Source organism: Oreochromis niloticus, unplaced genomic scaffold (genome assembly GCF_001858045.2).
Source record: "Oreochromis niloticus isolate F11D_XX unplaced genomic scaffold, O_niloticus_UMD_NMBU tig00007204_pilon, whole genome shotgun sequence".
Classification (NCBI taxonomy): Eukaryota; Metazoa; Chordata; class Actinopteri; order Cichliformes; family Cichlidae; genus Oreochromis; species Oreochromis niloticus.
Window position 1 is genome coordinate 8,541 of NW_020328420.1, and position 72,089 is coordinate 80,629.

General features: G+C 41.2%; 2 protein-coding genes across 2 annotated transcripts; one reads left to right on the forward strand and one right to left on the reverse strand.

Moving 5' to 3' along the window:
• Positions 1 to 13,211: 13,211 nt before the first annotated feature.
• LOC112845388 (ribonuclease inhibitor-like) lies at positions 13,212 to 32,362 on the forward strand (the record flags this gene model as incomplete). The annotated part of the gene is made up of 6 exons (XM_025904801.1): positions 13,212 to 13,366; positions 24,853 to 25,056; positions 28,668 to 28,841; positions 31,205 to 31,381; positions 31,613 to 31,786; positions 32,162 to 32,362. Coding segments are annotated over 6 exons (894 nt in total), but the record flags the coding sequence as incomplete, so codon positions are not given.
• A 13,159-nt stretch (positions 32,363 to 45,521) lies between these two features.
• LOC100696051 (uncharacterized) lies at positions 45,522 to 47,486 on the reverse strand. The gene is made up of 4 exons (XM_025904803.1): positions 47,326 to 47,486; positions 46,975 to 47,102; positions 46,229 to 46,282; positions 45,522 to 46,112 (listed from the first exon to the last, which is right to left on the reverse strand). Exons 2-4 carry the CDS (start codon positions 47,077 to 47,079, stop codon positions 45,825 to 45,827), a joined length of 447 nt encoding a protein of 148 aa, XP_025760588.1. The 5' UTR covers positions 47,080 to 47,102; positions 47,326 to 47,486; the 3' UTR covers positions 45,522 to 45,824.
• Positions 47,487 to 72,089: the final 24,603 nt, after the last annotated feature.

Genomic DNA, 72,089 nt, shown 5'->3' on the forward strand with positions numbered 1-72,089 from the left:
TTGAATGCCAAAAATCGGCTGAAAATTGTGGAAGTAGATAAGGTCCAAAAAACGTACGGAAGCAACTATAAGAATAAAGTATAAAGTATAAAGAATAAAGAGAAACAGGAACTCAATAGTGTGGATGCATAAAGCATCCACACAATAATAATAATAAAGAATAAAGAGAAACAGGAAAACAATAGTGTGGATGCCTTAAAGCATCCACACAATAAAGAGAAACAGGAAAACAATAGTGTGGATGCCTTAAAGCATCCACACAATAATAAAGAATAAAGAGAAACAGGAACTCAATAGTGTGGATGCTTAAAGCATCCACACAATAAAGAATAAAGAGAAACAGGAACTCAATAGTGTGGATGCTTAAAGCATCCACACAATAACTGATAATATTAATAGCACACATCAAATATCAAATAACTCTCATACTGTATTAAAAGCCAGTGAATACAAATGTGTTTTAAGAGCAGATTTACAAAGACTGACAGCAGGAGCTGGGGCTGTTCGATAGAACGATGTATAAAAATAAATAAATAAAAAACAACTATTCAAGATTCATCTGGGAACACAATATACGAACTGAAACAAATAAACAACATTTTCAGGGATTTCTATAGAAGGTTGTATTCACCACAAATAAACCCATCTAAAAATGAAATTGATCAGTTTTTAGACAACATAACTCTTCCAAAATTATTAGACACTCAAGCAATGGCACTGGATTCGCCACTGACACCAGGTGAACTCCAGGAAGCCCTGATAAGTATGCCCAATAATAAGGCTCCAGGTCCAGACGGCTTTCCTGCAGAATTCTACAAAGAATTCTGGACGATTCTAGCACCAGTTTTTTACAGAACGTTGTTGGAAATCAAAGAAAAGGGCAGACTTCCATCAAATATGAATTCTGCAAACATTAATCTCCTGCTAAAACCAGGCAAAGACCCTGTATATCCCTCAAGCTATCGTCCAATATCCCTTATAAATGTAGACCTTAAAATAATCTGCAAAGCTCTGCAAAGAGATTAGAGAAAATAACCCCCCTCTTAATTCATCCTGACCAAACTGGTTTCATAAAAGGTAGGCACTCATCAACAAATACACGTAGATTACTTAATTTGATAGACTACTCATACAGTAAAAACCTTGAAACTACAATATTTTCTTTAGATGCAGAAAAAGCATTTGACAGAGTTAACTGGAAATTTCTATTTGCAACTTTACACAAATTTGGTTTTGGATCCTCTTTCATTAACTGGTTAAAAATATTATACAATTCCCCAACAGCTTGTGTCAGAACAAATGACCAGACATCCTCCAGCTTCTGTCTCCTGAGGGGCACCAGGCAGGGATACCCACTTTCCCCTTCACTGTTTGCAATTTTTATTGAACCACTAGCAGCAGCAATTAGACAGAATTCAGTAATTAAGGGCATAAAATGCAAGAACGTGGAACATAAAATCAGCCTTTATGCGGATGTGTTACTTTTTCTCCAAAATTCACAAACCAATATCTCTGGGGTGATTGACTTGATAAACTCTTTTGCAAGAATATCAGATTACTCAATTAACTGGTCAAAATCTACAGTCCTTCCGATTAGTTGCTCCTTCCATAATTCTTCTTCTACACCACTGCAATCGGGAAATATAAAATATTTAGGTATTAATGTCTCTCCCAAGCTTGCAGATCTAACTAAATTAAACCATATCCCACTTTTGAAGAAAGTAGAAGGTGATCTGGCTAGATGGAAATGTCTACCCATATCACTCATGGGAAGGGTTGCCGCTATAAAAATGACGGTCTTACCAAAAATAAATTATTTATTCTCAATGATCCCAACTAAACCTCCACAAGATTGGTTCAGATCTCTAGATTCATACATGTCCAAATTCCTTTGGAAAGATAAGCCCCCATGTATAAGCTTAAAAACACTACAAAAGACCAAGGATAAAGGAGGATTAGAACTACCTAACTTTCAGCACTACTTCTTAGCCAACAGGCTTCAGTTTATCTCAGGATGGCTAAAACATACCCTCTTAGATGAACCTTGGCTAGATGTAGAACAAGCACTTTGCAATAATCTAGAGATTTCAGATCTACCATTTATCAGCTCAAATATCCAACGACATGAATGCTTCAAAAGCATCAACATCAGCTCTTCTCTGACAGCGTGGTGGGAGTTTCTGAAGTTGACGGAGTCTTCATTAATCTCATGCAAATGTACACCTATCTGGAACAACCCTGACATATTACAAAACAATAATATGATAAACTTTTCAGATTGGAGTGGTAAAGGAATCAAATATTTAGAACATATATTAGAAGGAACAGAATTTATTCCATTTGACAGACTAGTTACACAATATGGGATCAACAAGAAAAGATTTTTAGAATATCAACAAATTAAATCCATAGTAAAAAGGAAATTTAAACTGGGTCAAGTTGAACTACAAACACCACCAAGTGTGGTTCAATTTCTTACTCTTAAAACCCCCAAATTACTGTCCAAAATATACAGAATGCTTTCTAACAGATGAATCATTATCACTTCCTATTGCAAAATGGGAAGCGGATTTATCAGTTAACTTAGACCAAAACTTCTGGTCTCAGATTTGCTTAAAAACCTTTCATCTAAATAGAAATCCCAGTCTTAGAGTATGCTTGGGGAGTGTGATTGTGTGTACAGTGTCTCTTTATGTCTGTCTCCACGTTGGGTGAGTGTTGAGTAATTGCATATGAGAGCATGAGGGTGGGAATGGATGTTTGTATCTGTGTGTGCCTGTATGTCTGTGTCTATATGTCAGGTTGGGTATCAGATGCCACCTCTCTGGGGACATCTCAGGCCCTCCAAGGTATGGAGGCCTATCTCCCCCCCACCACCACTTCCCCTGCCAGTGGCAGACGCCCTCAGACATCGGTGCATTGGTGGTTCTTTGTGTCCGGGGATGGGCGTCCAGGTACACACCAGCTCACTCCTTGGTGGCTGCTTATCGGGGCCTGGAGCCTGGGGCTCGCTCGGGCCACTTCGGGGGTGGGGTGCCCTCGGCCTCTCGGCCTGGGGCTCGGTCACTCTGGCACAGCTGGCTGCCGGCGGAGCTCACGGGCATGTCACTTACGCTCCGCGGCTGTTGAGTGACCCCTCATCTGGGACTCTCCCCAGCTCTTTCTGGGATAGTGGCGCAGCTGCCCCTCTGTGGATCTTCCTTGGTCTCTTGTTTTCTGAGGGCCTCTGGATGTCTGGAGTTTTGATCTCCTCCATACCTGCTTCATGCCCTGGAGGACGGGGCTGTGGCCCCCCACACCCTCTAACAGATCATTTAATGAAGGAACCTTTTAAAAACAAGCGCGTTCATGCTCACAGGTGTACACACGGGTGCTAACACACACAAACGACACCCTTTTTGGCTCCTACCTTAAGCACACTATGTGCTGTCAATCTTACGTGCTGCACAATAATGTTTAACATTTAGTATTTACTGTTATATTCCCATATATTATTGTGATGTCGTTTATTCTATTGCTCTCGTTTTCTTCTGCTTGTTTTCTTATTTCTTTCTCAAGAGGTGATCCAGGTGATTGATATATGTATTTTTTGTCTGCTTGTTTTGTTGGTTCCTGTTTTTTGCCCTCTTCCCCGCTGTTTTCCCCCTCTTTCTTTCTCCCTTTTCTTTTCCTCATTCAAGTCTGTCCCGTATCTAGCAAGTGAAACTAAAAAATTAAATTTAAAAAAAAAGAAAAAGAACGATGTATATATGATGACCATATGAAAACGTCTAGTTTCATATCACGCTCTTTGTTTCCTGGTTATGTGTTTGTGTGTTTTCCAGATAAACCTTTCAAAATAAATCTGAAGATCCTGTTGAGAGTTATTCAAATAAACAAAATACATTACAGCGCTCCCTTGTTTATCGAGTTACCTTCTAAAAATAACTCTCAGAATGAAGTAGCAGTTTTATGTTTTACAATTATTATAGATGTTTTAAGGCAGTTAAACCCTCACTGCACACTTTATACACTTTTCTCAGACAGGCATGAACATTTTCACACTTTTCTCTCTTGTTTAAACAAAGTTCAAACCTTGGTAGAAAAACAAGTTCATTATTAAAGAATGAAACCAAAGTGTTTCTGAAATGTGTCAAATCAGCCTTTGCTGGCATTAAATGGTTGGTTCTGTGTGGGGAGCACTCGTCCATGGGCTCCTCGCTGTCAGGTAAAGTTTCATAAAGCTTTTTAGTTTTTATGTGGATAATGTTGGTGTCCAGCACGATGTTCTTTTTCCTGCGGTCACTGATCCACAAAGCCAAAGCTGTCTCCATCCTTACGATGTTCTTGTTGTGGACAGTTACAACCTTTTTGCCTTCTTGTTCAAACTATGATGGTCAGCATCTTCCTCTGCTTTTGGCTTCTACCACAGCTGCAAAACGTCTCGTCATCATTGTTGTTTGTTGGGACAAAACGTACAAACATACAGTGCAGCACTGCAGAGTCACACTGCTGTAAACTTGAACACATTCTGTACTGTACAGGAGACGCGGCACGAGATTGGCTGTGACCATTGTCAGCCAATCAGGACGCAGAACACAATGCGCTGTAAAAAACAAAAGCATGCAAAATTGCACAAAAAAGATCAGCGAAGCAGCGAGGCCGCCAAAGGTGAACTGCGTTATAGCGAAAGACCGCCGTATATATCGTTGTCAGGACGATAAATGTCTTTGAGCTTGTGTCAGAATACGAGCTGCAGCTTTCTGGACCAGCTGCAGTCTTGCCAGGCAGGTCCCACTAACTCCAACATAAGGAGTTACAATAATCCAGCTGGGATGACATGAAAACGTGGATCGCCCGTTCAAGGTTTTTAAAAGATATAAATGATCTCACCTTAGATAAAAGCCTCAGTTTGAAGAAAGACCGCTGTACAACTGAGCTCAGCTGTTTTTCAAAGGTCAAATTGCTGTCAAATATAAGCCCCATATTTAATAATGCGATTTAATAAAAGACCTGAACCAGTCTAATAGAGCGCCCTCGATGCCGCCATGCTCCAATGGTGAGATCAAGATGCTGTGGTCAACAGTAGGGCTGGGTATCGTCACTGATTTCTAGAATCGATTCGTTTCCGATTCACAAGGTCCCAAATCGATTCGATCCACAATTCGATTCAATTCGATTTGAATCTGGGAAATTTTGACAGTCTGAAATATTATAATTCAGATCAGTACATTTACATATTTTTGTATCTATAAAAAGGAAGCTGACACACGCAAGACTTTATCAAAGGTGTGAGCATCACAGCAGATGCCTTTGTGTCAAAGTGGCTGAAGATAAAACACATAAAAACATAAAGGTGATTTTCCTGGCCTGGGATTTTATAAAAATATTCTGCAGTACATCAAAAATGAAAGAAAACCATTAATCAACATATGAACGTTACCTCTGACGTTACAGCGGTTTTAGTAGAGACACGGCTAAGCGTTTTGCATTTTGCATAGTTTAAAAAAGTTTAAATTTGTTCAGTATTGAACGGCAGAAATTAGGTTTTCTTTTCGGAAGTATGTAAAACAAAAACAAAAAAACAGCAGCCGACAGCGCTGTAAACAACGGTAGACTTGTGCGTAACAAGCAAGCGAATAATGCAGAAAACAGAGTTTTTAGACGGAAAACTGTTCTTGAAGTACAAAGAGAGAGAGAGAGAGAGAGAGAGAGCTGTGCATGAAGTGTTATTTTATCGTGGTGGAAGCAAAACAGTAAAAGTCAGATGACAATGTTTATGTGAAGCGTAGTTTGGATCTTCTTTTGCTGCTGGTTCGGTCAATATTGTTTGGAGAGAGATAAAACTAACAGCTTTAGAATCAGCGCAAAAAGGGCGTGAACACAAAGTGCAGACGCGCCGACAGATCAGAATCAGCGAGCGGTCAGCTTTTAGCCCCGACCGTGTCTGTGCCGTCAGGTGAGAAAGGCGACTTCTCACTGATTCTGATCCGCGGGTCCGCGCTTTGTTTTTACATCCTTGTGCAGAATCCGTGTACCTGCTCTCATTTACTGTCTTAGCTGTTTGTTGAAATTTTGTGAGGTTTCACCTGAGATTTTGGCGTTTCAGGCAAAATAAATTTAAATTAAAAAATCGATTCAGGATTTTAATCAATCAATTTCACGTTATTCAAGCCAGAATCGATTTTAATCGATGAATCGATTATAAATAGCCACCCTTAGTCAACAGTGTCAAAGGCAGCGGTCAGATCCAAAAGCACAGCTGAGTCTCCTGATCAGTGACTGATAAAAGATCATTAAGAACTTTTCAACGTGCAGTTTCAGTGCTGTGAAGAGCTTTAAAACCAGACTGAAACTGTTACAAAAGATGGCAGCTGAACAAATATAATCTTTTCAAAATCTTTGACAGGAAGGGAAGCTTTGAAATAGGCCTGAAGTTTGAGCGGACAGAGGATCCAGATCAGGTTTTTAAGTACAGGCTGTACAACAGCATGTTTAAAACAGGCTGTACAACACCTGAACTAAGACTGCTGTTAAAAATCGCTAAGATGTCGGAACCAACAACCTTTAAAATCTTTTTTTAAATATGTGTTGGAACAACATCATTTGGACAAGATGATGTCTTTATACCATCACATTGTTCCTCCACCTGATCAAACCACACAGGCTCAAACTGATCAAAAACAGCTGAGCAGGGGAATATTTTAGAAAGGTCATGTGAAGGCAGGCCGATCATAGATCGAAGCTGTTTTATCTTATTGATAAAAACTGCAGGAACCTTTCACAAGTTTCTGAGGAATTATTAATATGAGAAGCTGGAGAAATAATTGAACAAAGAAGCTGAGGATTGTTGGAGCATTTCTCAATAATATTAGAAACAGCTTTTGACTTCTCTGCGTTGACAGTGTCCTGATACCTGTACAGACATCAGAAACACGCCTGCATCTTTTTCCCACTTACGTTCAGCCTTCCTGCTCTCTCGTCTGGCTGAACGAGCGGCCTCGTTTATCCATGGGTCCGATTGCGGTTTCATAGTTTTAAAAGGAGCAACCTCATCAAGGACGATTTGGCATTTATCATAAAAATTAGATGTCATCTGCTCGGTACCATCGCCGAGGGGAGATCTTAAACTCTTTAAAAGCAATAGAAAATGGTTCTGTTGCAGATGGGTTAAATAGACGACAATGGGGTGTTGGAATAAGAGGAGTAAAATGGCAGTGAGATAAAAATATATCAAACACAACAGTGAAAAAACAACATCACATGTTTCCATGTTTAGGACCGGTAACCCTAAAGACAGCACAAGATCCAACATATGAGCCTGTTTCTGGGTTGGGCCCAACACAAACTGAGCACGACTGAAGGAGTCTATCAAACTTAAAAAGTTTCTGGCCAGAGGATTGGAGGGACAGCATGTGAATATTAAAATCTCTGACAATTAAAATTGGAGAGCTAACATCCACATCATAAATTAGGGTTAGTAAAAGGTGTAATGTAAAAGAACCCACCCACCACTTTAATCACACTCTAGATCTTGTTTTAACATATGGCATAGAAACTGAACATTTAACAGTGTTTCCTGAAAACCCTCACCTGTCTGATCATTTCCTGATAACATTTACATTTACAATAATTGATTACACAGCAGTGGAGAGTGGACTTTATCACAGTAGATGTCTTTCTGGAAGCGCTGTAACTAAGTTTAAGAATATAATCCACCCACTGTTATCATTTTCAATGCCCTGTACCAACATAGAGCAGAGCAGCTATCTGAACGCTACCCCAACAGAGGTCAATTATCTTGTTAATAATTTTACCTCCTCACTACGTATGACTCTGGATACTGTAGCTCCTGTGAAAACTATAGCCTCAAATCACAAGTAGCTGACTCCGTGGTATAATTCTCAAACACGTAGCCTAAAACAGATGACTCGTAAACTGGAGAGGAAATGGCGTGTCACAAATTTAGAAGATCATCATTTATCCTGGAGAAATAGTTTGCTACTTTATAAGAAAGCCCTCCGCAAAGCCAGAACATCTTACTATTCATCACTGATTGAAGAAAATAAGAACAACCCCAGGTTTGTCTTCAGCACTGTAGCCAGGCTGACAAAAAGTCAGAGCTCTGTTGAGCCAACCATCCCTTTAACGCTAACTAGTAATGACTTCATGAACTTCTTCACAAATAAAATTTTTATCATTAGAAAATAAATTACCAATAATCATCCCACAGATGTAATATCGTGTACAGCTACAGCTGGGCAGGACGCTTACATCAAACAGACTTTCACAAGGCTGTGTCTGTAATAAAAGACTACAGCCCCCCAGAACCTCGAGAGGCTGGGGGGAAGGACAGAAGAATTCCTTTCATCACAGAGTTAAAACAATGTAGAGATAGTAAGCATAAAAATGACAACATTTAACAATTCACTTTAACAGCTGGTAACCCGCACGCCGTCATAGCCGAGCTTCACTACTACCAGGATTGTGTGGAAATTCTAGGCCGTGCCAGGGCCCAAGCCCCGCTTAAGTTTAACGGACAATGTATTGATAATCTATTATATTCCCTTCTTGGGAGAAGATGCAATCGCCAGTCTGGAGGAACCTGTCTCTAATTCTGAAATTGAAACGGCCATACGGAGCATGCAGTCTGGAAAATCTGCTGCCCCGACGGGTATCCATCTGATTTTTTCATAAAGTTTTCTGACCAACTGAATTCACTGTTAAAATCAACTTTTGAAGAATCCTTCCTCTCACAGTTGTTGCCTCCAACAATGCATCAAGCAGAGATGTGTTTAATTGTAAAACAGGGAAAAGACCATTTAGATTGTCGTTCATGTCGTCCAATATCTTTGTTCAACACAGACACTAAGATCCTGGCTCAAGTGTTGGCCCGTCGCTTATACAAGTATTTGTCCTCCATTATTTCACCACACCAGACGGGCTTTATTAGGCATTGTTTTTTTTAACAGTAGAGGTCTATTAAATATAATTTATACCCATGTTAAAGGTGATACATTGGAAACTGTAATTTGGCTTGACGCAGAAAAAGCTTTGGATCGGGTGAGAGGGAATTTTCTTTTTTCTACGCTTGAAAAATGTGGCTTTTTTGTTCCCCTCTAGCAGCCGTCCGGACTAACAATAATCTGTCCCCAAGGACAGGGATGCCCTCTGTCTCCAACCGCTAGCTGTTGCTCTGAGACAATGTGTTGGTGTTGAGGGAAAACATCGAGGGGGTATCGAACATGAAGTCTCTCTTTATGCCGACGACATGCTTTTATTTATTTCCAACCCATCGAATAGCCTCCACAAACTTTTGGATAGACTTATAATAATAATAATAATAATAATAATCATCATCATCATAATCATAATAATAATAATTATTATACATTTTATTTATAGGCGCCATTAAGACCCTCAAGGTCACCTTAATGCATACTTAAGGAATTTGGGACAATTTCTAGATATAAAGTGAATTTTGGGAAGAGCGAGGTAATGCCTATCGATACGACAACTGGGGAGTTTTTGTCTATTTTAGCCCCTTTTAAACCCAGCTATAACAAGTTTAAGTACTCGGACATCTGGGTGACACAAAACCACAAAGAATTGTATAAAACTATATTCCTTTATTGTCGAACCTTAAAGAGGATTTTGGAAAATGGAAGTTTTGCCTCTTTCGCTGGGTGGTAGAATAAATATCATCAAGATGAGTATATTTCCTAAATGTTAGTGTTTTTTTCCCCAATGTCTTCCAATGTTTTTAACAAAGTCTTTTTTAACAATCTGAACAGTCACATTTCTTTCTCTATTTGGAACAAAAAGCCACCCAGGCTGAAACAGAGTTTATTACAAAGACCGTGGAGTGCAGGAGGCAAATCTTTTGTTGTACTACTGGGCATCAAATACAGTGGCTTGCGAAAGTATTCGGCCCCCTTGAACTTTTCCACATTTTGTCACATTACAGCCACAAACATGAATCAATTTTATTGGAATTCCACGTGAAAGACCAATACAAAGTGGTGTACACGTGAGAAGTGGAACGAAAATCATACATGATTCCAAACATTTTTTACAAATAAATAACTGCAAAGTGGGGTGTGCGTAATTATTCAGCCCCCTGAGTCAATACTTTGTGGAACCACCTTTTGCTGCAATTACAGCTGCCAGTCTTATAGGGTATGTCTCTACCAGCTTTGCACATCTAGAGACTGAAATCCTTGCCCATTCTTCTTTGCAAAACAGCTCCAGCTCAGTCAGATTAGATGGACAGCGTTTGTGAACAGCAGTTTTCAGATGTTGCCGCAGATTCTCGATTGGATTTAGATCTGGACTTTGACTGGGCCATTCTAACACATGGATATGTTTTGTTTTAAACCGTTCCATTGTTGCCCTGGCTTTATGTTTAGGGTCGTTGTCCTGCTGGAAGGTGAACCTCCGCCCCAGTCTCAAGTCTTTTGCAGACTCCAAGAGGTTTTCTTCCAAGATTGCCCTGTATTTGGCTCCATCCATCTTCCCATCAACTCTGACCAGCTTCCCTGTCCCTGCTGAAGGGAAGCACCCCCAGAGCATGATGCTGCCACCACCATATTTGACAGTGGGGATGGTGTGTTCAGAGTGATGTGCAGTGGTAGTTTTCCGCCACACATAGCGTTTTGCATTTTGGCCAAAAAGTTCCATTTTGGTCTCATCTGACCAGAGCACCTTCTTCCACATGTTTGCTGTGTCCCCCACATGGCTTGTGGCAAACTGTAAATGGGACTTCTTATGGTTTTCTGTTAACAATGGCTTTCTTCTTGCCACTCTTCCATAAAGGCCAACTTTGTGCAGTGCACGACTAATAGTTGTCCTATGGACAGATTCCCCCACCTGAGCTGTAGATCTCTGCAGCTCGTCCAGAGTCACCATGGGCCTCTTGGCTGCATTTCTGATCAGCACTCTCCTTATTCAGCCCGTGAGTTTAGGAGGACGGCCTTGTCTTGGTAGGTTTACAGTTGTGCCATACTCCTTCCATTTCTGAATGATCGCTTGAACAGTGCTCCGTGGGATGTTCAAGGCTTGGGAAATCTTTTTGTAGCCTAAGCCTGCTTTAAATTTCTCAATAACTTTATCCCTGACCTGTCTGGTGTCTAAATCCAATCGAGAATCTGTGGCAAGATCTGAAAACTGCTGTTCACAAACGCTGTCCATCTAATCTGATTGAGCTGGAGCTGTTTTGCAAAGAAGAATGGGCAAGAATTTCAATCGCTAGATGTGCAAAGCTGGTAGAGACATACCCTATAAGACTGGCAGCTGTAATTGCAGCAAAAGGTGGTTCTACAAAGTATTGACTCAGGGGGCTGAATAATTATGCACACCCCACTTTGCAGTTATTTATTTGTAAAAAATGTTTGGAATCATGTATGATTTTCGTTCCACTTCTCACGCGTACACCACTTTATATTGGTCTTTCACGTGGAATTCCAATAAAATTGATTCATGTTTGTGGCTGTAATGTGACAAAATGTGGAAAAGTTCAAGGGGGCCGAATACTTTCGCAAGCCACTGTATAAAGGCTTTATTATACTGGGTAAAAGATGATGATCATTTATTTTCATGGGTAACACTGGAACAGTTGTCAGTGAATCGATGCTCCATGTTTTGTTACTGGCTGGGCTGTGGTTGCATTGGTTTGGATGGCTTGAGGGGGCTGTTTACTAATCCTGCTGTAGTTGTTGTCAAATATAATTTTCTGTTCAATAAAAAAGACAATGATAAAAAGAAAACCCCTCATATGATCTTATAGGTGATGTGTCTAACAGTTTGATAGGATCTAGAGGTGACTGCCATTGGAAAGAGTTATTTTTTAAACTCAGGCTTGAAAAAGTCTTCAAATATTTTGTTTTCAGTTATTTAAAAGTTGTTAAAAGTAAATTGAAATTGTTATAATTGCTATAAATTCAACAAAAAGTGATGTGTTACCCCAGAATGGTTCAGACAGCAACATTGTTTTCTTGGCCTTATAATCACACTGACAGTTGTTGTTTTTATTACTACAATTCAGGATTACTAGTAACAAAAAAGTTTATCTTTATCTACATGTAAATGAAAACAATAAAAGTCTGTGTCCTGTAGGGCTGTTCGATATAACGATATATATCGGATGACGATACAAAAACATCTATCGTTTGTTTCGTTGTGTCATAAAATAAACTGTTTACAGCAATATTTTTTCATCGTTTTGATGCTCACTGTAGTGGATATATTAATTTCTTAAAGTTTTCTCTTTCTCTTATATTTAATATAACCACACTATGGACGGACAAACGACTGTTTTTACGTGTTGTCATTAGCAATAATGACGGTAAAACCACCGCGTGGCTCCGATGTCCACTTGTTTGTTTTCCATGTAAACCTTTCACAATAAAGTTCAAGATCCTTTTTAGACTTTTCAAAATAAACTGAATCACGTGAAAGAGTAAGCAGAGAGTTTACGAATGAGAAGAAAAAAAGAGCAGTCAGGTGCTAAAAAATAAATCTTAGACTCAAACTTTGAAAGTAAATGGTGGCCGTTACAACTTATGTCTAAAAATGTATAGTTTCATGCATCAGTTAAAACACTCGACTCCAGGTAAAGGACGCTCAGCTGATAGCACTTCACACAAGTCGAGCTGCCAGAGATTCACAGAATTTATATGAAATATTAAATTTTTGTGATTGATATCGTTGACAGGACGATAAATGTCTTATATCGGGATATGAGATTTTTGTCATATCGCACAGCCCTAGTGTCCTGGTGGTGTCCAGTCAAAAACGTCTCCGTAAAAGCTTCAATCCAAAAGGCTCCAAAATCCTTCTGCTCATTTCCTCGCCGGGTTCTTGATGCTCTTGTACCAACTCTCTGTCATCCTCCTCGCTCCCTCTTTGCACTCACAGTCTTTGGTTTTCCACATGTGAGTGTTAATGATGCACAAAGTTTCACTGAGCAGAAGATGATTATCAGTGACGCTGTATTTAAAATACTCTTGTTAGAAATGTACGACAAACATTCAGAGTTTTTTTTCTTGTTGTGTTTGTTTGAAGCTGCTTCCTGTTGGCTTCAGCTGTTTGGAGTTTCCATTTTCTAAACTTCTACATTCTGAACCTTCTTCAGCTCTGAACAGATGATGAAACACTGAATGATTTCAAGCTCACACTTTGTCTAATAAACTTACATCTTTCATTCTTTATACAGATTGATGGGCTGTGGTTTGTCAGAGATCAGCTGTGGTTATCTGGCAGCAGTGCTGAAGTCCAACCCCTCCCATCTGAGAGAGCTGGACCTGAGCTACAACAACCTGCAGGGTTCAGGAGTGAAGCATCTGTGTGGTTTCCTGGAGAGTCCAGGATGTAAACTTGAAACTCTGAGGTCAGTCAGCATGTTTTAGTTATGCTGAGATGAATATGATGTGAAAGTTGTGCTGACACTAAACTGCAGACATCAGGCTGATATTATACTGATCCACACTCAGGATCTTCATGGTAAAGTCTGTTTTCTTCTTCTCTGGTTTAGTCCATTGAATAGAATAGAAAAATCCTTTAATTGTCCCACAAGGGGAAATTTGGTTGTAACAGCAGCCAGAAAGACACGTATACAAACAAACAGTACACAGGACACAGAACAGAAACATACACAGTTTGTCTTACATATATACATCCAGGACAATGGTTACTATAAACAGAGTACTGTACAGTTATTAAGTTAAATAAAATGAACTACAAATAAGAGGCAAACCCAGGTTGTACTGCAAATCGGTTGATTTACTTTGGGATGATTACCAATGATCATCCCACAGATGTAATATTATCTACAGCTACTTTTAGTACCATTGATGTTAAGGTAGACTCTTTTTCTCCAATTGATCTTTCTGAGTTAACTTCAGTAATTACTTCCTTCAAACCATCAACGTGTCTTTTAGACCCCATTCCTACAAAACTGCTCAAAGAAGTCCTGCCATTAATTAATGCTTCAATCTTAAATATGATCAACCTATCTCTAATAATCAGCTATGTACCACAGGCCTTCAAGGTGGCTGTAGTTAAACCTTTACTCAAAAAGCCATCTCTAGACCCAGCTGTGTTAGCTAATTATAGGCCAATCTCCAACCTTCCTTTTATATCAAAAATCCTCGAAAGAGTAGTTGTCAAACAGCTAACAGATCATCTGCAGAGGAATGGCTTATTTGAAGGGTTTCAGTCAGGTTTCAGAGCTCATCACAGCACAGAAACAGCTTTAGTGAAGGTTACAAATGATCTTCTTATGGCCTCTGACAGTGGACTCATCTCTGTGCTTGTCCTGCTAGACCTTAGTGCTGCGTTCGATACTGTTGATCATAATATCCTATTACAGCGATTAGAACATGCTGTAGGTATTAAAGGTACTGCGCTGCAGTGGTTTGTATCATATCTATCTAATAGACTCCAATTTGTACATGTAAATGGAGAGTCGTCTTCACACACTAAGGTTAATTATGGTGTTCCACAGGGTTCAGTGCTAGGACCAATTCTATTTACATTATACATGCTTCCCCTAGGCAGCATCATTAGAAGACATAGCATACATTTTCACTGCTATGCAGATGACACCCAGCTCTATCTATCCATGAAGCCAGGTAACACACACCAATTAGTTAAACTGCAGGAATGTCTTAAAGACATAAAGACCTGGATGGCCGCTAACTTGATGAGTCCTTCTTAAAGAAAAATCACACACGTAATTATACAAAAAATATTAAAAAGTACGTTTTTGAGGACTCATCAAGTGGAAATGACAAGATGGTGCCTGTGTTTGGCTTCGTCACCTGTGCTGCTAGTACAGCTCGCTGGTATAGTTTTATACTGGCCACTATTGTCGCTTGCAATATTATTTTTACTGTTTTGTGTCTTGATTTTGTCTCTTCCACCAATATTTATGATCGGCGCACGCTGTTGTATATTAAAGACTCAATGGAGAGCTACTTTGACAGCTGGGACAGTTACAGGAAAATTTTTCCTCCACCTTTTGTCTGTTCCTCACCTGAGTGCACGGTACCATACATATCGGTGGGATTCAACACGAAGAAAAGAAGGAGGGGAACCAGGGCCGGTCTTAAAGTGCGACTGAGAAGGTACCGAAGATTAGTTTCTTGGATGTGGGATGATTCCCGGTGCCTACGACCAATTCAGCTACTGTCACCTGGTGCCGACGCTACACTTCAAGTCCAAGCCCGGAATCAATGGTCTGACGGCCCCATGCTCACCTTGCATCTGTCGTCTGACCGCCGTTTTGATGGCAGAGGTGATGTACTACCATGGATACTAGCTTCAGTTAGCCCTGAAGTCACCGCCCGGCGTAACAGGTGTAGAGGTGTGCACAGGTGTTTAATTCGAGTGCCACTGCAGTCAGCTGTTGAGTGCACCAACCAAAGGGAACATCGATCAGGTTTGCCTTGCTCAACACTCGCTCAATCACAAACAAATCATTTATTTTAAACAATCTTTTTATGGAAGAATCTTTCAACTTCATGTGTTTAACTGAGACATGGCAACAAAACATGGATTGTATATATCTGAAGGAAATTTGTCCGACTGGCTGCTCCGTCACCGGAACTCCACGCCTTTTGGGACGTGGTGGAGGACTCGCTGTTGTGCACCGGGACAGATTCACATGCAGACTGATGAATTCGGATTCCTTCACTTCATTTGAGCTGCAGATGATCAAGGTTGGCTCTTTGCAAACCTTTTATTGTATTTTAATCTACCGACCCCCTGGACCTGCCGGAGTCTTTCTAGCTGAATTTAACGACCTCCTTGCATCCATTATTAAATAGGAAAAGGTCACTTTTCACTAGTGTGTTTGATTCCATTGGCCCCTGTATTGTGGAAATGATAAATATTTCTCTTCATACTGGCTCAGTTCCCAGCTTCTTTAAACAAGCTATTGTTGAGCCAATATTAAAGAAACCTCAGCTGGATCCATCTCTTCCTAACAGTTATAGGCCAATATCCAAATTGCCTTTTATAGCGAAGATTTTAGAAAAAGTAGTAGTAGAACAACTTAACTATTTCCTGGATAAAAATGCTGTTATGGAAACTTTCCAGTCTGGTTTTCGTAAATTGCATTCCACTGAAACGGCCTTACTTACAGTATCTAGTGATATCTTGATGGCAGCAGTGCTTGTCCTTTTAGATCTCAGCTCTGCTTTTGATACTGTAGACCACAGTTTCAATATAAACAGACTCAAGAACTTGTTTGGGATTACTGGTGTTGTTTTAAAATGGTTTATGTCATATTTGTCTGAGAGATCTTTTACTGTTTGCATGAATCATGTGATGTCAGACTTAACAGTTTTACCGTGTGGGGTACCTCAGGGATCTGTCCTGGGTCCAATTCTACTTTATATATTCCCCCTAGGCCATCCATCCATCCATCCATTCGCTTCCGCTTATCCTTTTCAGGGTCGCGGGGGGCGCTGGAGCCTATCCCAGCTGTCATAGGGCGAGAGGCGGGGTACGCCCTGGACAGGTCGCCAGTCTGTCGCAGGGCTAACACACAGGGACAGACAACCATTCGCACTCACATTCACTCGCACATTTACACCTAGTGGCAATTTGGATTATCCAATTAACCTATCCCCACAAGCTGCATGTCTTTGGACGGTGGGAGGAAGCCGGAGTACCCGGAGGGAACCCACGCAAACACGGGGAGAACATGCAAACTCCACACAGAAAGACCCCGGCCTGATGGTGGAATTGAACTCAGGACCTTCTTGCTGTGCGGCAACAGTGCTAACCACCGTGCCACCGTGCTGCCCCTTGGCCAAATTATTAAATTAAAAATATCTCCTATCATCTCTGTGCTGATGACATTCAACTGTACTGTTCCTTCAGGATTTCTGAGTTTTATAAATTGTCTAATTTAAGTAATTGCCTGACAGAAATCAACCAGTGGTTGAATGACAATTTTCTCCAACTAAACTCTGATAAAACAGAAACTCTAATTATTGCTCCAGACCATATAGTCTCAGAAATTAGGCAGCATATCAGCTTCTTAGACCCTTCTGTTAAATCGAGCCTCAGAAACCTCGGTGCCATGTTTGACAGCTCGATGTCGCTCGAGCAGTATTCTAAGCAGCTGGTCCAAAACTGTTTTTATCATTTACGGAATATTTCTAAACTGAGACTAATGGTGTCAAAACCTGAACTTGAGATGATTATTCATGCTTGTATTTCCTCTTGTTTAGACTACTGTAATGGCCTTTTTACTTGTTTTAACAAATCAGCCTTAAATCGTCTTCAGGCTGTGCAGAATGCTGCAGCACGACTCTTAACAGGCACCAAGAGAAGATGGCATATTACTCCAGTTTTAGCCTCCCTTCACTGGTTGCCTGTAAGTTTTAGGTTTCATTTTAAAATTTTAGGTCTAACCTTCAGGGCCCTTCATGGTCAAGCTCCCCAATATTTATCTGACCTTCTGAAACCACATTCATCTTCTTGAGCTTTAAGGTCATTAGATCAGAGACTGCTGGTGGTACAGCGCACTCATTTTAAAACCCGTGGTGATCGGGCCGTTCAGTCAGTGGCACCACAGTTGTGGAATTCTCTTCCACTATCTCTACGCTGCACGGACTCCATTGATTCTTCTAAAAAAAACAGCTGAAGACATTTTTATTTAGAAAAGCATTTTATTAAGTTCCTCTTATGTTGCTTTTATTGTTTTACGTTGTTTTATATTTTCATTTCTTCTGTTGTAAAGCACTTTGTGATTTTTTTTTTATCTGTGAAAACTGCTATATAAATAAATTTTACTTACTTACTTACTAACTTCCTGCTTCTTAATTCAGATCAAACTGAGGTTATTGTACTCGGCCCTGAAAATCTTAGAAATATGGTATCTAAGCAGATTCTTACTCTGGATGGCATTACCTTGGCCTCCAGTAACACTGTGAGGAACCTTGGAGTCATTTTTGACCAGGACATGTCCTTCAACGCACATATTAAACAAATATGTAAGACTGATTTCTTCCATTTGTGCAACATCTCTAAAGTTAGAAATATCCTGTCTCAGAGTGACGCTGAAAAACTAGTTCATGCATTTATTACTTCCAGGCTGGACTACTGCTATTCGTTATTATCAGGATGTCCTAAAAACTCCCTGAAAAGCCTTCAGTTAATCCAAAATGCTGCAGCAAGAGTCCTGACAGGGACTAGAAAGAGAGAGCAGATTTCTCCTGTAATGGCTTCCCTTCATTGGCTTCCTGTTAAATCCAGAATTCAAAATCCTGCTCCTCACATACAAGGTCTTAAATAATCAGGCCCCATCTTATCTTAATGACCTTGTAGTACCATATCACCCTATTAGAGCACTTCGCTCTCGCTCTGCAGGCCTACTTGTTGTTCCTAGAGTATTTAAAAGTAGAATGGGAGGCAGAGCCTTCAGTTTTCAGGCCCCTCTTCTGTGGAACCAGCTTCAGGAGACAGATTCAGGAGACAGACACTATCTCTACTTTCAAGATTAGGCTTAAAACTTTCCTTTTTGCTAAAGCATATAGTTAGGGCTGGACCAGGTGACCCTGAATCCTCCCTTAGTTATGCTGCAATAGACGTAGGCTGCCGGGGATTCCCATGATGCATTGAGTTTTTCCTTTCCAGACACCTTTCTCACTCACTATATGTTAATAAACCTCTGTGCATTGAATCATACCTGTTATTAATCTCTGTCTCTCTTCCACAGCATGTCTTTATCCTGTCTTCCTTCTCTCACCCCAACCAATCACAGCAGATGGCCCCGCCCCTCCCTGAGCCTGGTTCTGCCGGAGGTTTCTTCCTGTTAAAAGGGAGTTTTTCCTTCCCACTGTCGCCAAAGTGCTTGCTCATAGGGGATCATATGATTGTTGGGCTTTTCTCTGTATCTACTGTACAATATAAAGCGCCTTGACGCGACTTTTGTTGTGATTTGGCGCTATATAAATAAAATTGAATTGAATTGAATTAAATTATTGCAGTTACAGTGCTGATGTAAACATCTATGATTGTTAGGAGCAGTTCTTTTTTTTTTTTTCTTTTTTTTAACCTGTCCCGTTTGGTTCTTTTGCCATCAGAATTATTGTCTAAAGGCGAAGAAAGATGCCCAACGGATTTACTTTACCAAATGGACCATCCCAGCCTTGCCGTAATGGTCCATTTGATTCACCTTTTATTGTTTATTTTATTTTCACTTGCTGAATACGGGACAGACTTGACTGGGGGAAGGAAAGGGGAGAAAAAAAGAGGGAAAGAAAAACAGCTGAGAAGAGGGACGGGGAAAAAGGGCAAAAAACCAAAAACCAACAGAATAAGCAGACAAAAAATACATATATCGATCACCTGGATCACCGGTTGAGAAAGAAAGAAGAAAGCAAGCAGAAGAAGACGAGAGTAATAAACAAGATCACAATGATCTATGGGAATATGACAGTAAATACTAAATATTAAACATTATTGTGCAGCACGTAAGATCGACAGCGCACAGTGTGCTTTGAGGTAAGAGCCAAAAAGGGTGTAGTTTGTGTGTGATCACCTGTGTGTACACCTGTGAGCATGGACGCGCTTGTTTTTTTTAAAAGGTTCCTTCATGTAATGATCTGCTAGAGGGTGTGGGGGGCCACTGCCCCGTCCTCCAGGGCATGACGCAGGTATGGAGGAGATCAAAACTCCAGACGTCCAGAGGCCCCCAGAACACAAGAGACCAAGGAAGACCAACAGAGGGGCAGCTGCGCCACTATCCCAGAAAGAGCTGAGGAGTCCCAGATGAGGGGTCACTCAGCAGCCGCGGAGCAGAAGCCAGGGGGGTTGCAGTGACGTGCCCGTGAGCTCCGCCGGCAGCCAGCTGTGCCTGAGTGACCGAGCCCCAGGCCGAGAGGCCGAGGGCACCCCACCCCCGAAGTGGCCTGAGCGAACCCCAGGCTCCGATAAGCAGCCGCCAAGGAGTGAGCCGGTGTGTACCTGGGCGCCCATCCCCGGACACAGAGAACCACCAACGCACCGATGTCTGAGGGCGTCTGCCACCGGCAGGGGAAGTGGTGGGGGAGATAGGCCTCCAAACCTTGGAGGGCCTGAGATGTCCCCAGAGAGGTGGCGTCTGATACCCAACCTGACATATAGACACAGACATACAGGCACACACAGATACAAACATCCATTCCCACCCTCATGCTCTCATAAGCAATTATTCCACACTCAACCAACGTGGAGACAGACATAAAGAGACGCTGTACACACAATCACTCTCCCCAAGCGTACTCTAAGAACCGGGTCTGGGTACCCTTGCCCCTGGAGGGGGAAACTGCACCCAGACCCAGGTGGTGTTACCCTTTTCCCTGCGGTGGGGAGAAGCAGACCGCCCCGACTCCGCAGCAGCAGGGAGGCCCCACATTCCAGACCCCAGTCGGACGGCCAACTCCTCCTTCTAGCCCCCCTGCTCCAGCAGGCCGCAGAGAATGGGGGTGTGTGAAGACTCCAAACCTCCCTCCACCCGCTCATATGTAGTGTTGATGTATGTGTGTTCTAAGGTGCATTTAAAACCCAGGAGGGCATGGAGCTACCTGCCAGAGCAGCAGGTAAGCGCATAGCCTGTTAGGAGCAGTTCTGATTGTACAGTCTGACAGCTGCATGGAGGAAGGACCTGCGGAAACGCTCCTTCATGCATCTAGGATGCAGCAGTCTGTCAGTGAAGCAGCTCTGCAGTTCAGCAACATTTACATGCATGGGGTGGGAGACTCTGTCCATCAGAGATGTTATTTTGGCCAGAGTCCTTCTGTCTCCCACCACCTGCACTGGGTCCAGGGTGCATCTCAGAACAGAGCTGGTCTTCCTGACGAGTTTATCCAACCTCTTCCTCTCAGCTGCCGATAAACCGCTGCTCCAACATACCACACTGTAAAAAATGACAGATGCCACCACAGAGTCATAGAAGGTCTTTAAAAGCGCTCCCTGGACTCCAAATGACCTCAGCCGCCTCAGCAGGTAGAGTCTGCTCTGACCCTTCCTGTAAAGAGCATCAGTGTTGTGGCTCCAGTCCAGTTTATTATTCAGGTGAACACCCAGGTACCTATAAGAGTCCACTATCTCAATGTCCACTCCCTGGATGTTCACCGGTGTCAGTGTGGTGGGTCTGCGTCTCTGGAAGTCCACCACCAACTCCTTGGTTTTCCCGGCGTTGATCAGCAGGTGGTTCTGCTGGCACCAGTCTACAAAGTCCAGAGTCCACTGTCTGTACTCTGAGTCGTCCTCACCTGTGATGAGGCCGACTATGGCAGAGTCGTCAGAGAACTTCTGTAGGTGGCAGCCATGCCCGGTGGGCCGCTGGCAATTTTTTGTTTTTATGGGCCGATGGATTTTTTTTCTTTTTTTAGGAAGGGTGTATATATAATGAAAGGTGTTGGATTGGCCAATTGGTCATGATCGACTCTGGGCTGGACCAATTACAGCCGAGGAGGCCGGATGCACCCTCCCCCTTGTTTAGCAATCTTATAGACGAACTAAAGAAAATGGAGAACAAAAAAAGGAAAGGAGGTGTTTATGAAAATATCACTAACTCTGTCATTTATTGATTTTAATATTAATTAATGATCATGTCTCACCTCTAGTGTTCTTGGTCTTAATTTAAGGTTTTTCCTATAGCGATTGACAGATCACGTGACTTTCGCGCATTGCATGCCGGGAACTCGAGGCAAAACAATCCAAGTACCGCATCAAATGCAAGCATTTGCAGCACCGCAAAACATTCATTCTCCGGTTCCAATACCTTCTTGGTTTTTCTTTGCCGCACAAAAAAGGAATGTACAAAACTAAGGAGAACAATGCCGGACCGTACAAAGACAGACTCGATGAAAAGGCAAAGAAAAGATACGAGGAAAAAATCAAAGGAGTGAAAGGGTCAGACCCTTACAAGCACACAGAGTGGACAAAAGACGTTAGCGTGCTGCCCAACTTTCACCACGCTCAGATTTATAATTATACGGTTCTTGGAGTGAGTGCATACACTCATGAAGTTTTTAGTAACTTCAGGTCACTGCAACAAGCCCAGGTACAGTTTACCAACGGATGGGTACAGGACCTTGAAATGCACCATGTAGAACGACCATCGTACAAACAAAGGTAAGTTTACCAGTCTCACAAATCGTCGTCATAAATACACATTCGTTAACCGTTTATTAATAGGACCTTTGAGCTCAACGGTAATTAATTAGTAGTGGAAATAATTTCTGGTGACAATAATATTATATGCTGTAATCGCACTGGACAATTAGTGATACAAAACAACTGTTTTATCCTGTGAATAAAAGTATATGTTTTTGTCAATGTACCATGGTAATAACAGAAGCGAAACGCAATATTGTGTCAGGACAATTCACTATTTATGCACATTAAACAAAGGAGCATAGCGCAACAATTTCTGTTCAGCGCCACATTTGCTTGTAACCTATATCACCAATTATGTTATGAAAAATGACGTATTAACTACTACAAAACACTGACTTTTGTGGGAATGCTTGGAGCAGACTAACATGTGAGCTGGAGTGTTCTGAGACGTTATATTTGGTATATCCAGACCATCCGTCGGCTTTTACTTCGGAAACATGGCTTAAACAATTTCTCTTCAACGACCTAATCCGATAAAAAAAAAAAAAAAAACGATCTCTTTACCCTTCGGCTTCCCGTGGCTGTCATGCGACCGGCTATTGCAGTTAATAATACAACAGCTTCTTGCCATTTTTGGGGTTTCTTTTTATCGCTGTGTAACTGAGTTCAATTGAAAGCCTGCGTGCGCTAGTACCTCTTGCCTCAAGTTCCCAGAATCCTTTGCGGTTTTACCCCTGAATGACGTCACATTTTCAATCTCTATCCTGGTGGGCCGGTCTCTAGTCAAAATGCCCGGGCCGATCTTTTGTCCCAGTCCAGCCCTGGTGGCAGCGTGGGGAGTTGATGGAGAAGTCTGCAGTGTAGAGGGTGAAGAGGAACGATGGCAGCACAGTTCCCTGTGGGGCCCCCGTACTGCAGACCAGCATATCAGAGACACAGCCCTGTGACCTCACATACTGTGGACGTTCTGTGAGGTAGTCCAGTATCCACTGGGACAAGTGGTGGTCCACTCCCAATAGCTCCAGCTTGTCCCTCAGAAGTCGTGGCTGGATGGTGTTAAAAGCAATGGAGAAATCAAAGAACATGATCCTCACAGTGCTTCCAGGCTTCTCCAGGTAAGTCAGAGCTCGGTGCAGGAGGTAGATGATGGCGTCCTCCACCCCGATGCCAGGCTGGTAAGCAAACTGCAGTGGATCCAATGAAGACCTCACCAGGGGGCGCAGATGGTTTAGAACCAAACTCTCGAGGGTCTTCATCAGATGAGATGTCAGGGCTACCTGTAGCTGCTGAGGTCCGTGGGATGGGAGGTCTTTGGTACCGGTACCACACAAGATGTCTTCCACAGCTGTGGAACTTTCTCCAGTGACAGGCTCAGGTTGAACAGACAACCTAGGATGCCACACAGTTCATCTGCGCAGCATCTCAGGAGCCTGGAGCTGATGCCATCTGGACCTGCAGCCTTCCGCACCTTGATCTTGCTAAGCTCATTCCTCACTTGAAGTGCTGAGATGGAGAGAGGGGATTTCGGGGGAGGGGTGTGTATGTTGGAGTCCACAGAAGCCGGGGGTGGGTGTGATGACTGGGAGCTGGGAGGTGTGAAGATGAGGGAGATTGCAGCAGGGGGACAATGCTGGGGGAGGGATGGGTGGTTGATCAAACCTATTAAAATATTTATTTGGGTCATTCACCCAGCCCAAGTCTCCAGCAGCCTGGGGTCAAAGGTCACAGCACACAGCAGACAGTCAGAAATATTCTAACTCTGATCATTTATCAGTTGTGACACTGTGAGACTTGATCAGAGGTGTGATCATCACAGCAGAGGCCTTTGTGTCAAAGTCACTGAGGATCAAACAGAAACACATGAAGCAGATTTTCCTCTTCTGGCTTTTTATAGCAGATAACCTTCAAAATATTCTGCAGTCAATCCAAAACTGAAGCAAACCACGAATCAACATGTGAACATGAGCTGATGCTGCTGAAGTGAAGCAAAGTTACAGAGGTTTGATTTAGAGATGGACCGATCCGATATACTTTATTTGGTCCATCCTGACCTAAATTACTGGATCGGATATCAGGAAGGAAAAAAAATGTAACTTGATCCATTAACTATCACCAAAGCACCTCACAAACTTGTGACATGGTGTAAGCAGGTAGTGACCTCACCACGTGGGAGCAGTACGCGTCACATGATAGAGCAGCTGTGGTGTGCCAGATGTTGGCAGTGTGGAGTTACTTCACACTGAAAGCATCTGGAGCTTTGCTACGTGCTGCCAAAGCGGCCTCTCTGAGCAAGCTGTCCCAGAGACTTAAAGCAAGTCTGTAAGTTTATCTGTGAATGTTGGTAAAGGATCCCTACGTTAAGCTTAACAGCTGATAATATGGAGCTCAGACGTCTGTGTGCTGTCATTGATAAGTCAGACCGTACGATGGACAGACTTATGTTTGACTTTGAAACAAACTGTGTTGTTAAACAGTTTCATTGTTCGAAAAATCAAAACAAGGAAAAACACGACTTTTTCAAGTCTTTGTCCTGTTTTTATGAGAAATGTTCGACTTTAATGTGAAACATTCAGAGTTTTTTCTCTTGTTGTGTTTGTTTGAAGCTGCTTCCTGTTGGCTTCAGCTGTTTGGAGTTTCCATTTTCTAAACTTCTACATTCTGAATCTTCTTCAGCTCTGAACAGATGATGAAACACTGAATGATTTCAAGCTCACACTTTGTCTAATAAACTTACATCTTTCATTCTTTATACAGATTGATGGACTGTGGTTTGTCAGAGATCAGCTGTGATTATCTGGCAGCAGCGCTGAAGTCCAACCCCTCCCATCTGAGAGCACTGGACCTGAGTAGTGGCTACTCCATGTGTTCCACTAAGAAGAACAACAAGCTGCAGGGTTCAGGAGTGAAGCATCTGTGTGGTTTCCTGGAGAATCCAGGATGTAAACTTGAAACTCTGAGGTCAGTCAGCATGTTTTAGTTGTGCTGAGATGAATAGGATGTGAAAGTTGTGCTGACACTAAACTGCAGACATCAGGCTGATATTATACTGATCCACACTGAGGATCTTCATGGTAAAGTCTGTTTTCTTCTTCTCTGGTTTAGTCCATTGACTGTAGCAGAACAAGTAATCTGATTTCACATTTTTTCACATTTCAAACCTTGAAGGAAGAAGAAAAATCCTCCACTGGATAGTTCACTGTGAAAGTCTCCAACTCTTCATTCCACCTTAAAGTCTGTGTGACACTGAAATCCAAAGCAAAATGTCCGTTTGCTTTACAGACAGCAGTCCAACACAAACATACACACATCATCCAAAACACAGTCCAACATCCAAATCTCCTCCACTGCCAGCATGAAGGAGGAACACTCTGACATTCAGGGTTAGAATGAGTTTCATGAAGCAGACTGTGAAGATCAAAGCTGCATTAGAAGCTTACATGAATGAATGAGTGGACAGAAGTGGACAGAGATCATCTGAAGCACTTCAAAGGCTTTAAATCAGCACATTTCTCTTTATTCTTTATCAACTCTGTTAGTTTCTCTCAGTTTTCTGTGGAATGAAGCTAACAGCAGGCTAATAAGATGCTGACCAATAGGTTTCTATTAAAGGTTGTAATTTGTATATGAAAAAGTGCTTTGGCTCAGCAGGGATCAGCTTACAGGTAGAATACAGCTGCTGGATGGGATTAGCATGTCATAGCTATCTACCAAACTGCTAACTGGGGAATTTCAGGCCATCTATGGATCATTTTTGCTAACTGTTTATTCAGCTTAGGCTCACAGGGCTGCAGCCTGTGCCCTAGCTGTCATAGGGCAAGAGGCGTGGTCCACCTGCACAGGTGAGCAGTCCATCACAGGGCCAACAGAGAGAGACAGAGAAGCACTCTCTCACATCCACACCTACCGCCAATTTAGAAGCACCAATGAACCTAAGCAGCATTTCATTGGACTGTGGGAGAACATCCAACCTCCAAAGAAAGGCCCAGCTGACCAACAAGCTTCAACCTACAACCTTCTTGCTTTAAGGCACTAGTGCTAACCACTTTTCCCCATTTCAGCCCAAATCCTGCATCTTCCTGTTTCTGACTCCAGGCCAGCTCCACTAACACTTTCTCATCAGACACTGCCACCTAGTGGAGGAAGTCTTGGTTCCATTTGAAGCTTCAGATTACAGTTAGTTCCTTTACAAAGAGGTGGAGGTGGTGGGGCCACAGCACCATCATCACTGAGTGCCATAGGACACTTAACCTTTGTTTCCATATGCTGGGAACTTCCTGTTGTTCCAAGGAGGACTGGAAAATGTGTGAAAATCTCCCAGTCAGTTCCTCACAGCACACTTCAATCATTTCCCTCCCACAGCATCAGGACCAGGGCTTTTTCTCTCTTTGGTCCCACTAAGAGATTTCCACACAAACACCTCATCAGTGGGACTCTCAGAGCTACCAGCCCTTTGCTACAATCACAAAGCTCTTCATTGAAATCAATGATATCAAAGCTGGAATCAAATAAGTCCAAGTCTTCTGCTGATTCAGCATCACATTCATCTTTGCTCCTTGTTCTGCATCCCAACCATGGAGTTCATTCCTTTCCAAGCCAGCCTTGAGTGTCCTTTATTCAGCTCATCCTCTGCTTTACTTTTACACCTGATTTTAGCTGCTTTATCTCTCTTTCAACAAGTTTCTGTGCCTCAATCTTTTTCTTCTCTCCCTCATAACAAGACAGCTTCTTCTGCCTGGGAACACGTTTGAGTGATTTACTAATCCAGGGCTGCTTATTGGAGAAAATATTTCCTGTTTTCAAAGTAATCCCCATTTTTCCCCGAAAGAAATGTCAGTAGAAATCGATGATCTAAGTGAGAACATGAGCCTTTAAAAAGTCCCAGTGGGTGCAGTCAAAGCAGTCCCTCAGTTCCAGTATAGAGTCTTTGGTCCAGACTGGAACAACTGTGTGCCCAGTTTGAGCTCTCTTCAGTCCTGTGATCTGACAGACCCAGAGGGGCCATCACATCACATTTACAAGCTCCCCTAATGGAACCACAACACATCTCCAATACTTAGCCTGTCTTGTTGGTAGTGGTGCAACGGATGAAAAATCTCACGGTTCGGATCGGATCGCGGTTTTAAAGTCACGGATCGGATCAATTTTCGGATCAGCAAAAATAGAAAAAAAGACAAAAATTCGACTCGTCATTTACTTATTTAAGTATTTTTTGTCTATTAAAAAAACATTCAACTGAAGACTCATTCCACGCACTTATATAAAAACAAATTAAGGTGCAATATGGGCATTATGGAACATTCTGGGCAGCCTCTGCATCCTCTGCACATGGCCATAAACAACCAGAGGAGTCTGTTCAGTGACAGGTTGCTTCTCCCAAAGTCAAGGACCAGCAGACTTAAAAAGTCCTTTGTCCCACACGCCATCAAACTGTTTAACTCCTCGCTGGAGGGGAAACGGGGACAGAGAAGGGGGGAACAAGTAACTGTAGTGCCTTTTCACTGTGCAATAGTTTTTGTTAATATCCAACGGTGTAATAGACTCACAATACTTGAAATGTGCCGTTCCCTTGTATTCTTATTCCTATTTATTCTATTTATCCCTTTTGTATTCTCTGTATTTATATATGTGTATATTTGGTATATTTCTGCTCACATTTTCCAACTTCTGTTGGTGCTGTGCTACTGGAAACTGAATTTCCTGGAGGAACCCACCCGAGGGATAAATAAAGTTTCATCTAATCTAATGTAACCTATAGGGCAGTGCAGGGCTTTGTATCTACCACTGCGCTGTGATATAACGAGCGGTCACCGTCACGTGGCTTTCCGTTGCCCTGGAGGTCCACCCATTTGTAGTTAGAGCAACAGAAGATGCCTGGGACAGTTCAGCCATAACTTTAAACTTTTCATGCTCATACATGCTTGGAACGATCTTGTCACTGAAGTGGACGCGCAACGAGATATCATAGCGAGGCTCAAGCACGTTCATCACAGTTTAAACCCCTTGTTTTGCACAACAGAAGACGGCCTCACGTCTGCAGCTAAACACCCCATTAGCTTTTGTAATAGCTTTAGCCCGGTCGGACTGGGCAGCAAAAGGCTGCTTAAATGCCGCAAACTCCTCTGCTCCGCTACTTGGACCGCTAGCGCTGACCATAACTACCGCTTGACAGACTGACCACGCGCACCATACGCATACTGTTTTTTTCTTTTTCGAATCTTCGGATCACGTGCGTACCAAACCGTGGAGTGGGATCGGTTCAGATTTCGGATCAACCGTGATCCGTTGCACCACTACTTGTTGGACCAACTGGAAGAAATGATTCAAGGACTTAGTCACAGAACAGAGATTCAAATCTCCAAAATCCAACTGGCTGCATCGGGCATATAGTCTGAAACTCTGCACAGTTTCCTGTTTGAAGCTGCTTCCTGTTGGCTTCAGCTGTTTGGAGTTTCCATTTTCTAAACTTCTACATTCTGAACCTTCTTCAGCTCTGAACAGATGATGAAACACTGAATGATTTCAAGCTCACACTTTGTCTAATAAACTTACATCTTTCATTCTTTATACAGATTGAGTGACTGTGGTTTGTCAGAGATCAGCTGTGATTATCTGGCAGCAGCACTGAAGTCCAACCCCTCCCATCTGAGAGAGCTGGACCTGAGCTACAACAAGTTGCAGGATTCAGGAGTGAAGCATCTGTGTGGTTTTCTCGAGAATCCAGGATGTAAACTTGAAACTCTGAGGTCAGTCAGCATGTTTTAGTTGTGCTGAGATGAATATTATGTGAAAGTTGTGCTGACACTAAACTGCAACATCAGGCTGATATGGATCAGACTGATCCACACTGAGGATCTTCATGGTAAAGTCTGTTTTCTTCTTCTCTGGTTTAGTCCATTGACTGTAGCAGAACAATGTTCACATTTCAAACCTTGAAGGAAGAAGAAAAGTCCTCCACTGGATAGTTCACTGTGAAAGTCTCCAACTCTTCATTCCACCTTAAAGTCTGTGTGACACTGAAATCCAAAGCAAAAAGTCCGTTTGCTTTACAGACAGCAGTCCAACACAAACATACACACATCATCCAAAACACAGTCCAACATCCAAATCTCCTCCACTGCCAGCATGAAGGAGGAACACTCTGACATTCAGGGTTAGAATGAGTTTCATGAAGCAGACTGTGAAGATCAAAGCTGCATTAAGCTTACATGAATGAATGAGTGGACAGAAGTGGACAGAGATCATCTGAAGCACTTCAAAGGCTTTAAATCAGCACATTTCTCTTTATTCTTTATCAACTCTGTTAGTTTCTCTCAGTTTTCTGTGGAATGAAGCTAACAGCAGGCTAATAAGATGCTGACCAATAGGTTTCTATTAAAGGTTGTAATTTGTATATGAAAAAGTGCTTTGGCTCAGCAGGGATCAGCTTACAGGTAGAATACAGCTGCTGGATGGGATTAGCATGTCATAGCTATCTACCAAACTGCTAACTGGGGAATTTCAGGCCATCTATGGATCATTTTTGCTAACTGTTTATTCAGCTTAGGCTCACAGGGCTGCAACCTGTGCCCTAGCTGTCATAGGGCAAGAGGCGTGGTCCACCTGCACAGGTGAGCAGTCCATCACAGGGCCAACAGAGAGAGACAGAGAAGCACTCTCTCACATCCACACCTACAGCCAATTTAGAAGCACCAATGAACCTAAGCAGCATTTCATTGGACTGTGGAAGAACATCCAACCTCCACAGAAAGGCCCAGCTGACCAACAAGCTTCAACCTACAACCTTCTTGCTTTAGGGCACTAGTGCTAACCACTTTTCCCCATTTCAGCCCAAATCCTGCATCTTCCTGTTTCTGACTCCAGGCCAGCTCCACTAACACTTTCTCATCAGACACTGCCACCTAGTGGAGGAAGTCTTAGTTCCATTTGAAGCTTCAGATTACAGTTAGTTCCTTTACAAAGAGGTGGAGGTGGTGGGGCCACAGCACCATCATCACTGAGTGCCATTAGACACTTAACTTTTGTTTCCATATGCTGGGAACTTCCTGTTGTTCCAAGGAGGACTGGAAAATGTGTGAAAATCTCCCAGTCAGTTCCTCACAGCACACTTCAATCATTTCCCTCCCACAGCATCAGGACCAGGGCTTTTTCTCTCTTTGATCCCACTAAGAGATTTCCACACAAACACCTCATCAGTGGGACTCTCAGAGCTACCAGCCCTTTGCTACAATCACAAAGCTCTTCATTGAAATCAATGATATCAAAGCTGGAATCAAATGAGTCCAAGTCTTCTGCTGATTCAGCATCACATTCATCTTTGCTCCTTGTTCTGCATCCCAACCATGGACTTCATTCCTTTCCAAGCCAGCCTTGAGTGTCCTTTATTCAGCTCATCCTCTGCTTTACTTTTACACCTGATTTTAGCTGCTTTATCTCTCTTTCAACAAGTTTCTGTGCCTCAATCTTTTTCTTCTCTCCCTCATAACAAGACAGCTTCTTCTGCCTGGGAACATGTTGGAGTGATTTACTAATCCAGGGCTGCTTATTGGAGAAAATACTTCTTGTTTTCAAAGTAATCCCCATTTCCCCCCGAAAGAAATGTAAGTAGAAATCGATGATCTAAGTGAGAACATGAGCCTTTAAAAAGTCCCAGTGGGTGCAGTCAAAGCAGTCCCTCAGTTCCAGTATAGAGTCTTTGGTCCAGACTGGAACAACTGTGTGCCCAGTTTGAGCTCTCTTCAGTCCTGTGATCTGACAGACCCAGAGGGGCCATCACATCACATTTAGAAGCTCCCCTAATGGAGCCACAACACATCTCCAATACTTAGCCTGTCTTGTTGGACCAACTGGAAGAAATGATTCAAGGACTTAGTCACAGAACAGAGATTAAAATCTCCAAAATCCAACTGGCTGCATCGGGCATATAGTCTGAAACTCTGCACAGTTTCCTGTTTGAAGCTGCTTCCTGTTGGCTTCAGCTGTTTGGAGTTTCCATTTTCTAAACTTCTACATTCTGAACCTTCTTCAGCTCTGAACAGATGATGAAACACTGAATGATTTCAAGCTCACACTTTGTCTAATAAACTTACATCTTTCATTCTTCATACAGATTGATGGACTGTGGTTTGTCAAAGATCAGCTGTGATTATCTGGCAGCAGCACTGAAGTCCAACCCTTCCCATCTGAGAGCGCTGGAGCTGAGCTTCAACGAGAAGCTGCAGGATTCAGGAGTGAAGCGTCTGTGTGGTTTGCTGGAGAGTCCAGGATGTAAACTTGAAACTCTGAGGTCAGTCAGCATGTTTTAGTTGTGCTGAGATGAATATGATGTGAAAGTTGTGCTGACACTAAACTGCAGACATCAGGCTGATATTATACTGATCCACACTGAGGATCTTCATGGTAAAGTCTGTTTTCTTCTTCTCTGGTTCATTTTTATTTTATTTTACATGATGAAACACTGAATGATTTCAAGCTCACACTTTGTCTAATAAACTTACATCTTTCATTCTTTATACAGTTTGACGGGCTGTGGTTTGTCAAAGGTCAGCTGTGATTATCTGGCAGCAGCGCTGAAGTCCAACCCCTCCCATCTGAGAGCGCTGGACCTGCAATTAAACAAGCTGAAGGATCCAAATGTGAAGCAGCTGTTTGATCTTCAGCAGAGTCCAGACTACAGACTGGAGTGGCTGGCGTAAGTAGAGTGATGGAGTGAGTGGGTGGTGCTGTCCGATGTTTGGTTGGAATTCCTCCAGTTAACAGCTGGAACCATCCATCTGGATTGTTGGGCTTGTTGTTGGGGTTTCTACAGAGCTCAGAGTGGACACACCAAGGTTCTTCTAATGAATGAAAGTCCAAACTCAAACTAGGAGGGAAAAACATTTTCATCAACTTCAATAAAAATCCAAAGATTAGAAAAAGTGAAGCAACAATGAGTCCTAGTACAGTCCCAGCACTGAAGTCCCTGCTGCTCTTTATACTGGATGTGCCGCATCACTGACTGACAGCTGATGAAGAGTCTCTGGAAACACTCGTTTATCTCCTCTGCTCTTCTTTCTTCTCTCTGCAGGTGGAGCTGATGATGTTAAACAGGACGGTGTGCGTGCTGAGAAAGGAGGAGCTGTGTCCTGATGATCCAGAGAGGTTGAAGCAGCAGCAGCTTGTGTGTAGAGACGCTCTGACTGGGCCATGTTACTGGGAGGTGGAGTGGAGAGCAGAGCTTCATTCAGCAGTGACTGACAGAGGAATGAAGTGCAGATGACTGTCAGTGCTGCAGAGTGAACTGCTCTGAGAACAGCTCTACTGTCAGACACAATGTAGAGTCCAGCATCATCCCTGTGTGTCCCTCTGGATCTGACAGAGGATCATCAGTGTATCTGGACTGCTCTGCTTCTGCTCTGTCCTTCTACAGTCTCTGCACAGTCTCTGTCTCACTCTGGCTTCAGACCCTCCTGGATCAAACTCACCTGGAAAGGGTTTCAAACATGGCTGAATATATTTGATATATACTGTAGATGTACTGTAGAGTGAGATACTGCAGTTTGTCACTTGTAAATACAGTCTGTGAGCAGCTATGAGCTGAAAGATCTTTCTAGAAACACAAAATGTTTTCACTCTTCTGTTGCTTTTTCATATATTTCCACAACATTAATATTGATCCCACCTGTCTCACCTGTTTCATGCTTTTATACATAATAACAGGACACGTGTGATCTGAGCGCTGTTGTGGTTGCTGTGCTGCACGTCTTCATTTACATAACAGAGACATCTAGTGGTTCAGAGGGAGAACTGCAGGAGCTGGATCTGTGTTTTAGCATGGAAAACTTGTTTATTCTTATCTTTTAGGCGCAGATACAAATATGACAAATATCACTGTAAGATACAAAAGGTCAAATCAATTAGCAGAGGGAACAGTGATTACACAGCAATGTAAGAATAGAAACATAATCATGAATATGGACGTGTATACAGATGGAAGCAAACAAACAGGATGTAACAATAAATTAAAGCCACAAAAAAAACAACAAAAAAAAAAAAACAAGGGGAGATAATTTGATCTCAGGAATCCAAATCAGATGATTTCAAGTATCAGAGTTTTTCTGGTTTGTTTTCTTGAAGTCATTAAGTGTGCCTATGCCAAGAGGCACACTTATTACTATTCGTCGGATTTATTATTATTATTATTATTCTTCAGTTTGTGTTGAACTGAACTGTGTTGAACTACCATAATAATTCTTAGGGTACTGAGTGCATGCTTAATTAGATTTATTTATTTTTTTAAACATACTGCTCCATTGCTATGTTTGACAGGCTGAAGTTGTCGGGTCACCTCCTAAATCGACCATCTTTTACAGGTGTTTTGTGCCAGAAATGGAGTGTCCACTGAAGACTGAAGATACTGAATCTCTACGCCGTGCCATTGATCCCTCTTGTGCCTTCATCTAGACAAGAGACATTAACTTAACCACTCTCACATGCTCTGTACCTACATCACCTTCCCTGACAGTCGTAGCTTGGCTCATCTGAGGGTGAAATTATAAGAATGTGTTATTTTACAAAGTGCTCTCTAGGGTTCCTAAATAAAATATGGCATTGAGGTCATTTCTTTTGAATTAATCCCTTCTTCTGAAATATAAGAACCTCTCCTGGTTTTAATGGCACTTTCTGTTCCTTACTTTCTGTTCCACTCCCAACCCCAAATAGATGCTGACACAGTAACATGGAAGAGGGAAAGAAGTTGGAAAGGACTACTATAAATAAACCTAAAAATGTAAAATAAGAACAATAATAATAATAAAGATAAAAGATGAAGTAACAAGTTTTTAGTTTTTTGTTTATTCCAAATGATCATCCAGATGTCTGTGACATGTGATGACAAACACCATAATGGAAGGCCTTTGTCATCACATACTTAAACTCATCATATATTTTTGCATATGCTGAACAGGCAGTCAGACATGCTGTAACTGTGAGGTAGAAAACTGCATGAACACCATACGGCAGGGGTCTCAAACTCCAGTCCTGCCCTCGAGGACTGGAGTTTGAGACCCCTGTCATACGGAATATGACAGGTGTGGTTGAACTGCATGAAGACTCTGAAGTTTCTCTTCTCTTCTGGCAGGACAGGAATGTGGCCTTGTCCTGTGAGTCACCGTAAGGATGTACTTAGAGTAGAACTGGACTGTCACCGGCCTCAGGCTCTTCACCTTTTCAAAGACAAAGCAGTCATTTAGATAAAATATTAGATATTGTTTACCTGTAAATGCACAAAGAGAATTTAGAAATGTAATTATTGTCAAGAGTGAACAAGCACTAATAGTGTAATCTACAGCTGTGGCCAAACGTTTAGAGAATGAGAAGTGTTGTTTGTTTATTTACAAAGTTTGCTGTTTCAGTGATAGTTGTATATCATATTATATCACTTTAAACAGGTGATCCAGTAATGCTGCACTAATGAATTAGACTAACTATTCACTTTAGCTAAAGTTATTAAATTAGCTAAAGAGTTGGGATGCTGTGTAAGACATAAATAAAGCTCAAATACAAAGGTTTGGACACTGTTTTGCATGTTTCCCTACTGTAGGGGTCTCTGCAAGCATACAGGGCTCTGACAGGGTACAAGATGACAACTTTGGAACTCTACTAGAAACAGTCGATCATATTTGTTTGTCAAAGCTGAAATCAGGGCAAACGACGCTAAATTAGCGTTTTTAGCTAGCAGCTACAATAAGCATAAAAGTTACTGTACGGTTATCATTTGTTAACATGACGTTTGTTCTTATACATGTAATACATTTATTACCAACCTGAGAGTTTATCCGCTGGTCATTCGACATGACGAATGACTTCTGAAGTCTTAATTCAGCTCAAGACCCTGTAGATTCCCATCAGTAACACTTTCAGTCCGCTAGTAAAGAGTAGTTCTATTAATCTGCGCTTGAACCGGAACCGGAAGTAAGTCCCAAAAAACTGAATTGTAGAACTGAAACTGAATGGTGAGAAGTGAAACTGAAATTATTCGAGAGCTGAATTTTTAAAGGATAAAATGCAGTTTCAAAGCAAATCAATTCATTTTCAAAATATAAAATTCAATTTCAATTTAGTGATGATCATTTTCAAACCATAAATTCAATTTCAAATTAGACTAATTCAAATTCAGTTTTAAAAAGCTTTTATTCAAGTTACAATTCAGATTCAAATTTAACTTATTCAAATTCAGTTTCTGATGGCACAGATTTCTGCCCATACATGATATTTGGTTGTTTAGGAAAAGGGGCTAGTTTTAGAAGTGATGGCAAGAGAAAGAAAGACAGCAGAAAAAGAGAGAGAGTGAGTTTTGAGGTGTGAGAGATTTGTGATGTTTAGCGTGTTTGTAGTGTGCAGTTAATGTGTTGTGGATAGTTTTGTGTTGTGTGTCAGAACAATGAGGTGACTGCTGTCTCCAGGTAGAGAACAGGAGTGACACCCCAGCTGCTGTCAGGCCTGCAGGTATCAGGCTGTGATGTTTTCCTTTATAGTGGACAGAAATAATTTTTTTGAAGTGGCAAAAATAATTTGTGTGGCATCTTATTTAATGTAGAACACCTGATTGTTATGTAAATAGTTTGAAACGGTTATTAAAAAAGGGTAAAAGGTAAATGGCTGCAAATAACTTTGTTTGCAAAATTTGTGCATATGATTTTAAATTTGACAGTTTATATTTGCATGTAAAGTTATGAAATATGATTCAATAAACATGTTTGTTGTATGTCTGTTTCCAAAGATTCTTTCTTTTGTTATCAATAGTTCTCACCACGCTGATTTATGTTCAAGGGGTCTCCTTTCCCATAAGTTTGATTCTAATTCCTAACGCAGTGATATTAAATTGGGGTGTAACTGTCACGTTTAGTTAACTGACTCAGGTGCAGACCAGAAATCCTTGTAGAGAAGACCGTTAGTTTATTGATACAGACAACACCAGGTGATACTATATACAACGTGCTGGAGGGGGGGGGGGTCCGAGGTCCGTGAGGGAAAGGAAGGGGATCAGACGCGCTCCAAAGAGTCACTCTCCTCTCTCCACAACTGGGTTACACAAATCCACACACTCATCCACGAGATGACAGGCAGGCAGGGAAAGGTCCGGGAAAGATCTGTACACAGAAACTTTAGTTAGAGGCTGTTACGCCCCACTTAAAAACGAAGTGTTGACTGGGATGGGGGGGGTAACACAAAGTGAAAAAGAAAACAAACTACTGGAAAATAGATGTCATTAAACATGATTTATTGCACAACTCTACCAAAGTAAAGATGAACACAGGGAAGCTCTTTTCTTCAGGGTCTCCAAGGCCAAAACAACAAACAAAACACCCCCTTTAACTAAAAATCAAACCAAGAACTCTCTAGCCAAAAACAACAGCAGAAAACAATTGAAACAAAAATGGCAGAGAACCCCTACCTGCTTCCATTGTGATGAGCCAATTAACATGGTAAAGGCACACCTTTGCTCACAATAGAAGAGGGAAAACCAAAGTTACAGAGTTTAAGCACTCGCGCGCGCACACGCACACACACACACCTGCTGCCCAAACCACTGAGCTCACAGCTCTGGCAAAATGGGGGAAGTGGAAGGGGCGTGGCAGTTTGGGATGGCAGACTATGGGCGTTTATCAATATGCGTACTTGTGCGTACTTGCGTTCTCGTGTACTCGTGATACGTCATCAGTCGGAGACCAAGTACTGTTCCAATTCGAAGTACGCATCAAGCTGAGAACGCGAAAAAGTCCCGGATGTGTTCTCGATCCGCCCGTTTTATCGAGCATGCATCGGTGTGGACTTGGGACAGCTATATATCCCAGAATGCATTTCGTCCAAAACTCAACAGCGGACTCCCGGCACATCGTTTTCACACCCCCCCCCGCTCGCGGACTTCTCACTACTCAGGTTAAAGAAACTCCAGCAGCTGTCTATAGTATTGAGTGTCCACTAGAATAGAAATAAAAGCGTTCTAACATCTCACCTGCTTGTTTTTATTAAGGTATGTACATGTACACTATTTTTATTAATAGAGGTTTCACTACTGAGGTTAAAAATGATATATAAGTCACTTAGATCACTTCTAAATGTTAATGTTTGGTTTATTTCAGTGTTTTATTTGTTCCTGAGTAAACCGGTTTGGCTGTGATTAAAGTTAAGCTTCATAACATGTTACTCACAGTTAAATTAGGAGGGGCCGGCAGTAAAAACTCCGGACCTGTGACATCATCACGTACGCAGGTGTTCCAATTGTACATATCGCGAGTCCGTGCTCGGGTACTTGGGCATTGATAAACGGCCTATGGCTGTTACCCCAGGGTATGCACGCTTGAAGTACGCATTTCAAGTGCGATTACGTCACCGCCACGCGACGACGGCTGTCCCAATTCAAAGTTTACTCCAAATGCATACTCCAAATGCGCCGTCGATTTCCCCAAATATCAAGCGTGGTCCGGTGCAGCTTCGTGGTCCCATATATCCCACAATCCATAGCGCGGCGGTGGGTGTGGATAATTTTGCCGCAAAATACGGCAGAAGGGAGCGGCCGAAGAATGAACTGTCAAAAGTAAGTACTGAATATTATGTCACTTATTTATGGGCGAATGTTTAAGAACATTAAAACATTACTGTTGGCCACATGTCGGCAAAGTTATGTGACATTAGTGATGTTTGTACTTTCAGCGTTTATTTGATTTTAAAGCCTCTACTTCTAAATATATATATAGTCGACCTTAATCTGACAGAGAATGTGATGATTTTATGGATAATTAAAGTCAGTCATATATCCACAAACACAACAAGCTAAAAGTCAGTGATGCTGCTCGGTTTGCAGTCCTGAATAATCACGGCACAAGCAGGATTCACTGCACTATTAATGTTAGCTATGTTATATTGCTGCCTCTGTTCGGTGGTGTCGAGCCAAACGGACTTTAACGTGTGTTTGAACGAGCTGACGGTTCACTCGTGAAGCTGAAAGAAAGATGCTTTAATCACAGGAGTCACACATGTGTCCACTGTACCATCTGGGAACTCTTCTTGTTTAGCACTCGTAATAACACAAACACTAAATCCTCCTTCTCTTGTGCTGTTTTGTAGCAGTGTATACACCTGAGACTGTCACCTGTCTGTCTGTCCTGCACTCTCTCTCTGTTTCTTTCTCTCTGATTGTGGAATAAAAGTATGAACATGTATTTATAAGTTACACTTGTGTTTGAATCCTGCAGCTTATCACACATTTGATTTCCATGTGTGACAACTGCAAGTGTCCAGAGTGAGGACAGACTGAGGGACCCACTGCTGCACATCATCTGTGAGGCTTTGCACCCCTGATGATCCACCAGGACAAACTCAGCAGTGTGTGAGGAAGAGGAGGAGGAAGAGCCAGCAGCAGCTGACAGATGGAGAGAATAGACAGACTGTTCCCTGTTTGTGAAGGACTGCTAGAAAAGTTTGAAATAACTAATTGTTTGTCCTGAATCAGTCTTATTAGGTAATGTTCAAATAATTTGATCATTCCAGTGTTTTCAGTGTGGGAGAAAGTACTCAGGGCCTTCAAGTTACACACTATGAAAGGCAGCAACAAGTTTAATATTCAGAAACCTAAAGTATGTATCAGCAGCAGAATGGAGCTAAAAATAAATGTTTGTTTCAGTTCTATGAAGCTTTGAGTATTTTGGATTAGTAGCACTGCTGTGTTTGTTGCATCATATTGCTGTAATTGTTTATATGCTTTATATATTCTGAGGTAAGTTGATCTATAGTGTTACATCATATTCTATAAGGATGTTATGTGTTTGTATACTTTCTGCCCAGTTTGACCCATTTAGCAGAAGTCAGCCTGTTTAAGGCTCTGATATCTATTCTGTATGACTTAAAGCAGTTATGACATGGTCTGATTTTCTCACCCAATAAAGGAATATTTAATATATCAGTCTGATCTTCCTTCTATCAGCAACAGTTATCACAGCTCGTACATTTGCTTTTTACACATATATGTAAGCATTGAGCCAAATTTAGTAATGCCAACATATTAAAAGAACAATGTTTGTCTCTTATATATAATACATCTGTATATACACTGTCAGAGATACTTGTCTTTGAGTGAAGATTTAAGGTGATAGGAGATATAAATAACTGCTACTTGCATCTTTGACCCAGAGTTCAAGCTCATATGTACACACACACACACGCACACATATATATATATATATATATATATACACACACATATATATATATATATATATATATATATCTGACAATACATATAATATTGTCCATATTATATTAACATTACCACAGTGAGATGACTTTAGTCTCATGAACAACATTAGCTAATTATTATTTACTAACTAATCTTGAAATGACTGTTCAGTACAGAAATGAAGCCCAACTATCATGTTTTACAGTCCTGTGGTCTCAACTAATCAAAGTGATGTCATGACAAAAATGAATGACCAACAAAACATTTTTTCTCCTTCATGTCTGTCAACAAAGCTGTATGAAACGTTTCTCGCGGTTAGTGTCATGGTTGCTAGGCAACCTGAACAGCGCAACGAAGGCTAGACCGTCCCATTTCACAAGCCTCTCACTTCCCTACTTCCCGTACTTGTAGTACGCACCGTACGTAGTACGCGTAGTGTGCGTACTTCAAGCGCGCATACCCTGAATTGGGACACAGCCTATATGCCATGGCTGACGAGCTGCAACACACCTCAGCTGTGGCTCATGAGGCAGAGAAAAGGAGAAAAAAAACCCCCCCTCTCTCACAGAGGGAGAGCCACTAGAGGTCAGCGACTGTAACAGAGGCGAACAGACGGAAACAACTCACAGATTCTGATTCACAAACTACTGCGCGACTGACGCTGATAGCTCAACGATCCAGCGACGAGTAGCACAGTGCTGCCATCTTAAGTAGGGCTCGCGATTACGCTGATAGGCAGCAGGTGTGGAGATGGCAGGCGCGTGGGCCAGAGGCGGGAGCCCATAATGAGCACCACCCCGGCAGGAGAGAGAGAGAGAGAGGGAGAGAAAGAGCAAAAACAACAAAAACACATGTTGCCTAAGACGGGATCAGCTGGTGAGGCACAGGGACCATGACAGTAACGTCATCATAGCAGCTTTGACTGGCAGCTGCAGTCACGGAGAAACTTGAGTATACCAATTAGACTAATTTCTAGGTCAGAGATAAGAGACATATTGCTTGCAACTTGCATGCGTGCCTGCTCAGCAAGGTACTCAGGATGTTTTAGAGACAAGTTTGAAGAGAACATAACGACAGGAGACGGTGGAGACAGTTTGTTAAGTGTTATAGAAGTCAAGAGAGTCAATAAAGGAAATGTACCTAACTGTCACTAACTGTGACTGATGCATGTAATGATATCTGCTTACGCATGAAGAGGCTGAACTTTGTTATACAACACAGTGTGATGTGTGCTTCCTAGTTGAGATCCCTGCAGTGAGTGACGCTGTAGACATCTCCTGTGTATGTGTAATCAATAAATCATTGTATTGACTGGACTTCTCTGGAGCATTGGTTTTTTGTTCTCAACCCCACATCAAAGAATCGGGACAACAGTAACACCATTTTTTTTTTTTTAAGCTTGTACTTCAGTAACTCCTCATTAATCTGTAACTATGGATTAAACTGTAGAACTGAAAAAATGTAAGAGAAAAACTTCAGATCCTGAGTGTGTGGGCCAGAGAAGTATCGGCTTTATTTCAGACTTGAGAAAAACTTTATATTTCAGTTTGTGATGATTCTGTTCTTTGTGATTACAGGAGCTGCCCTCAGATTCAGACCTCAGCACCACCCAGTGACAGCAGACAGATCATCCAACATGTTAACTGCAAAGTTAACTGATGGAAACAGCACAAAGGTTAAAGTACCACATGTGCTGTCAGTGAAAGCTGCAGCTGTTTTATTGATAAAGTTAAAGACAAAAAGTCAAAAGGATTAATCTCCCATGTAACTGTGTCACTATATATCAGCATTAACAGGACCTCAGTTTGGTGTTTCAGAGAGCTGCAGATCTCAGACCTGCACAGCTTCCATTTTAAACACTTGATGTACTCAGCTGCATGAAGAGCACGTTTGAGTTTCTCTGACACAATTAAATAAAACCTGATGAAGGTCAAAGGTCGTCACTTGTATGTTTAACTATAAACTTGTGATCTGGATTCTTTCACAGTTTTTTGCAGATGGTGTGTTATTTACCATAAAGCAATTCAGAGTTATTCATACCAGAGTAACCAGAGAGGATAATATATTTTTAAATATATAACTTTCTACAGGACCGAATATGATATTTTTATGTAAAAGTCCGGAGCCTCTGGGGAGTATCCGAGTATTTATAACATTACACAAACCAAAGGTCTCCATCACAGTGTTCATTAAATGCTGGGTGTATCCATCTTCTGGGGCGGACCTACAGAGGAGTGCTGAAGATTTCACTGTGAGGGAGTTGCTGGTGAAGATCATAAGTCCTGCTTGATCAATGCCATGAGCCTCGGTCTTCCTGGTGTTTCTTAAATGAAGCCTCTCTCAGTGGGTCAACAGAACTTCTGGCACAGGACAGCTGTGATGAAAGAACTGAAAGAAGTTTCTCCAAACCTCTGGACCCAGGAAACCCAGCTTAGTCCTCATGGTGTCCCTCACTAGTTTCTCCTCAGGGTGAATGTAGCTGTTGATATTATATGAACTATTATTAAATGAAAAAAACAAATTACACTACACTACTGAAACCTTCTGCTACTGTTTTTAAAGTTTCCATGTTACCAGGATGTAGAGGGCTCTGAAGATTTAAACAGTTTTAGATCCATTACACTCACAGTCTTAAATGTTAAAATCTCAAAGGACAGCATTACATTTTTGATATTAACAGTAACTCTGGGCCTCTGTGGAGTGTGTAGCTGATCTTATCGCTGTCTAAAAACATATAACAAAACCTAAGGAGTCCTGAATCATTCAATAATACAGACTATTAGAGTAACAGGTGTGTAGCATCGCTAACTAGCTAGCAACAAGCCCCCAACACATTGCGTATGCTAGCAGCTAATCTAGCAAACGAATTAACAACAGAGTGATTTTAGATGTTGTAGAACTATAAGATGATAACCTGTTTGTCTTTTTCATAACAGTGATGTGGTTGTATTTACCTTAATCTAACGAGTCGTCAGTCGCGGTAAACCCATCAGCAAAAAAATGGAGCAGCCGGGCTACGTAAAAAGTTGTGGTCATGTCCAGCGGGTGTGTGGGCGGGAGCGTGACGCAGTCGCTCCACCTCAAGCCACTACTGCGCAGAATCTGGCTCCAAAGTTGCAAGATGGCAGCCTCCACAAGCGGGATATTTTGGCTTCATTTTTGCACCATGGGAGGAGGTCCTGTCGCGTCGTCCATGTTTTCTACAGTCATTGGTGCGGAGACACTAGCACTTAGTTTTCTCAGGTTTTCACAGATATTTGCCTGTTTCACATGAAAATGCCAAGATGAAAATTTGACATTTTGTGCTGCCAGTGCCTCTGGGTGTGAGGAACTAAACTAAAGCATTCTCTATTTTAAGTAGATCTGTTATCAGTACTATAGTAGTTTAATAATCATTAATCACAGCTTGGACAACATTAAATTATCATGATGTCAAGTTAAGCAGAGTCATTAATAAAATACAATATTGTATCTCCCACTTCTAAATATACATAAGAGATAACTTAAAGAAAGGCAGTTGGTTAACATAAATTGACCCTTTTTACAGACAGTCTGCCTACCATATTTCAGGGCTACATATGCAGAAATGGTAAATAAGTGTACATATCAAAACATAAAAGTCTTCTGGTTGTGTAAGGTTTTAAAATGAGGTAAATCAAAGACCTCATACCAACTATTAAGCAAAATGGTGGATGGATGATGATTGATAGAGCTGACTATGAATTCCTCAGTACTCTAAAGTATCCTAGAAGTCACCTACCTAATAGCTAAAGCTTAGCTCAAATTGGGTCATGCAACAGGACACTGATGCAAAGCACACCAGCAAATCTATGACAGAATGGAAAAAGAAAATCAAGGTGTTTCTATTGCTTAGAAGTTTAGATCTTGACCTGATTTCGATGCTGTGGTGGGACTTCAAGACCCCTATGAAAAGACCATCAAGGGAACACCATGTTCGAATGTGGATGTCGATGGTGGAAGCAAAAACTCGGGTGTGGGAAGAGTTCGGAGAGGCCATGGAAAAAGACTTTCGGACTGCCTCGAAGAGATTCTGGCAAACCGTCAGGCGACTCAGGAGGAGAAAGTGGTGTTCTACCTGCACTGTGTGTAGTGTGGGTGGAGTGCTGCTGACTTCGACTGAGAAAATTGTCTGGCGGTGGAAGGAATATTTCGAGGATCTCCTCAATCCCACTGGCATGTCTTCAGTGGTGGAAGCAGAGTCTGGGGACGAAGGGGATGACCTGCCAATCTCTGGGGGTGAGGTCACTGAGGCAGTTAAACAACTCCTTGGTGGCAGAGCCCCTGGGGTGGACGAAGTCCTCCCCGAGTTCCAGAAGGCTCTGGACGTTGTAGGGCTGTCTTGGTTGACACGTCTCTGCAATGTTGCGTGGAGATCAGGGGCAGTACCCCTGGACTGGCAGACTGGGGTGGTGGTCCCCATCTTTAAGAAAGGAGACCGGAGGGTGTGTTCCAACTACAGGGGAATCACACTCCTCAGCCTCCCTGGGAAAGTCTATGCCAGGGTGCTGGAGAGGAGAGTTCATCCGTTAGTCGAACCTTGGATACAGGAGGAACAATGTGGTTTCTGTCCTGGTCGTGGAACACTGGACCAGCTCTTTATCCTCTCGAGGATACTCGAGGGTACATGGGAGTTTGCCCAACCAGACTACATGTGTTTTGTGGACTTGGAGAAGGCATTCGACCGTGTCCCTCGGGGGGTCCTTTGATGAGTGCTCCGGGAGTATGGGGTGTCTGGCCCATTGCTATAGGCCATTCAGTCCTTATACGATCGTTGCAAGAGCTTGGTCCACATTACATTTTATGTGGAGTGAATAAATAAAAGTATATTTACTGTGGCCCCTAGAGACAAAGCACATACAAACTCCAAAACACATACAAACTCCGAAGCACGTATAAACCCCGAAGCACGTACAAACTCCAAAACACGTAAAAACTCCAAAACACGTACAAACTCCAAAGCTCGTACAAAAGACAACAGAAGTGCTCCAGAATGCTAGGCGCAGTGTTGAGCTTTTGTTACCTAGTGGCTACACAAGCCAGGAAGTACCAACAACCGGATTTGGTGTGTGGTAGTAACAGGTAAATGAACATTTTTTTTTTAAATTATTTGAACATATATGAGTGCTTGTGTATAAATACACAAACAATAATAATAATAATAATGGATTGGATTTCATATAGCGCTTTTCGAGGCACCCAAAGCGCTTTACAATGCCACTATTCATTCACTCTCACATTCACACACTGGTGGAGGCAAGCTACTGTTGTAGCCACAGCTGCCCTGGGGCAGACTGACAGAAGCGAGGCTGCCATATCGCGCCATCGGCCCCTCATACACATATGTTTTCAATTGTGTAATTTAAGTGATCTAGGTAGCTCTGTTTTGGAAGTTCAGTTAACGCTAGAAATGTGCTTTGGAGTTTGTGCGTGCTTTTAGGAGTTTGTACGTGCTTTGTCTCTAGGGGCCACCGCATATATTTATATATAAACATATATAAATAAAACCACTTTGTTAATATTAGTAATTCCTTTTGTGCATAATTTTATATTATTGATATATTATTAATAATAAATTAATTAAAGCAACAAAACAACCTGAAGAGGCGGTTGGGAGCCGAAAGAGCCGGCTCTTCTTAGTGAGCCGAGCCGAAAGAGCTGGTTCTCTAAAAAGATCCGGGAATCCCATCACTACTAAGAATCACCCTGAAGGTCATTAATAATAAACAACTGAAGGGACCAAAAAACATGATCTGACTACTGAGAGTGAGGTGTATGGAAGGAGTCAATACAGGAAACTAGTAAAGATGTAAGATGCAGCATGATGCTTATGAAAGTACATTATGGACAAACATTGAAAGCGTTTCTCCAGTTACCATCATGCACCAGTAATCAGGCTTTCTTAACAAGGGTGTCTGTGCCAGTGACACGCAAAGTGGTTAACCCAATTCAATGCAAAAATATGAATGCTGCAGCACCATACAAATAAATGAAAAATAAAAATAAAAATCAAACATCGCAATACTACTATTACTACTACTACTAATAGTTATTGTTATTGTATTAAATTATAAATACCACCATCAATTATAAACAGCAGAAACTTTCTGGTGAGGGCATACTTGCATTTCACAAGAATGTGACCAGGTAATTAATCTATCATTATGTTGCTGAGGAAAAGAAACAATAGTAGTAGTAGGTAAATGTCTTTAATGTGTGGCAGTTTGCAGTTTATATGTTTGTTTCCAATTTATATTTAATTAATGGCAGAAAAACTACTGGAAATGTATTCTTAAAAGTTGTCATCAGCACATATAAGCATGTGCACAATGGTAGCCAATAGTGAAATCTTTTTTTTTTATATCAGACAGTAAAGAAGAAGGGAAGCTCTAAATAAAAGTTAAACTGAAGTTAAGCAAAGCTGTACTATATAAAATGGAAACTAACCACAGATACAGCAGATTGTTAAGGAAAAAGGAAATGACTGGCATGGAAGTTACAGTTCATCTCGGTGTTCCTCAATGCATTTAATCCGTTTGTTCAGCTCTCCCAGTTCCTTTTCAGTTTCCTCCATTTTCTCACCCAAGATCTTATTCTTCCTGTCAATTTCAGCCTTATTCACCGCCACTAAATTCTTATAGCTCTCCATAAGTGTGACTTCTTCATAAAAACCATCAGGTGAATCTTTCATAGATCTCTTCATCAGTTCAATCAACGGATCCATAAGCTTCAAGTATTCACTCAACAGTTCGGAATTGAAGTTCACCTCTTCCTCACGCTGAGCCTGATGGAAATTTAACAGTTTCATATTACAGGAAGGCAGTTTACTATGTTGTAACGTTATATTTGGTCATATATATCCATGAGTTTCTTATTGCAGTTCTCTGAACATGTACTGACCTTCAGTTTGTCCAGATGTTGTTTCATGTTCTGATAGTTTTCTTTGAATTGTTTCTGAAATCAATCATATACAAGTGGTTACACTCAAGCATATATATATACAAGTGGTGTCCCAAATTCCAAAATATTGAGGATGAGAACAAAACAACAATGGTCCAGAAGAGTTTGGTCAAATGATTTTATTGAACACATGAATACTGCAACACAATCAGCATAGATCTCCGCCCAAAAATACACTTCAGAATGCTTTTAGTATATCAGGGTTCTGCCCCCTCATGCGTCAATTACAATTAATGCTTCACTAAACAACCTAAAAACAGACAGAGAAGTTCATCTTTTCACCCTCCAGATGATCCCTGAGGACTTACAATTTTCTTGATTCCTCTTCTGTAACTTGTTGCTAAGCAAGCTCTAATGCAGTTAGAAGCTAAATGAATTTCAGGCCTTTGGCCTAACTATCTTCTATAATCCTTTGTGTTTGTAAGCGTGTAGGCTTTACCTTCCTGTTGCTCCAAGTCACTTACACAATATATCGTCCGGACATCGCGCCGAACGAATAATACAAGTTTTAATATAATGCTGGTGGCTTTACTACGTCTTTTAATGCAATGTTAATGCTGTGAACTATATGTAGCAGTAAAATATTTTCTTTATTCCCACAGTAGTTACACTAAAAAAATATTACAACAGCAACTTTGTTTGTGGTGACTCGCAAAATTACTGAAGGTTAAGAAAAAACAATTTACCAATCGGTCCTTGTCTATCAGAGCACTTGAAAGGGAAACCAGAGACAGCAGGGTGAACATGAGGAACAAGCCTTTGGTGGTGCTGCAAACAGTCACTGCCGCCATCACTCTTCTGAGTAACTCTGTCTCTAAGTCAAAGTCGTACAGTGTTAAGAATTGAAGGTTTACAAACTACAGATGAACATCTTCATTATCCAGTGGAGTTACAATTTTAAATTTGAAAAAGTTCAACTTTAAAGATTTACAAGGAATCACGATTGAAAACTCAAATTACAACTCAATCTAAAACGTTTAATATGTTTATAAGAAAATGTGAAGTCTGTATAAACCATGTTATAGTGAGTTACTTACCTGTGATATCAAAAGAAGCTGATGAATGAAGAAACAAAGATATGGCTCATCACAAAGTTCTTTTATACATGCTTGTGGTGACACCTCCCATTTTGCGCAAGTGTGTGTGTGTGTGTGTGTGTGTGTGGGCATGCGGTTGGGTGTGCTGCAGTGTGGTCTGCGTGCAGAGGCATTAACAGTTAGCTTCCTCAGACTTTCAGTTTTGTTTCACAGATATTCGCCTATTTCACATGAAAATGCCAAGATGACAACCAGAGGAAAAAAGTGCACAAAACATACTACAAATAAACGCTAGGGCGTAGATTTGGCATGGACGGAAGGGACATGTCCCCACCAATATCCAACGATTATTGAATTGTCCCCACCAATAATTTGATCTCTTCGAGTAAAGAAAAATAAAACCGATAGAAAGAAAAAAAAAAAACGATCTGTCAACGTCTCATTCACCCAGCGGTGCAGAAAGAGTTAAATTACGTTCTCTACTGGAGTCCTACCTCATGTGACAAATATGGCCAATGTGATTGGCTGTGCCTTTCAGGGAGCTCTGTTTAGTTTTAGCAGCGGCAAGCTTGCGCTGCGAGGACCTGCAAGGAGGAGAGGAGGATGGCAGCAAAAAGGAAGAACCTGGATATAAGAAAGTATTTTTCAAAGAAACCTGTAAGTCACTTAAAGTCAAGCTCACTCATACAATGTGTCCATCATAATAACCTTACAGGCTATGCTAGGCTTTGGCCCACATCAGTCTAAAATTGTGTGTAACCATGATGAATAACGTGTTTTGGGAACTAACTGCACAACAGGCAGCACTATTAGTTTTCTCAGTCTCAGAGTAGCATTTCTAATTTTGATTGAAACTGTCAGAGAAAACGGCAGCCTCGAGTAAGCCAGGATATTAGTTTACAGAGGCTGTTAGAATTATATGTCTAATTTTTGAGACAAAATATCACGAGGTAGTCATGATTTTGCAAATATTCCACCTTGTAGCGTAGTTTGCACAAATTGTTTTAAAAATGCATTCACCCTACAAACATTACTGATGAGTCAAGATCTGCACAAATTGACAGAAACACTGAAGCAGCTACACATTTTATTCTTATTGTCATGTATGTCCTATTTGTCAGGTGACAGAAGAACCAACACAAAGCTCAGAGAGTAATGGTGATACAAGATCACAGGTGAAATTGGATGATGACTTGTTGGTTCATTACTGTATTTGAAGCACATGTGTGACTGCATGTATTTGGAATGTCTCACTGTTATTTATCAGGTGACAGAGGCAGCTCTGCCATGTTGTAGCTCGGACAGAGGTGAAGAGGTGATTTTTTTGGTGCTACAGATTAACTAGTATTTATTATCATGACAATTGTTAGGCTGCTGATATAAATTGATTCATTAGTGTATATTTGACAAAGAATCTGAATTGACATGTCTCACTTTTTATATGGCACGAATCAATGTGTTATTTTATCACGTGGCAGTATGTCCTAGTGCAGTCAGAGGGGAAGAGCCAGGGCCAAAGGGGAGGCACATCAAGCATATAATAATAATTTTAATCTGAGGATAAAACGCATGTACTGAGGCTGAAAGAAGCTTCAGTGCTCTCAGAAGACTAAAAACATGGCTAAGGTCAACAATGACTCAAATGAGATTAAACAATGCTGCTGTATGCCATGTCCACCAGGAGAGACTGGACAGTATAGATGTAAAACAAATATGTCAGCAGTTCATCTCAGTTAACGAGAGGAAAAGGCATGTGTTTGGCTCCTTCACATAGTGGACATTGAGGTGTTGTGTGGGGCACCAGTAGTCCATGTCTGCTGCTGTAACAGTAGTTCATGTTTAGAATAAAAAATCCCAGCTCACTGAGTTGATCGGGGCAACAGTGTGCCTAAAATGTTGCATAATTTTGCTGAGAGATCTTTTACTTTGTGCTAATCTTAGATGAGTAGTTTTATGGACAAAACCCACCAGGTCATTCAGTGTTCCCTTAGTGCTAATGTATCAGAGATGTTGGTGTACTATAACCAGTGTTGGGACTAACGCGTTATTAAGTAACGCGTTACAGTAACTACGTTATTATTGTGGTAACGAGCACGGTAACTAGTTATTATGCCAAAACCAGGAACGCGTTACTCGTTACTGGGATTTAGATAGGCTCGTTACTCGTTACTTCGTGTGGTGGATATCGCGGAGCTTCCACAGATTCAATATCATTAGCAAGTGGTGGAAGCCAGCAGGTGGATGAAGGAAAAGGGAGGCAAGAGGAGAGACCCGAAGCGGCCGCCGGTCCGCGTGTCAGGTGAACTGAACTTCAGGTAAGAAGTTATGACCTGCAGTCTATCGGAGTCAGATATAAACCAAGTTTAGGTGGAGTTTATTTTCGGTATGCTGACATTTTCGTACTGCGTGCTAGCTAGCATGACGGAGTTTCTATACAGCTGGGTGGGTGCTATGTTACTGATGCTGAACTTTATTTGGTTCATACGGTTAATTATTAGAGTTGCCAACCGTCCCCTAAAAAACAGAATCGTCTGGTATTCAGAGAAAATATTACGCGTTTCGTACTGAGGTGAAAAGGAACACAGTTTGTCCCGGACTTCTGCTACAATGAAAAAGACACAAAGCTGAAGCTGCACAGCTGCCTCTTCTTCTCTCATTCTCTCCTCTCCTGTTTCTACTTCAATCACGAAACTGATCAATGATCAGCTGATCGGCTTTTCTCTCTTGTTTATTTATCGCCCACTTTGCGCCAGAAAGAGGAAACCAGCGGATGTCGCGTTAAACAGCAGCACGTTTAAGCTTGATCAGCTGTTGTTAGAATTTATTTAATATTAATTTCTAGTATCAGCTGATGTTTGCTGGAGCCACAGCTGTAAAAACTGCTGGTCATGATATCGGTTTGGTTATTTGGTGAGAGGGAAACATGCAGATGAAACCAGGAGATGTCCTTACTGAATCATCAGAGCTGAACAGGTGATGGAGAAACAGGTTTACCTGTTAGGTGACATGAATGAGTTGAAGGGAAGTTATGAGCTGTTTCTGAGAGACAAATAACACCAGGATCCTTTTCTACGTAGCTGACAGCTGGTAACTGTGCAGGGGCGGATCTAGCAAAGTGTTGCCAGGGGGCCAGGTAGGGCATTAACAGGGAAAGGGGGGGACAAGGAAATACTTTTCTTTATTATTCTCATTTAAAATGTCTCGCTTTAAAAAAAAATAATTATCTGAGTCTTACAACAAACAATTGATAGATTGATACATATATACCATCAGAACAGTGTACATCACTGTCACAACAGTGTTTATTTTCATTCAAAGGCTTTATGATTTTTCCTATAATGGTGGGCCGGTCTCTAGTCAAAATGCCCGGGACGATTTTTTTGTCCCAGTCCAGCTCTGTATGCAGCTCATCTGCAGTCTGGTGTTACCTACATCTTCCTATTCAGAAGGCAGAATTTCCAAGTTCTGAGTACAATCGAAAGCACCACGACTGCAGTTTTTGTGTTGGATGTAAAAAGCAGGCTAGAATCATGGTGGCGGTCAGCGACGGTCCAGGCGTGGGATTTCTCTCGTGGAAATGTGCACATTATTTTTTCCTTTCTATTGGTAGGTGGCACAGTGCACTTGTGGCAAGTAAGCAAGCTAGAAGACTGGCAAACTTGCTGGGTATCCAGTTACGGAAGCAACACATTAACAAGAGAATTCTGAGTAAAACCAAAGTTACTTTCCCTAGTAACTAGTTACTTTGAAAGTAACGAGTAACTTGAAGTAACTGAGTTACTTTTTTAGAGAAGTAACTAGTAATGTAACTAAGTTACTAATTTAAAGTAACTTACCCAACATTGACTATAACTGAAGGAATGTTGTTAAGTCCTTAAAGTCATATTCTTTTATTGTCATGACTGTATTTGAAGCTATTTTTATTTTTGTATGATACCTGATTTATATGGAATATGGCTGAAGTAAACTAAAGTCTAAAATACTTAGTCATTTGTTTAATAGTAATTTAAGATTATATAATTCACATATAAAACTATGAATTGTAATTTTAAATGGTTTAAAAGCATGTAGAATAGCATATGTAGGCAAGTATATTTCTCCTTTTTTTTTTATCAAGAAGCAAAGACAAAAAGTAAAAACAAAGAAACAGGGCAGGGTTCAGTGGTTGAATCATCCGTCCCCACCAATGCCAAAACCAAATCTACACCCTTGGTCCGGACTGATATATTGTAGTAATGACTAGAGTGCAGAGGGGTAATTGCAAACACACTTACACACATCGATAATGGTTAGAATAAGTCTCTGGGTCAGAGAGTCCCGAACATGATATTCTAAACCAACTATGAATCACTAGAAGAACAATGGATAATAACATTAGATTATCAAGGCTAGGTAGACAGGTGTTTTCCTTTTCTGTCTCTCTATAATGTTGTACAGCCCACTTGAGAGTCATCCTTTTTGTGAAGCATGCTGCTGGTTCACATAGAGGTCCACAGCGCTGTGTAAACTTGTAATTTCAACTGCCAAAGTAAATTAAATCTTTGTAAACGACAGACTTTTCTCCTGAGATTCCTTCCGAAAAAAATCTGAACACGACAATATATACATACATATATAAAAAACTGTCTATACTTTAAGATTCGTGTTCTTCTAATGCAGAGGAGGTGGGAGAGCCATTGCAGGGGGGGGGGCACGGTATGAATTAAAAAAAAGAGAAAAGAATGCTTGGACAATGCTAGCATAATGGACAGGTTTTTGACAGGGCTCCCACACAAACGCAAAGCAGAAGATGAAACATCGCCAAATATGTTTCCAAACCAACTTCCTTCCAAGCCAAAGACTTGAAAATATGATGAAGCATGTCTTGCCGTTGGCTTCACCTGCACAAGTGCCAAGGTAGGTAGGTATTCCCGACACAATTTGTTTCCCCTGCGTCATGAGCACACACTGGGCTGTCCAAATCATGGACAAACAGTATCCCACAGTTGTTTATGGTTTTGAACCCATTTTGTACAGAGAAGCAGTTTTTGAAAAATGTATTGATAGCTGATAAGTTGAATATTATTACACAGAAAAAAACCCCCAACTACATATAAAATTATTACACCATGACGCGTCTGCCTTTCTAAATGCAGGGACAGTAAAAGCGTGTAAAAACTGCAGATAGATTAACAGTAACAGTATTGTGTCTATATCTGCCATTGTAGAAATTCATCTCATGTAAACAATAATGTGGTGCACAACGTTACGTGAAAAAAAGCACATACCTTTGATGTTGGGTGACGAACTCCGTATTCCTTGTCCACGCGTTAACACAAAAACAGAGTTTTCGAAAATCTCCAACCTGGCAGGAGATTTTAAAAGTCTCTGTTTTCGGTGATTCGAAACGCCATTTACGTGTGGACGAAAGGCCCAAATGCATAGAAACAGCTGCGTTTTCAAAAATACCTGTGTAGGACATAGTGTAAAAGAGTTAATAGTTTATTTTATTGCTACCTGTAATTTATTGCAGTTTACTTTTCTAAAGGTTTAAATAACTGTGAAATAAGTGCAATGGAGTTTGAAAACAAAATATGGGTGTGTGTGGTTGGAGGATGTGCTTGTGCCAGTAGGGGGAAAGCTTTTCTTGTAAAAGAAAGGGGGGGCTACCAAAAAAAGTTTGGGAACCACTGTTCTAATGTGTCTGAGAAAACATTTTTGGTAAAAAGACAAGGACTTAGGTGAGATGGAGATCGCCTGACACACTTCTCCATTAGGCACCGGAAGGTGCTTGGGATAGTTTGTGACACCCTGTGGCATTCTATTAAATTCAAAGAAGCCAAGGGGACACACGAAGGCTGTCTTAGGCTTGTCATCCTTGGCTACCTCTATCTGATAGTAACTGGACTTAAGGTCCATGACCGAAAACAATTTAGCTTCACTGACAGCTGTAAATGTCTCCTCAATATTCGGCAGGGCATATGCATCTCGGATAGTTCTTAGATTTAATTTACAGTAATCTATGCATAGCCTTTTTGAGCCATTCTTTTTCCTTACCAATACAGTTGGTGAGGCAAAAAGACTTTGTGACTCTCGAATGATACCTGCATCAAGTAGTTCTCTTAGATGTTGTTTTACAGCCTCCCTGTCACTGGGTTGTATGGGCCTTGGCCACTCTTTGAAGTGCTTTTCATTGTTCAATTTGATTTGGTGTTTTACAGCTGTGGTGTGGCCATGTGATATGTCATTGAGAACAAAAATTTCGGGGATGGATCTCAGCTTTTCCAGAATACGGTCTGGGATGGGAGAATCATCAAAATTGAATGTGTGGTTGTCGTTGTTTGGTTCATTTCGACTTGTTACATTGTTACATTTATACTGCTTTCAGACTTCCTCAGTCAGCATCTGCCTATCCTATGTGGTTAGTACTCTGTGTTGTTTGCCCCATTATTCATGCACAGTTTCAATCAAAACACCTCCCTATACGGTTATCTGTCTCAACTTTATTTTCTATTTCCCTGCACATGCCCTCACTTACTATCTGTGTGGGTGACCTTTACATGAACTCTCCATGCACCTTAAGCTTCACTGTTCTGCTTTCCAATCTACGCTGGGTTATATCTTTGTCTATACTTATTCAGATGTGTTAGATGTGTTAGACAGCTATTAGTGCTGTTTGTTCTGTACCATTTCCTTTAAATGCTATTTTCTCTGTCTGACTATTTTTCTCCTGCAGCTACACAGAAGCCTGCCCTTACAAGAAGGCCTGACCTTAAGATGACACTCTCATACTCTAATGCAGCAAAATAATGCTGTTAATCTATATAATGCAGCAAGCTAATACTATCAAGCTATATAAGAATTCCACAAAACAATGCTGCTTTGACTGCAACGTAACAGCATGGTCACTAACATTGTGTACAATGACAGGTACTCGCTGGCATTAAAAGGAATGTGTAATAAAGCCAACTCGAGAAGCAATCCACCAGGTAACCTTTATTGCTCATGCGACTCAAGGACAAAACTTGTGTTCCGGTTGTTCTTTCTTAATCTCACATTTCCCGTTAGACATTGTTTGTGTCTTGCAGGGATTGTCACTGCCTCTTTACTATGCAATGTGATAGGACAGGAATGAGTATCACTCCTTTGTGCATGGGCAACATGTTGAAGGATCATTGCAAACTGCTTAGAGTGTAGCTTATGAATGAACTTGGGGCCATCTTGATTTAGCAACTACAGATGGCACGATACCACTTTTTTATGTCCGATACCGATATCATAAAATTTGCCGATACCAATATGAATCCGGTTTGGTCTTTTTTTATAATCAATAAAGCTGTTTTTTTAACTGTCTTGCTGTATTTTGTATATGTTCATACTAAAATGTAAAAAAAACGAAACACTAAAGCTATTCTATTAGACTTGTATGGAAAAAATACACTGCACCCAAAATATTTCGCAGTTCAGCAATACTGATCTTTTTATTTAAACTTTTAGCAGAACTTCTAAGTATTTAAAGTAATGATCAAAAAGTAATTTAAAATGCAATTTTATGCAGATTTCAAAAACTCTTTGGTTCTGAAAAAAATAATGTTTATATTCAACAACTTACAAAAAAAATGCTTTTTTTATACTTAAAGCTTAACATAAATAGCCATCCAGAGTGGAAAGCAGTGGAAATCAATCCAAACACGGCTTCTCTCGATACTTATCTTTTATCAAGATGGATGTCAGTGTAAGCTGTTTCTATCACATTTAACCTGAGACTGAGCTTTGTGCAATTTGCGTGTAATGAAAAAAAGTGTTTTTTATAGTTTTTTTTTCGAACCATGAAACTGTTTAAACAGGTGTCGTGCCAAGGTAGGCAGTGGCGGTCCTAGCCTATTTGGGCTAGGACCAAGGGGGTCCTAGCCCCCCCCCCCACACACACACACGTATGAAGACGGAGAAAATATAGTATGCAAACGGCTACTAAACAGACATCATAATTAGACATACAATGAGAACAGGACAAATCAACAATTGACACTGACTAATTACTATTATATTAATATTATATTATTGTATATATTGTTTGGAGTTCAGTCTGTTACTTTAGCTATTTTTACCATTTCTTCTTGGAGGAACTGTAATCCACATTATTTCCTTAGGGATTAATAAAGTATTCTGGTTCTGATTGTTCAGGATGACCTGCCATTATCCAATGACACGTCTGCTTACCTGTATCTTTTGCTCGTTTCTCCTTGTAGGAGGCATAATTAAATGTATTGAATTTTAATGATCACTGGGTTTTTATTTGTTTGGTTGCTATGGTGATGTGTAACTGGAGTCACGTGGGTGCTAGCGGTGACATCAAGAGTCAGTCTGTCTTTCACTGGTTTGATTTTGACAGAGATGAGGACTGGGTAGTTGTATTTTTTGTTGACCGCAGCACAACGAGTTTCCCCTTGTTGCATTAGAGCCTGTGATGTTTTAAGAGTTTGAATCGCGAGCTGATCACATTGCTCTGTAAACTTTTCAAGCACTTTAATAAACAAGCAAGCAATTCCACCTCTCGCATTGTTGCGTAAAGTTGACAGCGCGTCAGGCAAATAGGCAGGCTCAGTCCCCGGCCTCTAGCGACTGTGGAAGTCGCTACACTACACAAATGGGCGATAGAAAACCGATCGGTGCCTACGACATTCCCAATATGCGCTGGCTGATGTCGGGGCAGCATGAGTACGAGCAATTTTTTTTCTTTTTTTGCCGATGCCCGTGATGCCGCCCCCACCACGATGCCGCCCCGGGCAACCGCCCGTGTCGCCCGTATCTAAAACCGCTACTGAAGGTAGGTATCCCCGACAGAATTTGTTTCCCCTGCGTCGGGAGCACACGCTGGGCTCTCCAAATCACGGACAAACAGGACAAATATTCTTTACTTTTTAGTTCACAAACAATTCTTATAACGACTAACAACTGAAATTTCAGGTCACTACCTCGTTTACGCCATGTTGCAAGTTTTGTGAGGTGAATTTGTGCTATTTAATGGATCCTATTGCATTTTTTTTTCTCCCCGATATCCGATCCAATAATTTAGGTCAGGATCGGACCGATACTGGATCGGTCCATCCCTAGTAGCAGCTGTCTATAAACCCGTAAAAGCACATTTGTCCCTATTAGCAACAGAATTTTACTGTTAAAGTGACATTCAGGAACAAAAAGGATTAAAAAGACTAGTTGTTGTTCTTTGCCTGAAATGTTCTCGGGAAATGTAATACAAGTCAGAACATAGCCCAAGTATGGCACGTTTTGCCCTCCTGCTCCTTCAATTTCAAGAAGGGCATGTATTGCTCCTGGGTGTCCCATGACAGGCGCTGCCACTAGTTTAAAGCAAACAGGATTGCGGCCTGTTGTCCAGCAAAAACAGCTTGTTTCTTTTTCAATTTTTTGCATGCTTTCCCTCAGACAAGTGTGGGATTGGCGTCATTTGTAGAACCCACTGCAATACAAATGTCTTCACCACACTTAAAGCAAAACCATGCCCGGAGAGTGCCAGGGTCTTTAGCAGCAGCGCTTGGGTGCCTGGTGTTTGGTTGAATGTCTTTGGTTTTGGACAAGCATTTGAACTTGTTTGATCAACTCAGCTATTTGACTTTCAAGCTCGGCAGTTTCATTTGGTTTTAGTTTCACAGATTAGAGTTTAGTGCTTACAGGAGGTTCAGTACTTGGTGTGGTGCTCCTTGGCCTTTGTGTTAACTGTTCAACTTCCTTTGAGAGCTCATTGACTTTTTGTTCGAGTTTCACACTTTCACTGTCAGTTGAAGTAGGAGTCATAAGTGGTGTTTGGTCAAAAGTGCACATACTAAAAACTGAGTGTGGATGCGCAGAAGCTTTTGTTGCACCTTAATGTTTTTGCATGCAGTCTAACTTGGCTGAACATCGATCTTCCTCAGTTCTTAACATGAGCAGAACCTCTGGAAATGAGGGTGGAAAAAAATCTTTTTTGCTTGGAGACTTATTATCATGCTTTGGTCCCAGAACCTTCTAATGAATTGCTTAAGAAGCAGCAGGCAGTAAAAAGCTCCTCACCGTCCTCAACAACTCCAATGGCAGAATCAAGCTGAGTGACACAAGCGCTTGGTGATGCAGTGACCTCTAGAGCCTTTCAAGTATCTTCCTCACTTTGAGGGCATCAGTCACAAAAAGGTCACTGAGTAAAAGATCGACTTGGGTGCGCCATGTCTCATAATCGACCTCACCACTGGGCTGTGAAAGTCGGCCTGAGACGGTATGTATCTTATCATGAGTAACGGGTGTGTGAGTTGGCTCATTATGAATAATATGTTCAGTCACTACTTTCTGAATACGCGAAGGGTTGTAAATGCCCTCGTCTATATGCACTGAACTAGCAAAAGTATCAGTATGTGGGCTGAAAGCACTTGTGGGCTCTACAGGTTCACTTTAATCAATATTTGGAATGTTGTCAGCTGTTGTATTAATGTTATGGTCAACAAGTGATCGTGTCTCAGTGTGGGGTGTAGGGCTGGCCTGCAACTCACCTTGAAAAATGCTAAGGAAGCCACTACCCTCCCATAAACTCAGAACTGATAACTTCCCCTAAGGCAGAAGGGTCTATCTTTAAGATAGCCTGTTCAGACTCAAACACTATAAGTGTTCTGCCTTCAGGCTGACGTGGCTCATCTGGGACCCTGGCGACTTTAGAGATTGTAGCATTCACCTCGAAAACATTTGTTATATCGTCACCACTACAGCGTCTTTCAGTGCCTGTAACAAACAGGGTTTTCTGGCTGTCAGCTTGAAAGTGTTCACAGAGGTCAAGTTCCATTTTCGAAAATAAATGTGTTACACAGTGTGTCATATGAGTTGAAGATAAAACCAATCTACTGGCTGGCTCGCCACTCGTTGCCCGAATAATTCGACCTTCAAAATGTTCAATACTGTCCCTTTAAGTGTCCATAAATGGACTAGGTACGCTGTCCATTTCACTTAATATTTTGTATTTGGTAAGTATCAATGTTATTTGGATTGTCTTTAGTTCATGGTTGTTCCCTCTGATGAGTCAATTTTTTGTTAACTGGTATATATTAACTCTGTGTCTTCACACGTTAGAGCACTGAAACTTCTACGACAGCTTGTGCATCTTGCTCTGTGCAGACAGATGCAATGGAAAACAATAATAACCTCGCACTGAGCAGGGACTTCCTGTGAGCAGCACTACGGTGCTCAAAATAGAGATGCGTCCTGCGTGACACGTTGCCGCGAATCTCAAAATGGTGACGCGCGCTTAACAGTTTTATTACAGGGTGTCCCATTCTAGTCTAAACAATAGTGTTACACAAACATCCAGTAGTCAGGTTGCATAGCATACTCATAGGTTATTATCTATTAGCTGCAACACATCTTTTCTCAGCTCCAGCGAAGCTGCAACCTTGCCCTACTTCTCCTCTGACCGTTTCCGGTTATCTCTACTTTTTGCAGCCAAGGGTGGGCGAGAGTCTCCTGCAAACTTATTTCTAAGAGAGTGACACGCTGTGAGAGCCTTTATTACTCAGGGCCGTGTCCACTTAATTACTACACTATATAACTTTATAATTTTTTTTTATATCAGACTGTAAAGAAGAAGGAAAGCTCTAAAAAAAGTTAAACTGAAGTTAAGCAAAGCTGTACTATATAAAATGGAAACTAACCACAGATACAATAGATGAATTATTTTAAAAAAATGAAATGACTGACATGGAATTTACAATTCAGCTTGCTTTTCCTCAAGGACTTTAATATTTTTTTTCAGTTCTCCCAGTTTCATTTCACTTTCCTCTATTTTCTCACCCAACTTCATATTCTCCGTGTCAATATTAGTCTTACTTTCTTTCATGTTATTCTTAATGTTCTCCATAAATTTGTCAACTTGAGGAAAACCATCAGGTAAAACTTTTGCAGATCTCTTCATCAATGCGTTCAATGGGTCCATAATGCTCAAGTATTCACTCAACAGTTCAGAATTGAAGTTCACTCCTTCCTAATGCTCAGCCTGATGGGATAAAATTTGTTTCATATTACATGAAAGCAGTTTACTATGTTATAAAGTTATATAGGTTTATTTAATCTATTATATTAGAGCAGGGCTCTAGACTAACTTTTTTTGCCATGATTGCACTGGTGCGCCGTCTTTGTGTGGAATCCGTTTTCCTGCTCTCATTTACTGTTTGGTGGTGGTTGAAATAGTTTTGTGAATAACCTGAGATTCTGGCATTTCTGGCAAAATACATTTATATTTTAAAAGTCGCGTCAGGATTTAATGAATTGATATCGTTTTATTCAAGCTATTCACCTCTCTTTATCCACCTGCACTTTCAAATGTACACACCAAGGACTACAGAAATATCTGGACCGCGGCCAATCAGAGGTCCCGCCCCTGCCTATCTCTGATTGGTTTAGACCAAGATAGGGGCATAATGTGTGTCTGTTGTTGACCACACGGAGACTTTCAGAATTGCAGAGACTTTTCTTTTTTTCTTTTTTTTACACAAACAGTTGGTCACACCGATGCAACCTACGATTTTTTTCAGTCGCACCATTGAAAAATTGAGTCGCACTCTAGAGCCCTGCAGAGTGTTAATAACTGAATTGAAGGTTTAAAAAAATGCAGCTGAATGTTTTCATTATCCAGTGGAGTTATCATTTTAAATTTTAAAAAGTGCAACTTTAAAGATTCACAAAGAATCACAGCTGAAACAACTCAATTTGAAACGTTTTAATTTCTATATAAGAAAATGTGAAGTCTTTGTATAAACCATGCTATAGTGATTTATTTACCTGTGATGTCAAAAGACGCTGATGAATCAATAAATGAAGATATGGCACATCACAAAGTTCTTTTATACACGCATGTGGTTACACCTCGGTTTTTTGCACAACTTTTAGTGGGTGTGTGTGTGTGTATATGTGTGTATGCGTGCGGTTGGGTGTGCTGCAGTGTGGTCTACGTGCAGAGGCATTAGCACTTAGCTTCCTCAGACTTTCATTTTTGTTTTTGTTTTTGTTTCACAGATTTGCCTGTTTCACATGAAAATGCCAAGATGACAACCAGGGAGAGGCCAATGCGGTACCAGTTGCGGTGCAATTTTAGTTGCACCAAAGAAGAAGAAATAGATGAGGGGCTCTAACTAATAATGAAGATAACTACCATATTTTTCGGGCAGTAAGGCGCACTTAAAATCCTGTAATCGTCAGTGCGCTTAATAATCCAGTGCGCCTTATGTATAAATTGGTTTTGCTTACTCATCTCGAACCGATTTTATATGGTACACAGCACTCAAAAATATGTCAAAAAATGTTTTACTATGACTTTGTTAAGCTACGAAGCCGCACCGCTTGATGGATTGTCGGAGCATTACAGCTACCGTAGTCAGGAGCCTTGCGGACTCGGAGTAATCTGAGTCCAAACTCCGCTTCATGTCCCAAAGTCAAATGAACACTGTGGCACCACTGAGAGTTAAAAACTGTCTAAATTATTTCATCTTTAATAAAATGCGTTGCTGCTTTACCAGGTGTAACAATTAAGTTTAACATCCAGGCATCCATGAAAACAGACTTTATTAAATTTAACGGGGTTAGAAGTTAGCAAGAAGTGTGGAATTATATTGCATTATATAGCTTTTTAGCTTTATACTTTTCAGCATTATACTGTTTAAACATTATACTTTTAAGCAGGCCCCTGGGTGACGTTAGGAGCAAGAGTAGTTGAAGCAACATCACATAAAAAAGATGCATAGGCGAGATACTAAGAAATAGCACAGAAGTTGCAGTAGATAACAGGGGGGCAAAAGGGCAGCGTTAAGAACAGTCTAACACATTGGATAAGTATAGACTAGACAAGCAGAACTAAGGAGGAGAGTGTAAACCCCCGGCGCAACACACACTTGACACATACAAAGCGCACACTCATGACACTTGACATGACCCACACACACACCCACCGACAGTGCAGACAGAAACACACACACATATTGCAGATAGAGACATGTACATCACACACACACATAAACAATTAAGACATGCAATTAAGAAAGGGGTTAAAGATAGGATAGGGCAAGACTATTTTGAAATTTTCGAAAATGGTATGGTTGGAGGTGCATAAGAAATATAAACTTGTGCCATATGTACAAAAGTATGCCCCCTTGTGGTATAATCCTAAAATTAAAATTGGTAAGCAGACTGTTTATTGGACACAATGGCTAAGAAGAGGTATCAGAACTGTTAGTGACCTATTTGAAGGGGGTGTTTTCATGTCGTATCAGGATATTAAAAATAAGTTTCGTTTAGAGGGTAACAGTCATTTCTGGAAGTATTTGCAAATAAGAAACTGTTTAAAAGAAGGAGTTACAATAACACGTGAAAGTAACCCGAGAATTTTAGGCAACTATCCCCATTTCTATGCACAGCTGCGAAATGGTATAATATTTGCCCATGGATTAAAAATAATATAAATAAGAGCCTAAAAAAAGCATAGGAAAGGGATGTAGGGCGTACAATGGATGAAGATACATGGGATTCTATATTGTCGAACAATGGATTATACATTAGGGAAGCCAAGGGGAAATTTATTCAATACAAAATTCTTAACAGATACTATTATACTCCTTCAAGGCTGTATAGAATGGGGATTGGTAGAGATGACTTGTGTTGGAAATGCCAACAAGCTAAAGGTACTCTGATACATGCCCTCTGGGAATGCCCGCTGGTTTTTCCAGTTTGGAACACTGTACTGAATTATCTGCAGGGGTGGACACTTTGTAACCTACCCAGATCACCTAAATTAAGTCTACTAGGAGACAAAGGAGAGGTGCCGCAATTAAATAAACACCAGTTTAGAGTGTTAAGTACTGCCTTGGTAACATGTGCCCGTGTCATTTTGGAACATTGGAAGGACTCCCATACTCCAACGCTTAAAATGTGGAAAGAAAGAATGATTGGGAATGTTGCGTGCGAAAAGATGTTGGGAAAGTTACATCATGTGACGGAAGTTGCGGTGGAACAGTGGGACAATTTTTGCACCCACATGTCTACCTGACTTGGACATTTGAGCTTAATACAACAGATGTTAAAACCTCACTGTCTTTGTTTTGTTTTGTCTTGCTTTGTGTTTTGTTTGTTTGTTTCTTGCTTTTAGTTGCTGTATTTTTTGTATTTGCTGTTATAAAATGCAAAATCTAATAAATACTTGAATTATAAAAAAAAAAAAAGATAGGGCAAGACCTTAAAAGGAAAGGTAGAAGACGATAGATGAGGAAGAAGTTGTTTTGATCGAAACTATGTATGACGTTTAGGCACCGTGATATCAGAATAACAGGAAAGGTGGGAGGTAAATAAGGAACTTAGGAATAATATAAATGTAACAGTTCGGAGGACTGACCTTTGAATCTGCAAGAGGCTTCATACTGAGCTGATTCCCTTCTGCACAGGGGTTGAAATAAAGAAGTTGATTGAATTGAAGAAGTCTGTCTCGAGTCGTTCGTTTTGGTTTTACACCAGGTCAGAAAAAAAGGATCAGGAGCAGCATCAGTACGCCGACAGAAGTTAGCTCGCTAGTTTCCTCCTAAACATGATATAGCATGTTCTGACTGAGAGATTTCTGAAGAAATTAAAACGTACAGCTCTGCTATCACTTCCAACATAAGTGAAGACAGAAACACAGTGACTTTTGTAGGGTTACTGAAGTTGGACTAGCTGGTATATAATGATGTGCTACGTGATTACTAGCGACACAGCTATATAAGCATAACCTAAACACAGTTTGAAGCTGGAGGATGAATGCTAACTTTTTTCCACTCAATAAAAGTTAATGTGAGGGTTCCTGAAGGTTCGGGGCAAATGCAATCACATGGCAGGATCCTGTGAGCAGACCAAACTTTAGTCAGGAGAACAACTGAGATAATTCATCCACAATACGAGGCTAGTTATTAATATATATTATTAATATACTGCAACAACATGGGAATAGAGCAGCTGTGAGAGAATTCAACATTAATGAATCAATGGTACGGTGGTGGAGGAAGCAAGAAGAATGAATTGAGTAAAGTTTGTCTTATTTGACTGGTTTTTTTCGCTTAATGCGCCTTATGTACGAAAACAGACCCGATGATCGACAGTGCGCTTTATAATCCGGTGGACCTTATGTTCTGAAAAATACAGTACAGGCTTGGAAGTCTTAAAAGTCAGGTATACCAGGAACAGTCTGGGGTTTATAACATATTATGTGTAATTATAACAATATGTAATTTATGACCCAGTTACACAGGCCAGACACCAGCCACTCCCATGCGGTCGAGGGGCACTGGCGGTGTCGGCCAGGAACTGATCGGCGCTGCCAGACTTTCTATTAGCTGCATCCTGCCCTCGGACGGGCTAACACCTCCCCTTGCTGGCCCAATTGTGGTTCTGCCACGCCCCACTCCTGTGTTTCGAGACCACTGTAAACGATTTGTGACGGACCCGACCACATTTCAACACTTTTCAGCATATTCCGGTTGTCGTCTTAACACACACCCAGACGCAGCTTTTCAGCGGCTGCGTTTGAGGTCCTGTTTCTGTTCCTGATAGGTTCCCACCACCCCTGCTTTTGATCAGCTCATTACCCTCTGTGTATTTAAGGACTGTTTCTACAGTCAGACTGACATATTGCCAGATCGTACAGCTGATCATATAGACTATTTTCAAAGCTCGTACCAGATCAAGGCTTAATCTCAGTTAAAAGATTAGAAAGCCCTTGTGTTCCAGCTGTTACCTCCTCGCTGTCTCCTCTTGATTCATCTCTTGGAAAGGAAAATTCTACCTCGATTCCCTCACCTGTTCAGCTTGACACCTGAAAGGAAATCTCCCGACAAATCAAGACTTCACTGATTAATCCTCTACCTTTGCACACAGGGACACATTTTATCAACTGACTTATTTGGTCTTGTTAATAAAAACTGTAAATCTGTTCTTAGCCTTAGCCTTTGTGCTTTTGGGGCTCCAGTTCTAGTGTAATTCTGGCAAAATGGCCTAAAGATGTGTACTCTGTAAGTCAACAGCAAAACTGAGTTGGTCTGTACATGCCTTACAAGGTTGTAACACAGCATGGAAGCCTACAGGCATTCATGGACCAAGACTACTAGAGTAAAAACTGTACCTCTAACTGAGCACTTGTATTGAAGTAGTCAGATATAACAAAGCTCACAGAATACTGACTGAGATCACAAGAGGGCGCCAAACCATAAGAAACAAACAAACATTAGACACATTCAACCTACACACAATGATGTTTGAAGATTGTCATGTATATAAAAGCCAAAGTTTTTATAATCAGTAAATGTCTTAATACAGGACTCAAAACAGTGAAAATTTTGTTTATGTAGTGCTGCTAGCACCCCTGGGTGTGAGGAACAATATTAGCCAATATTAGCCTTACTTTCCTTCATGTAATTCTTAATGTTCTCCATAAATGTGTCAACTTGAGGAAAGCCATCAGGTAAAACTTTTGCAGATTTCTTTTGTCACAGCCCGGTGGATCAGCAGGTAGCTGATCAGTAGTAATATCGTTTCTCTCTCTCTCCCCCTCTCTCGCCTGGGTGGAACTCATTGCATGTTCACGTCCTTAGTCCATGCACCTGTGACGAGGAAGCACATGTGCCTCATTATCGCTGTCAGCATTTAAGCCAGAGGATGGCAGCTACTCATCGCTGTGTGACTTGCATCAGTGTAGCCCCGCCTGTCAAAATATAGTTGATAGCTGTTGCTGGTTCTGTGCCTTTCTGCTAACGTGTATCCTGTACATCAGGGGTGTCCAAACTTTTTTCACTGAGGGCCACATACATAAAAATATAGGAGGGGCTGGGCCACTTACTAGAAATTAGGTATATAGCCTTTATTTTAGTGTATTAAAGTTAGAAAAATCAATTAAAAGTGGTCAAATATGTTATATTGTTGAATATAATTAAAGACAAAACTGCCTTCATCACAGCTTTCCATAGATGGATCTTTATTGATTTATTCAGATAAAGCTTTGGTAGCTCATTCTCAGAACAGCAGCCTCAGATTTCATCTTAGACAGAAGATTTACAGCACAGAGAAAAAACAATAAAGGGGAAAATGGGACGGGTACATTTCAAGCTTGTTATTTAAGTTATTAGGCTTAGCAACACACCTATTAACGTTCGTTTGAAACCGTTATCGACATTAACAGACTGAACTGGACTTAATAACAGGAGTGCATATAATTTTAGTAAATTATTCTGGTGAGTATCAGCTGCGCTGGGTATGTAAATCGGGCCATCCAGCCGCAGTGCTGATCGTACGCCACTCGTGCCAAAAATCCGGACAAATGTCACTTGATCAAGGAGCAAATCTGCATCAGATGAGATCAGCTGACTTTGCGTGTGCGTCCGCTGTGCACAGCGGTGTGTACCCTGTGTGTTAACAAGAAAAACGCATATAAGAAAGTGGTGCGCAAAAGCAGGGTAGTGACAGAATTGATGCGCATTATTGATATTTGAAACACGTGTACCTGCACATGCATGCTTATTAACATACGGGTACTGTGGAATATATATTTTACTCGCCTGAAGTGCTCGTGCTCTCGTCCACTCCCCGCAAAAAAAATTAGCAGCTGTGCGGTGTCTGTGGCATCGGTGCTCTCATCGCATGCGTTGGAGTAAAAATCAAAAGCACAGCTTTATCAGACAGTTGCAGTTTAACGTTGGCTGACGAGTCTTCAATGCGTCGCACAACTGTACTTCTGGACATGCTGATGTTGTTGAAGTCCTGCACTTTTTCCGTTCACATTATTTTGGTGATTTTAACGCCGTGTTTTATGAGGTCTCCATCTGAAAAAGGCTTGCCATGTCTTGCAATGAGTTGGGCGACCTCATAGCTGCTATTGGAGCCTTTTCCTGGACAATTTGAGCACCAAAAAAAAAAGTACTGCTGCTGACCCTGCAGGATAGCTACCCTTTGCTTTAATTTCTGCTCTCGCTCAGCACCAGTGTAGGATGCATAGGCCTGATGTTTGGTTTCATAATGACGTCGTACATTATACTCTTTCATAACTACCACAGTTTCAGTGCAGGTCAAACAGACACACGTCCCCTTGAATTCTTTGAAGAAATATTCACTCTCCCACCGTGTCTGAAATTTTTCTGCACTCACTTTCTACCTTTCGCTTCTTTGGTTCTGCTGTGTTTTAGTAACTTGGGGTAAATTTCTTCTGTGATTGTCCTTTTGGGTGGAGCAACTGTCTTGATCAACAGTAGCTCTCCCTGGTGTTAAAACTAAGAAGTGCAATACACTCAAGCAAAGTTGATGTGCGGGCCATATTCTATTCTATTTATAAAATTACTTGGGGCCAATTTAAAATGGACCGCGGGCCGCAGTTGGTCCGTTGTCTGAAAACTAATCTCAGACAATAGGCGTTTAACGCTGTTGGCAGAAGACCTCCAAAGAATTCAAAACATATGAGAATAAGATGACACATGACAACAAGAGACAACTCGACAAAGTGCAATGGGCGACTGAGACAATATATTAACATAGAAATGTGACTCAGGGAACACAGGTGAACTAAAGAAGATGTGGAAAAGTAGAACTTAATACCAGGCACAAGAAGTGAGACACTGCCGAAATAAAACAGGAAGTAACAAGATAAGTAAAAAACAAACCTAAGGATCACCCTGAGGATCATTAGTAATAAACAACTGAAGGGACCAAAAACCACAAAACACTGGGTCAGCGATCCAGGACCATGACAGCATTGTCAAGCCAACACAACTGCCCAACTGACTGATTTGTTTCAGCACCAACATGTTGTTGGGCTCTTCATGCTCTACTGATGATCTAACTACTGAGAGTAAAGTGCATGGAAGGAGTCAATACAGGAAACTAGTAAAGGTGTAAATAAAGATGCAGCATGATGCTTGCGAAAGTACATCATGGACAAAAATTGAAAGCGTTCCTCCAGTTACCATCAAACACCAGTTATCAGACTTTCTTAACAAAGGTGTCTGTGCCAGTGACACGCAGATGTGGTTAAATATGAATGCTGCAAAGCACCATAACATAATAATAATAACAATAATAATAATAATAATAATAATAATAATAATAAGCTTTCTGGTGAGGGCATAGTTGCATTTGACAAGAATGTGAGCAGGTCATTAATTTGTCATCATGTTGCTGAAGAAAAGAAACAATAACAGTAGTAGGAAAATGTCTTTATTGTGTGACAGTTTGCAGTTTATGTGAGTTTATGTTTATGTTTACACTTCTATATTTAAGCAATGGCAGAAAAAGAAGTTACTACTGGAAATGTATTCTTAAAATTTGTCATCAGCACATATAAGCCTGTATATATAGCTGATAGTGAAATCTTTTTCCTTTTTTTTTATATCAGACGGTAAAGAAGAAGGAAAGCTCTAAAAAAAAAGTTAAACTGAACTTAAGCAAAGCTGTACTATATGAAATGGAAACTAACCACAGATACAATAGATGCATTATTAGAGAAAGATCAAATGACTGACATGGAATTTACAATTCAGCTTGCTTTTCCTCAAGGACTTCAATAATTTTTCTCAGTTGTTCCAGTTTCATTTCACTTTCCTCTATTTCCTCACCCAACTCCTCATTCTTCCTGTCAATGTCAGCCTTACTTTGCTTGACAAAATTCTTAATGTACTCCATAAATGTGTTAAGTTGAGGAAAGTCATCAGATTTCTTCATCAGTGCAATCAACGGGTCCATAACGCGCAAGTATTCGCTCATCAGTTCGGAACTGAAGTCCACTTTCTCACGCCCAGCCTGATGGAATCAAATTTTAGTTTCATATTACATTAAGGCAGTTTATTATGTTGTAACGTTACATTTGGTCACATATATCCACAAGTTTCTTATTGCAGTTCTCTAAACATGTACTGACCTTCAGTCTGTCCATTTGTTGTTTTATCTTCTGATAGCTTTCTTTGAGTTGTTTCTGAAAATCCAGCATATACAAGTGGTTGAACTTCAAAACATTTAAATTACACCAGCTTGTGGTGACTCACAAAATCACTGAATGTTAAGAAAAAAACTATTTACCAGCTGGTCCTTGTCTATCAGTGAACTTGAAAGGCAAACCAGAGACAGCAGGGTGAACATGAGGAACAAGCCTTTGGTGGTGCTGCAAACAGTCACTGCTGCCATCGCTGTTCTGAGTAACTCTGTCTCTAAGTGTAAGTTGTACAGTGTTAAGAGTTGAACTGAAGGTTTACAAAACTGCAGCTGAACGTCTTCATTATCCAGTGGAGTTATCATTTGAAATTTTAAAAAGTGCGACTTTACGGATTCACAAAAAATCACAACTGAAACAACTGAATTTGAAACATTTTTAATTTCTATATAAGAAAATGTGAAGTCTGTATAAACCATGTTATAGTGAGTTACTTACCTGTGATGTCAAAAGAAGCCGATGAATGAAGAAACGAAGATTTGGCTCATCACAAAATTCTTTTATACATCCTTGTGGTTACACCTCCCATTTTGCGTAACACTTTGTGTGTGGGTGTGTGTGTGTGTGTATGTGTGTGTGTGTGTGTGAGAGAGAGAGTGTGCTCGCGTGCATGTGCGGTTGGGTGTGCTGCAGTGTGGTCTGCGTGCAGAGGCATTAGCACTTAGCTTCCTCGGGTTTTCAGTTTTGTTTCACACAAAAAAAACCTGAAGATGCCAAGAAGACAACTAGAGAAAAAAAAGTGCACAAAACATACAACAAATAAATGTACTGTTTAAACATTTCAAATGTGCAAAAACAATTCTGTTCACCTTTTACATAATATGTAAATAGGCTTGGATGACAGCTGGGAATGATGCATAAAAGAAAAATGAAATTGCTGAATGTATATTGCATGAGATCCAGAAATTTAAAGAAACCTTTTTCTGTGGGGCAATCGTGGCTCAAGAGTTGGCAGTTTGTCTTGTAATTTGAAGGTTGCCGGTTTGAGCCCCGGCTCAGAAATCCCCAGTCGTTATGTCCTTGGGCAAGACACTTCACCCATTGCCTACTGGTGGTGCTCAGAGGGCCCAGTGGCTCCAGTGTCCGGCAGCCTCGCCTCTGTCAGTGCGCCCCAGGACAGCTGTGGCTACAATGTAGCTTGTAATCACCAGTGTGTGAATGTGTGAATGACTGAATCTAGTGTAAAGTGCTTTGGGGTCCTTAGGGACTAAGTAAAGCTCTATACAAATACAGGCCATTTATAAATAAAAAAAAATCTGTCCGTACTTTAAGATTCTCGTTCTTCTAAAGTGTCCGAGAACGCAGTTTGGTCATCTAAAAAGACAGGCACTTCGGTGAGATGAGATTGCCTTACACACTTCTCCATCAGGCGTCGGAAGGTGCCTGGGGAGTTTGTGACACCCTGTAACATCCTATTAAATTCAAAGAAGCCAAGGGGACTTAGGTTTGTTATCCTCAGCTACCTCCACCTGATAGTAACCGGACTTAGGGTCCATGACCGAAAACCATTTAGCTTCACTGAGAGCTGTGAATGTTTCCTCAGTCTTTGACAGGGTTTATGCATCTTGGATAGCTCTTAGATTTAATTTACAGTAATCTATGCATAGCCTTTTCGACCCATTATTTTTCCTTGCCAATACAATTGGTGAGGGAAAAAGGCTTTGTGGCTCTCGAATGATACCTGCATCAAGTAGTTCTCTTAGACGTTGTTTACAGCCTCTCTATCACTTGGGTATATGGGCCTTGGCCGTGCTTAGAGGGGCTTTTCATTGCTCAATTTGATTTGGTGTTTTACAACTGTGGTGTGGCCATGTGACATCTCAGCTTTTCCAGAATATGCTCTTTCCATTGCTCTGGGATGAGAGAATTATCAAGATTGAATGTGTGGTTGTCGTTGTTTAGTTCATTTCAACTTGTAAGATTCATAGTTCGACTAGATGTTAGTGAACAAACATATTGGGCCGCACAGCTTGAGCAACAATGCTATTTGACTGCAACGTAACAGCATAGTCACTAACATTGTGTACAATGACAGGTACTTTACTGCTGACATTAAAAGGAATGTTTACTAAAGCCAACTCGAGAAAAAATCCACCTGGTAACTTGTATTGCTCATGCGACTCAAGGACAAAACTTGTGTTCCGGTTGTTCTTTCTTAATCTCACATTTCCGATCAGACAGTGTTTCTGTCTTGCAGGGATTGTCACTGTCCCTTTACTAAACAACGTGACAGGGCAGGAATGGGTACCATTCCTTTGTGCTTGGACAGCATGTTGAAAGATCATTGCAAACTGCTTAGAGTGTAGCTTGTGAATGAACTTGGGGCCATCTTGTGTAGAAACTGTCCATAAACCTTTAAAAGCACATTTGTCCCTATCAACAGCAGAATTTTACTGTTAAAGTGACATTCAGGAACAACAAGGGTCAAAATGACTAGTTGTTATTCTTTGCCTGAAATGTTCTTGGGAAATGTAATGTGAATCTGAACGTAGCCCAAGTTTGGCACATTTTGCCCACTAGCTCCTTCAATTTGAGGAAGGGCATGTATCAATGGGATGGGAAAGTAGGAAAGGTGCATTTTGTGAAAAGACTCAGAAATGGTTGTAACTTGTGAGCCTGAGTCCATTATGGATTTGCAGGGCATCCCATCAACAAGTACTTGGTCTTATGAGACCTAGAGGCAAGGGGGAGTTAAGATTTAGGCTGTCTATGCAGTGAATGGGTATGTGATTTGCATTTCAGGATCACAATTTAATGTCTTGGGAACGAGGGAATCAGGTTTCAGCTCCTGGGTGTCCCATGACAGGAGCTGCCATTAGTTTAAATAAAACACGATTGTGGCCTATCGTGCAAAAAAATCAGCCTGATTCTTTTTCAGCTCTGCATTCTTTACTTGGACAAGTGTGGGATTAGCAGCTCACTGCAATATGATTGTCTTCCCACACTTAAAGCAAAACCATGCCTGAGTGTGCCAGGGCGTTTAGCAGCAGCCCTTGGGCGCCTGGTGTTAACAGCTAAAGAATTTTTGGGGTGCATGTTTCTCATGTTTGGTTGAATGTCTTTGGTGTTGGATGAGCATTTGGACTTCATTCAGCTATTTGACTTTCAAGCTTGGCAGTTTCATTTGGTTTTAGCTTCAGAGATTTGGGTTCAGTACTTACAGGAGGTTCAGTACTTGGGGTGGTGCTCCTTGGCCTATGAGTTAACTATTCAACTTCCTTTGAGAACTCATTGACTTTTTGTTCGAGTTTCACTGTCAGCTGAAGTAGGACTCGCAAGTGGTGCTTGGTCAAAAGTGCACATACTAAAAACTGAGTGTGGATGCGCAGAAGCTTTTGTTGCACCTAAATGTTTTTGCATGCGGTCTAACTTGGCTGAACACTGCTCTTCCTCAGTTCTTAACATGAGAAGAGGCTCTGGAAATAAGAGTGGAAGAAATCTTTTTTTGCTTCGAGCTGGAGGCTTATTATCATGCTTTGGTCCCAGAACCCTCTAATGAATTGCTTAAGAAGCAGTAGGCAGTAAAAAGCTCTTCACTGTCCTCAACATTTCCAAAGGCAAAATCAAGCTGAGTGACATGAGCACTTGGTGATGCAGTGACCCCTAGAGGCTCTCAAGTATCTTTCTCACTTGAGGGCATCCGTCACAAAAGGGTCACTGAGTACAAGATGAACTTGGGTGCACCATGTCTCATAATCGACTTTACCATTGGGTCATGGAAGTCGGCCTTTCGTTAGGTTAAATTAGGATCGTAAGGTGACTGGCAGTGGAA

Coding starts and splice junctions, on each gene's coding strand:
- LOC100696051 (XM_025904803.1), bottom strand. CDS start 47,079: ATGGCGGCAGTGACTGTTTGCAGCACCACCAAAGGCTTGTTCCTCATG. Junction 46,283..46,974: donor TGATAGACAAGGACCGATTG/GTAAATTGTTTT, acceptor GATTGATTTCAG/AAACAATTCAAAGAAAACTA. Junction 46,113..46,228: donor AACATCTGGACAAACTGAAG/GTCAGTACATGT, acceptor AATTTCCATCAG/GCTCAGCGTGAGGAAGAGGT.